This window comes from Nicotiana tabacum, chromosome 5, assembly GCF_000715075.1.
Source record: "Nicotiana tabacum cultivar K326 chromosome 5, ASM71507v2, whole genome shotgun sequence".
Lineage (NCBI taxonomy): Eukaryota > Viridiplantae > Streptophyta > Magnoliopsida > Solanales > Solanaceae > Nicotiana > Nicotiana tabacum.
In genome coordinates, this window is record NC_134084.1 from 126695674 (window position 1) to 126767762 (window position 72089).

The 72089-nt window shown below is 35.4% G+C and overlaps 3 protein-coding genes across 3 annotated transcripts in view; all 3 read left to right on the forward strand.

Annotated features, from left to right (window-relative positions):
• Positions 1-13961: 13961 nt before the first annotated feature.
• LOC107798297 (uncharacterized) lies at positions 13962-23355 on the forward strand. Its single transcript, XM_016621266.2, has 12 exons — positions 13962-14206; positions 14378-14505; positions 14654-14716; positions 16463-16584; positions 16798-16913; positions 16999-17806; positions 18274-19005; positions 20316-20537; positions 20657-20752; positions 20835-21029; positions 21253-21366; positions 22745-23355. Exons 1-12 carry the CDS (start codon positions 14112-14114, stop codon positions 23003-23005), a joined length of 2952 nt encoding a protein of 983 aa, XP_016476752.1. The 5' UTR covers positions 13962-14111; the 3' UTR covers positions 23006-23355.
• A 29947-nt stretch (positions 23356-53302) lies between these two features.
• LOC107761916 (vacuolar protein-sorting-associated protein 37 homolog 1) lies at positions 53303-59537 on the forward strand. Its single transcript, XM_016580208.2, has 7 exons — positions 53303-53456; positions 54840-55064; positions 56083-56170; positions 56755-56794; positions 56875-56921; positions 57058-57178; positions 58939-59537. Exons 1-7 carry the CDS (start codon positions 53440-53442, stop codon positions 59100-59102), a joined length of 702 nt encoding a protein of 233 aa, XP_016435694.1. The 5' UTR covers positions 53303-53439; the 3' UTR covers positions 59103-59537.
• An 8718-nt stretch (positions 59538-68255) lies between these two features.
• The window catches only part of LOC107761917 (carotene epsilon-monooxygenase, chloroplastic-like), a 7015-nt gene continuing 3181 nt past the window's right edge, over positions 68256-72089 (forward strand). The window contains exons 1-3 of the mRNA XM_016580209.2: positions 68256-68815; positions 70150-70446; positions 70528-70725. Coding sequence (XP_016435695.2) covers positions 68327-68815; positions 70150-70446; positions 70528-70725 — 984 coding nt within the window. The 5' untranslated portion in view covers positions 68256-68326. The remainder of the gene's footprint in view (positions 68816-70149; positions 70447-70527; positions 70726-72089) is intronic.

Here is a 72089-nt window from a genome sequence, read left to right on the forward strand (position 1 = left end):
AGCGTCAAGAGGGATATCCTTGCCAAAACCAAGGTTATAAACCTCAAAGACAAGGCCCGTTAACAAAGCAAGGAGAGCAGTGAGCATGATTTGGCGAAATCCATACTAGACTAAAAGGTCGGGGAAATGCCAGTTTCCAAGCTATGCCACAAAAGAAGAGGGATATTCCCAGCAGGAAGGGATTATCCCCAGCACATAATATCATCCCCAACAAGTCGTTGAATGCAGAGCAAGGAAGGAGAAAAGGAAAAGCCATCCCAGTAGGAGTATCACAACCAACCACCATGTTTTAAACTAACAAATTTTGTTTGATTTGAAGCAGGTAAAGGAAATGGCATTGATGCCAGAACTGCATGCCACAAGGGATATTATCAAACTGGGGCAGAAAATTTTCCTTCCATTTAGAAAATTTTCTGGAAGTCAGGTACCCCCAGCTGATAACATTTTACCCAACAGTGTTATCCCTAGCAGGTAAGTAAATAATTCCCCAACAATGTTATCCCTAGCAGTTGCGAGGAGTCCAACACAAGGTTGGAAAGCTGGTATCCTCAGCGGTTCCTTTCGGGGAAAGGCAAAACGACTCTCAAGGGAGGTAGTCTTCGAAGGAAGAAGCTATGCAAAAACAAAACAAAAAAAAGAATAAAAAAAAAGAATAAAAAAAAGAAGAATAAAAAGACAAAAAAAGAAAAGGAAAGTCATCCCCATCTAAATAATCCCCAACAGTTTCGAGGGAAGACAACACAGGTAAGTAAATAATTCAAAAAAAAAAAGCGAAGGTTTCATTAATAGGAGACGCACTTCCTAGTTTGAAATCATTAGAGTTTTCATAGGAGATGCATTTCCTCCTAAGTTTAAGTTTTACCCATAGGAGACGCATTTCCTCCTAGGTTTGTTTTAGTTTCACCCATAGGAGATGAATTTCCTCCTAAGTTTAAGTTTTACCCATAAGAGACGCATTTCCTACTAAGATTGTTTTAGTTTCACCCATAGGAGATGCATTTCCTCCTAAGTTCACTTTTACCCATAGGAGACGCATTTCCTCCTAAGTTTGAGTTTTACCCATAGGAGATGCATTTCCTCCTAAGATTGTTTTAGTTTCACCCCATTGGAGATGCATTTCCTCCTAAGGTTGTTTTAGTTTTACCCATAGGAGACGCATTTCCTCCTAGGTTTGTTTTAGTTTCACCCATTAGGAGATGCATTTCCTCCTAAGTTTGTTTTTACCCATAGGATATGCATTTCCTCCTAAGTTTATTTTTACCCATAGGAGATGCATTTCCTCCTAAGTTGTTGTTAAAATTAAAAAAAATAACACACAAAAAATGACCTAGTCTGATGAACCTTCTCCTAGGATCAAAATCTTAGTCTGACGAATTTTTCTCCTAAGATAGAGACCTAATCTGACGAACCTTCTCCTAGGATCAAAATCTTAGTCTGATGAATCTTTCTCCTAAGATACCAAAAAGAAAAGACCTAGTCTGATGAACCTTCTCCTAGGATCAAAATCTTAGTCCGATGAATTTTTCTCCTAAGATAGAGACCTAGTCTGACGAACCTTCTCCTAGGATCAAAATCTTAGTCTGATGAATCTTTCTCCTAAGATAACCAAAAAACAAAAAAATGACCTAGTCTGATGAACCTTCTCCTAGGATCAAAATCTTAGTCCGACGAATTTTTCTCCTAAGATAGAGACCTAGTCTGATGAACCTTCTCCTAGGATCAAAATCTTAGTTTGATGAATCTTTCTCCTAAGATACCAAAAAGAAAAGACATAGTCTGATGAACCTTCTCCTAGGATCAAAATCTTAGTCCGATGAATTTTTCTCCTAAGATAGAGACCTAGTCTGACGAACCTTCTCCTAGGATCAAAATCTTAGTCTGATGAATCTTTCTCCTAAGATAACCAAAAAACAAAAAAATGACCTAGTCTGATGAACCTTCTCCTAGGATCAAAATCTTAGTCTGACGAATTTTTCTCCTAAGATAGAGACATAGTCTGATGAACCTTCTCCTAGGATCAAAATCTTAGTCTGATGAATCTTTCTCCTAAGATACCAAAAAAAAAAAAAGACCTAGTCTGATGAACCTTCTCCTAGAATCAAAATCTTAGTCTAACGAATTTTTCTCCTAAGATAGAGACCTAGTCTGATGAACCTTCTCCTAGGATCCAAATCTTAGTCCGATGAATCTTTCTCCTAAGATACCAAAAAGAAAAGACCTAGTCTGACGAACCTTCTCCTAGGATCAAAATCTTAGTCTGACAAATTTTTCTCCTAAGATAGAGACCTAGTCTGACGAACCTTCTCATAGGATCCAAATCTTAGTCTGATGAATCTTTCTCCTAAGATACCAAAAAGAAAAGACCTAGTCTGATGAACCTTCTCCTAGGATCAAAATCTTAGTCTGATGAATTTTTCTCCTAAGATAAAGACCTAGTCTGACGAACCTTCTCCTAGGATCAAAATCTTAGTCTGATGAATCTTTCTCCTAAGATACCCAAAAAACAAGACCTAGTCTGATGAACTTTCTCCTAGGATCGAAATCTTAGTCTGATGAATTTTTCTCCTAAGATAGAGACCTAGTCTGACGAACCTTCTTCTAGGATCAAAATCTTAGTCTGACAAATTTTTCTCCTAAGATAGAGACCTAGTCCTACGAACCTTCTCCTAGGATCAAAATCTTAGTCTGACGAATCTTTCTCCTAAGATACCAAAAAAAAAAAGATCCTAGTCTGACGAATTTTCTCCTAGGATAATTTGAAAAAAAAAACGTTTGAATTTGAAAAAAAAAAGAGTCATTTTTAGTTTTCTTAAGATTATCAATGTTTAGTTTTCTTAAACCCAGGCGCCCACCTGTATAACGAGAGGAATACATTTCAGTATTTTTCATTACAAGTGTTGAAGTTGGGAGCCCGCCCATAGAACAGAGGAATACATTTCAGTCTTTACATTTCAAGCATTGAAGTTAGGCGCCCACCTGTATAACAAGGGAATACATCCTAGTCTAGTGTTTAGTTCACTCTCAGCACTGCATCAGTAGTATCGGTGGGCTACGATTTTGCTAACGACTCACAAACCTTCCCAGTGCAAACTGGGTTAGGAAATTTCATTTGTGTTGTTTGTTTTGGTTGTCAGGAGCCTGCCTGTAGAGCGGAGGTTGTTGTATGCCGAAGATTGAAGAAGTTAGGGGTCCGCCTGTAGAACAGCGGAACATCGTTCAAAGTCAAGCCGCAACCCATTGGAAGGCAGAAGGCTACGACAGAAGTCCCCAACATTCAATCCAAGATAGAAGCAACAAGAAGCTCGCCCCAAGAATGCGAGTCAACAGTCTGAGAGGGTCAACAAAAGCTAGTCACAAAAACAAAAAGAAAAAAAAAAGAAGAAAGAAAAAAAAGAAAAATGGATGAATCCGAAGTACGGAAGTGGAGAACAGATGTGATCTGCTCAAGAACTAGCGCCTACAACTAGCAAGTGTGAAGGTTCAAATCCAAAGTCTGTATGAAGCACTATTCAAGACTCAAGATCAAGTTTCAGAAGACTTAGAGATAAGAATCCTTGTAACTAGTAGCTGATAGGTTTAGTTAGGCTTTTTCAGTTATCATTTTTTTTGTTGTAATGACAGGACCGCGGACCGGAACCTCAACGGAACGGCACCTCGATCGGCTCTTCACCTCGGTACACTTCACCATCTCTCTCATTTCCGAACTACACGTGGCCTGATTCCTGTAAAACCAAGGATATGTAGGCAGCTCAGATACCAGGGCTCGGTCACATTCCCTCCCTTTCCTTAGTGTAGTCCGTCCAAGTAATGGTCGGGTCAAAAACATGTCTAGTCGTTCTTTGTCGGAAAACTCTTCGTGTTTCCAGTCAAAGAGGGGCAGCTGTAGACACCAGATTTTTGACCCTTCCCGAGAATTTTCACGTTTTTAGCGTGAATATGTGAAATTGGGTCTAATATAGCCATTTTAACTATTTTTACTTTATTTCGTTGCAAAGAGAAAAATTACAAAAAATATATATATAAATTGCAGTTTATGTATTTCTCATAAATTTGAAAAAAAACAAAAATTGCACTTTATATTTTATCCTTATATAAAAAACGAAAATTACAAAAAAAATAGTTTTATTAATATTTTGTAGCTATTTTAAATCTTGAAAAATATACTTAAAAAGATATAGTTTTGTTTAAATATTAGTCTTATTTTTGGTAGTTATTTTGCTTACATAAGACTAGTTAAGCAACGTCGTATTCTTATTCTCGGATCCGGGCAAAAGAATAATATTCGGGTTCAAACTACCCGGTTTTAGGCCTAATTTTCGGACCTAACCCATAATAATCTGAGTCCACGATACACGGGGAACCCCACCACGCGTGGGGGACACAAGTCTCGAACCCCACCACGCGTGGGGCTCATTTCCCTGGGCAAGGGTACTAAATACACGGACAAAACACATTTGGAAAGGACAGATTTTAAAATTTTGGGAGGAGGAGAACTGTTCATCTCCTTCCTCCTTTGGAAAACCAAAAAACAAAAAGCCAAAAAACCAGTCCGGCTTCACCATCCTCACGCCCCCAGCAACCATAACCCTGCTCCTTCACGTCCAAACTCCACCACCCAAACACCATCACCAAACAGACCACTCCACCTCCAGAAATCGTCCGTAACCCCCCAGCTCCGCCATCGTCGACACTGTCCAAAACCAACGCCGGAAACCATCACCACTCCTCCTACTCCTAGCTCCGTCAAACCATTTTCCGGCGAACCTCCATTAAAGCCGTCGAGCAGCAGCTGTTGCTGTTGCGTCGTCGCTGTCCGTCGACCCTACGTCCAAACGCCATAACCAGCCCCAACTCCATCGTCTTCCTCACGTCGAAAATACCACCACCATTGCTGCCCGCTACCCAGCCTACCACCTCCAATATCCATCGCGACCACTCGCAGAACCCAACCCTAGCCCGTCAGCTTCCCCGCCATTGCAGCCTCATCACACTGCCCAAACGACCCTCCATAGCCTCCTTCCTCACATCCAAACGACCCCTTTAGTCGCATTTTCTCGCACCAACCTGCTGCGTCGAGAAAATCCAGCAGCAGGTAACATCTCGTGCGTTGACAGTTTGGGCCGAGCTTCCAGTTTCCATTAAGGTCGTCGTTGCTCGTTGAGGTCCGGTTCGTCGAGTTTGTTCCGAGGTTTCGTCGTTGTTCCTCGTTCAGTGAGGTCCGGCTTGAGTTCCGCCGGGGTCGTGTTTGTCGTTCTGAGGTTGTCGAGGTTCAAAGGTTAGTAAACCTCAAGTATTAGATAAGGAAATGTTACGTTAAATGTTCGAAGATGCAATGTAGAAATTGGTATGATAATTTTCTGCTTATGTTTTCATCGTATGCATTTTTGCTCATTTTGCGTTATGTGATTCTTGTTTATTCGATGTCATTTAATTAAGTTAGACTAGTTGTTCTATGACACAAGTTTGACGTTAATCTGTTCGTCCTTTCCTTTGCTTAGGTCATTCGGACAAAATTATTATTAGCACATGCTTTTACTACTCCCGAAACACTCATTCGCTCTAAACTCCTTTTATTAAACTTCTAACAAGTCATGGGATTTTAGTTGTAAAGAGGCTGTAAGGTTTAATATTGTTAAAGGCATAAAAATGACATCCTTTTAAAAAAAATGAGACAAGCTTCGCCAAATAAAAAAATGTACAGATTGCGGAGCCCTCACAAAATATACGTATTAAATACTTAGATTCCGGGACGGGCCGTTTAGCAAATTTCACGGCCCTACCCAAAATAGTAATACGCTAGTCGCTTTAGGCGCGTATTTAATAATGTTATCTCCTTTAACTCGAGTGCACATTTATGTGACTCAAATCCAAATCTCAACGGAATCGAAATGTGTCTCTAATCACGGGTATATTGATTGTGGCGTGGTCTGAGATGCATTTCCGTGACGTTGCAAAGCCCTTTTAAAAATAATGAATGAGACGAGCCTCGACCAACAAAAATGCACAAGCTGCGGGGCCCTCTAAATGTATATATTAAAATACTTAGAATTCGAGGACAGGCCGTTTAGCGAATTTTACGGCCTTCCCCAAAATATCAAGACGCTAGTTGCTTTAGGCGCGCCTTTAATAATTTATTTTCCTTAACTCGGGTGCACATTTATGTGACCCAAATCCAAATCTCAACCGAGTCGAGATATGTCAACAACCACGTGTGCATCGATGTAACGTGGTTCGAGATATGTTTTCACGACGTTGCAATTCCTTGTAAAGAAAATATAATAATAATAATTATGAAAGCGGTAAAAAGATAAAATTTGCACATAAGTTCATAATTGTATTTAAAATCAGATAAATAAGCCGAATATGACAATTGAGCGACCGTGCTAGAACCACGGAACTCGGGAATGCCTAACACCTTCTCCCGGGTTAACAGAATTCCTTATCCGGATTTCTGGTGCGCAGACTGTAATATGGAGTCATTTTTTTTCTCGATTCGGGATTAAAATTGGTGACTTGGGACACCCTAAATCTCCCAAGTGGCGACTCTGAAATAAATAAGCAAATCCCGTTTCGATTGTCCTTTAATTGGAAAAAACTCCCTTGTACCCTCTCGGGTACGGAAAAAAGAGGTGTGACACACATATTCCAAATTTGTAATGTTGAAAGGTAAAAATGATGATATCTAATTAAACAAATTACCCAAGTTTTAAAGAATCAATCAATTGGAGTGAGGTAACTTAGAGGTCTAATTTTAATTCTAACTTCAAACCATTGGATGTTGAAACTAGACTGCCATTGTAATTAAAATGATCTACTGGACCTGATTTTATTTGACATGTATTTGAACACATAATAACTGATAACCAAACTAAAATGAACAGAATATCATTGACTACATTACTACACAAAACTGCTGAGCTATACCAAAGGGGAATCAAATTACATAAGAATAGTATATGGCATGTTCTAATTACAATTAGTGAAAAGAAAAGAAAAGCTATATTAAGACTTCAAACTTCCATTCTTTCATAATGTACATGCTTCCATATTTTCAGCTTACAATAGTCAGTGTATCAGTTGTGTACCTGATATTGGAAAGCAGAAGAAGAGGAAGATCATCAGAAATACAGTAGCACACACACAGCAACACAACAGATTCAACAGCACAGCAAAACTAGTGAAACCAGAAATAACAGTAGCAGAAATCCCAGGAATAGATTGAAAACAAGAGAATAACCTAGCAACTCAATAGAACAGGACTTGAAGAAACAGCAGAAATCCCAGGAAATTCCAAATTCAAACCAAACAATATCGCAAGCAACACAGACAGATGCAAGGAAACAGTAGTTCCTGATTTGTCAAACACTCAAGAAAAGCAACCTGAAACTCTTAATGTAAAAAGTTCAGCCTTAACATTCTAACTTTTAATGTAAAGTTCTGATTTTTCTGAATTTTTCTCTCCTGCAATTCTCACTCTCTTTTCTTTTCTTCAGAAATTTTTCTGGTTCCCTTTTTTGTTCCAGAATTCTTTTCCTCCAATACCCCCTCCTAAAATCAGTCCCCAACCCCTTTTTATACAGCCAAACCTTTCTTTCCACTTACTGCCCGACCCTCTTTTCCACTAAATCAGAATTTTCCACTTAATCAGCCACTAAGGAAAGCTTTTTCTTTATTATCAGCCCCCCACTTCCTTTGGTTCCCCATTACCAAATTAATTAATATCCCACTAACAAAACACTAGCACTAAAATATTATTCTAACTGTTTCATTCCTAAATCACCCCTGAAACCCTACTGTTATCACTTCATTACCCTAAACTTTACAAGTCTGAAGTTACATTTGTAAGTTCAAACCTGAAACTCATTTGGTTAAACACCTAAATAACTACAGCTATATCCAATTCACAATCCTATTCAGACACAAAGATTTAGGGCAGAAGAACAGAAGAAAATCGAAATGGTATTAATCAGGGCAATGAGATAAACTATGAAGAACTGAACGAGTAATCTGGTTAAAATAAACAAGACTGAAAATAACATGTTCAATTCATTACACATTTAATCACAGAAGACAAAAAAGAAAAATGGTAAACCCACTGGAAAAAATAACCAAGAATTACTATCATGTTTTTCTCTAATTTTTCGAGCAAGTTAATTGACGACACTTGATTAATCGATTATACAGGCCATAATGTACAACAATTATCAACAATTAATCAGAAAAACAAACATATGTGATTCAAGTATTATTTGACAGAAACAGTGAGTTGTAATACAACCAACTAATTGATAAAATTAATCACTTATACTATACAATTCACAACATATACTTAATCAATGATCAGAAGAATTCGACCAAATAAAAGGTCTATTGGAGATGAGAAGATGAATTGAAAAAGCATGAAAAAATCAATAAAACTAAACTAAACAGATACATAGATAGAAAAATTATAAATACAGAATAAAGGAAAAAGAAAAATACCTCAAAACCTCAGAACTATACGGACCCAGGCTCGAACTCGAATTTGGACATTTTTGAGGTCGAACAAACTTTAATCGAAGTATTCTCAACTGAGAATACCTCGATTAAGGTCTATTAAACCCCAACCCTTCCTTTAATCGGACAGACCCCAAGGTTTGGAATTTTAGGGTTTTGTTTTTTTCCGGATTTAGGGTTTGAACATTTCTAGGCAGATTCGAAGGGAACCAGTGGTGGTTCAGGGGTGAGGGAGGTCTGGGGGTCATCTGGTACGAATTTGGGGTAGGTTGGGGTAGGTTTAGGTTTTGCTCGAATCTTCGATTGAAGATTCGAGAAGTTGTAGGATGATTCGAAGCAAACAATCAACAGATCCGTAACGAGGGTGATCAGGGGATGCCTTGGTATGAGTTTAAGGCGGATTGGGGTAGGTTCAGGCTTTGCTCGAATCTTCAAATGAAGATTCGAGAAGTTTGAGGATGATTCGAAACAAACGGGTACTGGATTTGGATTGGGGGTGGTTAGGAGGTTCAGGGGTGTTATTTTGGTGGCCGGCGGTGTCGTTGCCGCCAGGTTTCAGGCGAAGGGGAGCTAGGGCGGCTAGGGTTTGGGGGGGGGGCATCGTCTTAGAGACGATGATGAACAGGAAGACGAGGAGGGGTGTTTGGTTAGGGGCTGGGTTAGGAGGTTGAGTTTATATAGGGGAAGGGTGGATTGATCTTGGCCGTTCGATCAAAAGAGATCGAAGGTCCAGATCAATTCACTTAACTCAAACAGTGTCGTTTGGAGTAATACTAGGGCGGTCCGGGTATTGGAGTGACAGGTCGGGGGTCGGGTTTGGTCAAGGCTTTGGGACCGTTTGATCAGTTGAGATCAACGGTCCAGATTGAGACGCCTGAAACGACGTCGTTTGATAAAGGCTGGAGACGGGTTGGGTTGGACCTGGACATGGGGTGTGATTTTTTGGGCCTGAAATGGTCCAGAATTGGCTAGTCCGTTTTCTTATATTTTCAACTCTTCTCATTTTCTTCTTTTAATTAATTAACAAAAATTCTAAAATAAATTGTAAAAAAACAAAATTAAACTACAAAAATATCAATTAACTCTTAACAACAATTATCCCACAAGTTAAAACATTTAATTAAAAATAAACTCACACCATGGCACATTTAAATGACAAAATTATAACAATTACATATTTTTGTGATTTTCTCTCTTTTAAAACCAAATTATGGTTCTAATTAAAATAAAAAATAAAAAATCCTAAGTGCACATGCCGCATATTTTTTATTAATTCAATCAATTATAACAGGATAAACATTCACTGACAAAAACACAAATAATTATCCAAAAATACCACGCAAATCCTAAAATTTGTATACCAAGAAAATTTTGTTTTATTTTTTGATTTCTTTTGGAGTAGTTTTTGTGAAGCAAAAATCACGTGCTCACACTTACTATTATTAAATATATCTTCTCCTAATATTTATAATTATTATCTTCAACTCAACTTCAAATTCTAAAAATACTATCGAATTTTCACTTAAGATATACAAACTTTAATATATGTATATAATTTTTTAAAGTTATATTATTGATACGAGGTACACGCGCAAAGCGCGTACCCCAAGACTAGTCAATTATCCAAAAAATAACCTATATAGTATATCTTATTTATCTTTTTCTTTTTAACTTTCATTTTTTTCTTTTTTTAATTATATGTATTACTGTAAGTATTTCTAGCACATAGGATACAAAATTATATATTATTATAATAAAATGATATATTAGTATAATAAAATGGCATATTAGTATTTAATGTTATTATATAAAATACTTGTCACAATAATATACCAAAATGACATATAAATATACCAAATAGGTATATTACTATGTTATGTCTTCCGACACTTACTTCTTATCAATGAATATTATTTTCATGGAACTCCATCAAAAAATTCATTTAAGAAAACATTTGCAAAGACCTAGTTGAAAAAATTAGAAAAATTAGAAAATGACTTATTTATCACGTATACTATTTTATTATATTGTATACTAGAATAGTATAATGTTACTATAACCATGACTTTGGAGTCGTTTGGTAGGGTGTATAAGAATAGTGCAAAATAAGGTGTATTAGTAATGCAAGGATTAGTAATGCATGGGTTAGTAATGCAAACATTAGTTATGCAGATGTTATTTCTTATCTACTGTTTGGTGTGGTGTATTAAATTTTTTAATGCATTGTATAATTTTAAGAAAAATATTTTTTTACAAAAATGCCCTCCATATTATCTAGCTTTAAGGGAACTTCAAGGACAATTTTGTCTTCAACTATGCTAATGCATGCATTAACACCCTTGGTATTACTGTCATGGTTTTCTATGCATTACTTATACATAGGTTAATACCAAGTATGATGTATAACTAATACAAGCATTAGTTATATACAAGTTGAAAAATGAACCAAACAAGGTATTAGTAATGCACACAACTAATGCTTGCATTATTTTTTCTAATACCTCCTACCAAACGACCCCTAACTTTACACAATAGCACCTAGATGATTCAACAAATAGTAGTCAAAGTATACTATTACAACATATTGTTGCAGTATATTGCATATTATTACAGTATACCATTATAATGTATTGTATACTATAACAATATACTGTTGTAGTATAGCTATATGCTCCTACAATATATTATATATTATAGCGGCATACTGTTGCGTAACTGTGTTCTTCTTCAATTATTACAGTATACCGTTGCAATATAGCTATATAGTCCTATAGTATATTGTATACCGTAGAGGTATACTATTGAGTAACTGTGTTCTTCTTCGATTTTCAGTGGAAAAATTCGATCTCAATCACCTCAAATCAACTTCAAATGAGATCAAATTTCAGTATGAACTTCCAGAAGGTACTATAAGCAATATTTAAAAATACCAACTTTGAATCAAACAAGAAATCTTCAAAATAAAAATTTTAAATTCAAGAGTTTCAAGCCCAACAATGGTGAAAATTCAAATACACACAAAATTCAGATCTGGGAAGTTTAATATATAACCACAATATCACATGGATTCAGAAATACAAATAAATAGACAAAAATATATATTAATATAGAAAGAGGATTTTGTAGTGATATACATGTAAAATAATATGAAAACTTATCTTTTAAAATTTAAATACAAAAAATATTAAAAACTTTTTGGGTAAATGCATGGGTTTATATTGAATTTTCACCATCCACTAAAAAGACTAAGCTATGGGTGTTTTTGAAAGGGGAAAGGAACGTATAGGGTGTGAGACTCTGCTTGTTTCGAGAAATTTAAAAGGAAAAGGGGGTTGGGTAGGCGGGTAAATAGTTTAGGCCATATAGGTAGGAAAATTAAATTCTTTGGTCTTACGTATTAAAGGATAAATAGTTTAGACTTAATGGGCATAGAGTGAGATTTTCTCATTAAAAATATTATTAGCCTAATCCATCAACCTTTAGTTACACTTTACTCTATTTAAATCTTAAAATGCACAAATATAAAGATTTTTTTGGCATATATAATTTAAATATGCAAACTAAAATGCACAAATAAAAAGTACAACAACAACGAACCTAGTGTATTCCCATAAGGCAAAATACATAAGTTACCCCCTGAACTATGAACCAAATCCCTGTTATACACTTTTTGTGGACGAAAATTACTTTACGCACTCAACCTTTTCAAATTGTGCCTAAGACACACCTCTTTGTCAAAGTGGCAGGTGCGTGTTTTACAAACAAAATAAGGCGTCTGAACTGTAAAAACTATACATCTGATGCTTTATTTAAAGAGTCTAGATTTAATAAAACTTATCCAACAGTTAAATGAATTCTCTTTTTGTCCTTTTCCAATATCTTCCTTTTTGTATTTTTCTAAAATAATTTGATTCAAATTGGAGATAATATAGATGTTTACTATCCATTTTATCCACTTTCAATTAAGAAATCTGTTAAAATTGAAATAGATCGAGTAAAAATATCTGGAAAAATCGATTCAGGAAGAAATTTTTAACAATGTAGAAGAATTTGTAATAAAATCTTCAAGTGAGATTAGAAGAACAATGTAAAAGAATCTCCTCTTCTTTTTTTCCTTTTCAATGGGGCAGCCATGAAGAAAACCCACTTGTTATATCTGAAAAAATTTCAACAAAAAAAAATGCATCAGAAGGTAGGAGCAGTTGTTTAGGGTTTCTATTTCTTTTGTTTGAATTGTAAGGTGGAGGTCTGGGTTCTTTGGTGGTCGACGACAATGGAGATAACGAGAAGGCCGTGGAAGGTGAGTAATGGTGGTGGGACGATGAAAACTAGGTTATGTTTTTCATCTATCTATAATTTTTTCTTGAATATGTGTATGTTAATGGATGAAAGATGAAAGAGAAATGTTGATGAATGAAGAGATATGAGCTGAAAAACTCTAATTGAAGGCACAATGAAGCCCGAAGGAGATGAGTTTCGTTCCATTTTTTTAAAAAAAAAAAAAATTGGGTGGGATTTATTTTTCTTTTTCATGTTTTAAGTCAATGACATGTGTCGTTTTATGACTGGTGCGTGATATTACACATGTTTTGAAAAATTGGTCAAGAAAAAAGTGGTGTGTCTTAGGGACACTCTAGAAAGGTTGAGTGTGTAAGGTAATTTTCGTCCGTAAAAAGTGTGTAACATGGATTTGGTCCATAGCTTAGGGGGTAACCTATGTATTTTGCCATTCCCATAAATGGGGTCTAGGGAGGGTAGTGTGTACGCAGACCTTACCCCTACCTTATAAAGATAGGAAGTTATTTTCGATAGACCATCGGCTCAAGGCACAATGGAGATAAGGCAACAATACATTAAGGTAACATGCACGAATGACACAACATATAATAGTAAAGAATCATGAATAAGATAACACAAAAATAGTCCTAGTACTACTGGTAAGCCTAGGAGTAACACACTACTAATTGTCAACCTTCAACCCTAATCCTTGACCTCCACGTCTTTCTATTGTGGGTCATATCCTCGATAAGCTGGAGCAATGACATGTCCTGCCTAACAACCTCTCCCTAATACTTCTTAGGCCTGCCGCTACCCTTTCTCAGACCCGTAATGGACAACCTCTCACACCTCTTGATCAGAGCATTTATGTCTCTCCCCTCCACTTGCCCAAACCATCTTAGCCTCGACTCCCGTAACTTGTCCTCCACAGATATTTTTGATATTTTATGAAATAAAAAATACGAACAAAAATGCACACAAATATGAAAAAAAAGAGCAAAGATTTGAGAAACTAATTAAGACAACAATTATTAGTAGATGTGAAAGTGGTGCAAAAATTAGGCATTCACCGCGATTAAACAATAAAATATTTTTTTATTGCTAGAAAAAGAGAAGTCATTACGACCATGACAAAAAAAAAAAGTTACTCTATTACGAAATTTATACTTTCGCAATAAAAAAATCAAAAGAAAGTAATTTCGTAGCCGGTTTAAGTTTAAACCGGCTTTTGCGCACTCTACTCTTCGCCCACTTCCAGTAGAACACTGCTTAATGAACTTTGTCAGATCTATTTCTCACTCGAAGAGTGAAAATTCAACAACTCGTCGCCATTAGCTATGGCGATTAGAGCTTTTCTTCTCCTATTAATCTTATTCTCTTCGTCTTATTATGCCGTCGCTCTTTATGAAGATCAAGTTGGCCTCATGGACTGGTAAATTTAACTCTAAATTTGCATAAATATGGATTGAATTTGTTGGCGACATTGATAGTTGAACTAGTGAAGCTTAATTTGTGTAAAATACGAATTATTTAGTATCGCTGGAATAAAGGGAAATAGTAATTAATTTGAGATTGATTAATTGTTGAACAATTGTTTATGCAGGCATCAACAATACATTGGAAAAGTGAAAAATGCAGTTTTTCAAACCCAGAAGGCTGGTAGGAAGCGAGTTGTAGTATCTACCGAAGAGAATGTCATTGCTTCTCTGGATCTTCGCCACGGCGAGATTTGTGAGTTGATTATGTTCTGTTCACATAATTCAATGCTAATTATATTCAATTTGATGCAAATTTATTACGTTAGTACTTTGTTTATTTAATGGCATCTTGTGGAGGAAATTTGATATTTTGACTTTGTTTTATATCTTGTTATGTGCAGTTTGGAGGCATGTTTTGGGGGACAATGACACCATTGATGCGATTGACATCTCCATGGGAAAATGTAATAGCTTTGCATCGTTTTCTCTTTCTTTTTATTTTTCACTTATTATGAATTGGTTGGTAATTGGGATTTTTATTTTTAATAGTATATGAATTGCTGAATAAACATTTTTTCTTGTATCTCGAGCAAGCACACACTTACATGAGTTACATGTAACATGCAGCTATAGAAAGTTTTGTAACTTATAAACTCTCCTTTTGTATCATGTGGGAAGTGTTTTTGTTACAAGACAAGTTATGAAATCAGTCAATTCATGCCTTAAGGTATCATCTAACCATTTGAACTAACCTTAAGTGTGTACACCTAACAATATCCACCAGTGGATTACTTGGGATAAACACGGAACAAGTTCTCAAGTCGCACTTGAGTGTAGAGTAGATGTATCCTCACTATAGCATGTCATTAAACTGAATGAGAAAGAGATTTACTTTAAACTTAGGAATAGAACTAGAATGCAAAGATGATTCAAATGCGTAATCGGATGATAAAAAACAATGATAACTCATAAAGGTATAAATAGGCGAACATTACGAGTAAAACGAATACCTTTTCAAACTGCCACCATGGAATATGGACAGGACAAGTCGGCAGAGAAGAAAGATATGATGCTGGGCGCAAATCCTCTGGGCCTCAGGTGGTTGGCTGGCAATGATTATTTGGTTTAAGAGTGGTGGTTCTGTGGGAGGAGATATAGGAGAGGTAATAATAGAATGTCCGAAAGGTGGTGCACGTAAAAAGACACCAAGATGGTTAGAAGAAGAAAAAGGTGTGAAGTAAAGGTTAAAATAGCAGACATAATGCATAATGAACATTTGGTGAGTAGAAGGTGACATCCTTTCTTGACATCCCTTCTGAACTCTAGAATAACCAAGATATACACACTTTGATCATGGGGCTTAATTTTTGAATGGCAGAGGAAGGCCTATGATTAATCATATAATATGATGTCAGAACTTGATTCCCAATGTGGAACACTTACGCTACATGTACCTATTTATGGTTTAGGTATTTACACTTAGCTATCTAACGATGAAGTCTTCCTTTATCACCTTCCTTAAAAGGAGATGTTATTGTAAACTTGATTTTAGATCTCAATCCTAATGTGAGTGCCAGTGATTGGTGAGACTTTTTCACTGAATAACTTACCATTACTTTATTTCCTATGGTCAAGTGAGTCCCTTAACCTGGAAAATACTCTTGAAGAAAGGACATTTTCAGATTGTTTATGCCAGACCTAGTAGCTATAATTTCTTGTTATTAGTCTTTATTAAGAAGTACACTTTCTAATATATTTTATTGTATTTGCGAATAGCTTGAAGAAAATGATTAAAAGTTAGGACTCTGTCACTTTCTTTCTGCACAAGTCAGATGGATAATATTGGAAGTCGAAATTTGGACCTTCTGCTCTGTTTTCTTTTTAGAATAAGAACATGATAGACACGAGCATTTTAATAAATGAAAGTGTAAATTCTACTGTGGTTGAACATTCACTATGTGTCTATTAACTTAGTTTTCTCTTTTAGAAAGTTTCTTGTCTTCATCACGCGATTATTCTGATCTGAGCTTCTTTGGGTCTATTTTTAAGTTGGAATTTAATAAGTAGTAATGATGAAACATTCTGTTGGCTACGCTAATTGTTGCAACACTCTATTGTGTTATCAAAATAATCTTTTTGGGTATTACTTTAAAAGAAAATTATTGTCGAAATTAAATCTACTAGTTACCAGGCCATTTATCTCTTTGCAGATGTTATCACCCTATCATCAGGGGGAAGTATCTTAAGAGCTTGGAACCTTCCTGATGGCCAGATGGTGTGGGAGTCGTTCCTTCGTGGATCAAAGCCCTCCAGGGCATTGTTATGGACTCCAGTAAGTACGGAATTTTATTTTTCTATTTTTTCCTCTTACGAGTATTCTTGGCATGTGTAGAGCATCGAAAATTGTACCCTTTGCACTGCTGCAGTTAGACACGATTTAAAGTGTTAGAACCTTTAAGTAAGATACTTGAAGAAATGTGATTTCCATGTTAGCTTAAGGCCAGAAGTGAACACGATGCACAAATCTTTTGTTTTCTTTTTCCAGACGAACTTGAAAGCTGACAAGGACAATGTGATTCTTGTGTATGGCAATGGTTGCCTGCATTCTCTTTCGAGCATTGACGGTGACATTCTCTGGAAGAAGGATTTATCACATAAAAGGTTTGACAACTTACTGCAACTCATAGACCGTCTTCCTGTTTAATCTTAAAAAATGTTGATCATATATGTGCTCCTCCAATTGCAGCATTGATATTCAACATTTGATTCATCCAGAAGGAAGTGAGACAATTTATGCTATAGGAGTTGGTGATTTGTCCCAGTTTGAAGCATATATAATCAATGTTAGGAATGGTGAACTGCTGAAGCACAGCAGTATGTCATTTCCTGGTGGATTTTCTGGTGATATATCTCTGGTCGCAAGTGACAAAGCAGTGGTGCTGGACTCTTCTGGGTCAAGTTTAGTCTCTATAAGCTTCACCGAGGGAGAAATAAAATTTCAGCAGGTGGACATCGCCAATCTTGTTCAGCACATCTCAGGCTCGGCAGTGCTATTGCCTTCTAAACTTGAGGGAATGGTTGCTGTGAAAATTGGGAAATCTTTGTCATTCATCAAAGTAACCAATGAAGGAAGATTGGAGGCGGTGGATACAATTCCTCATGTTGAAGCTGTAAGTGATTCTTTGCCTTTTTCAGAAGGCCAAAGAGGTTTTGGGCTGATTCAGCATGATGGTACGGATATTCATCTCACAATAAAGACTGGTAATGATTGGAAGAGCCATTTACTGGAAGAAAGTTTCAAAGTGGATCAACATAGGGGACTTGTCCACAAGGTTTTCATCAACAACTATATCCGAACAGACCGAACATATGGATTTAGGGCTTTGATTGTCATGGAAGACCATTCGCTGCTATTGATGCAACAGGGTGCGATTGTTTGGAATAGAGAAGATGGGCTTGCATCTATTATAGATGTAACAACCTCAGAATTGCCCGTAGAGAAGGATGGGGTCTCTGTCGCAAAAGTGGAGCATAGCCTCTTTGAATGGCTCAAGGTACAAAGCTCCTAGAAGGCTAGAACTGTTTCGAAATTAAGCATATATAGAAGGCATCACAGCTTTTGATTCATAATTTTTCATATAAATACACAAATATCATTGTTATTTTAACAAAATGTATGTTGATCCCTAACAATTAAAAAAATGTTATGTTGATCCTTGATACTTTAGCTTCCTTATTTTCCAAGACTTTGGTTTGGGCCTTATGTTTAACTCCCTTATGAGTTGGTCATAACATCTTATATCATCTATTTGTTAATTTTAAGGTCGTAAGATTGTGCAAGATGTATAATGAATCTTTTTTATACTTATTATCCTTGATATAGAAACATAACAATGCAAGTGGTACTTATGGTCTATGATCTCTCTTGCAGTGTGTTTAAATTGCTGATATCTTTGACACCGATTTTCTATTTTGTTATACCTGACTTTGTGTCTCTTCTATCTCGTTCTTTTGTTGGAAGGGACATCTGCTGAAACTTAAAGGGACCCTAATGCTTGCCACCCCTGATGATATAGCAGTGATTCAGAGACTGAGGTTACAAAGTGCTGAGAAAAGCAAGATGACTCGAGACCACAATGGGTTTAGGAAACTACTCATTGTACTTACGCGAGCAGGAAAACTTTCTGCTATTCACACAGGAGACGGGCGAATTGTTTGGTCTCTCTTACTGAATGCTTTTCGTAAATCAGTGACATGTGAAAATCCCAGGGGGCTCAAGATACATCAGTGGCAGGTGCCGCATCATCATGCATTAGATGAGAACCCATCAGTCCTTGTGGTTGGTACTTGTGGACTTAATTCAGATGCATCTGGAATTCTCTCTTTTATTGATGTTTACAAAGGCGAGGAGCTTAATTACCTAGCAACTCTTCATTCTATTGCACAAGTTATTCCACTGCCATTTACGGATTCCATCGAGCAGCGCCTGCACCTGCTAATAGATGCTGAGGGGTATGGCCACCTGTTTCCCAGAACTCCCGAGGCAATTAGCATTTTTCAGGAGGAGTTGGGAAACATATATTGGTACTCAGTTGAAGTAAATAATAATGTCTTAAGGGGACATGCGGTGAAGAAGAATTGCGTATCTGAGATAGGTGATGACTACTGTTTTGAATCCAGTGACCTTTGGTCTGTTGTATTCCCCTCGGATTCAGAAAGGATCATCGCAACCTCAACAAGAAAACTAAATGAGGTATTCTTTTGCGTTTTTCTTTATTCTTTTAATATCAATTGAAAATATTTGCTGCTGATGGCTACTATGATTGGAGACTGTTCCGAAAGTTGCTTTATGTTTCTAATGTTTAACTAGGTCTGACGGGAGACATTGATGTATCCCATGACACTGTTTCCTGTTTCCTCTTTTTTCCTTTCGTGAAATATATGCCCCTTCATCTTTCAGATTGGATTTACTAGCTAAGTTATCGTGTAATGATTTGGTTGCTTTAAAACGTATTTCTAATTTTATATGTGATTTCCCAACAAGTTTGGGATTGAGACAGAGTTGATTCATTGATATGAATATTTGCAATTTACTTTGTATTATCCTTTTAGCTATCTGTGCCTCATGACATTGATTGGTTAGTGGCCCTTGGCTGACCATCTGCGTATGCTAGCGGTTGGCTACAACCTCTCTCTTTCAGTTACGGGTGTGATGATAACATATGTGTTTATTGGTCCTATTGCATCTGATTTTACTTCAATTATCTGCTGCGTTGGAAGAGGATTTTGTAACTTCAGTACTAATAAAGCATCAGAAGATGGGCTGCTTAAGGGATGAGATGCAGGGAAACTATCAGGGATTCTTTGGTATGAAATTAGAAGCTTGAAAGGTAAAAAAATGTGAGGATGATGGTATAATAGTTTTTGATATAGAAAGGGATGGGATGAAGGATTTTCAGGCTCATTAATCTTGCCAGGACGAACTGCTAACTTTGAGAAATCTAGTCCAGTTCTGGGGACAGAGAGGAAGAGGAAGTTGAATCCAGGCAATTGTGAAGGGTCTTAATTCTTATACTTAATAGTTTTTGAGCACCAATGTGTTAACTTGGAGATGAAGAATTCTTTTCATAGTATGATCAATGATGATAAGCTTGGTTCCCAAGGAAACTTGGGAGCCTAAACTTTCAGTTCACTTTCTGTTGACTCGTCTAAATCTCGGTCAATAGAATCCATTCATCACCCATTTACATGAAAAATGACGTAAAGGAGTTAAGTTTTTGACAGCTACTAGTACAGCCAAATGTAATTATTAAAAGATCTATGCAACAACAAATGTGGAAGTTATCTTGAGTGCATACTGACACCGTAGTTTTTATTTTGCGACTTTTAGGTGGTTATCGTGGTCCTTCGTTAGGTGTAGGTATTATTGAACCATATAATAATAATAGAAAAAAGATCACGTGTTTATGTAGCTCTAGTTTCTTACCAGGCCTTCTTTAACCTATCCAGCTCTTGATGCTGAATTTGTACATTGTAATACACTCTCTGATGTTATTCTTTCAGGTGGTTCATACACAAGCTAAGGTAACATCGGACCAGGATGTGTCTTACAAATATATATCTAAGAATCTTCTGTTTGTGGCCACTGTTACACCCAAATCTACTGGTGAGATTGGCTCAGTAATTCCAGAAGATTCCTGGCTGTTTGTTTATCTTGTTGACACGGTAACTGGCCGTGTACTGCACCGGATGTCTCATCATGGCTCGCAGGGACCTGTCCATGCTGTAAGTTTGCCTTGCTCTCCATTTATCAGCACTTGTGAAGATATTAGTTAGCATACTATCTTCACCATCTTTACTTTCAAATCAACTGAGCATTGTGACACATTTCTTTGTCTCTGAAGGTCTTTAGTGAGAATTGGGTTGTCTACCACTACTTCAACCTGCGAGCACATAGATACGAAATGTCTGTCATTGAGATCTATGATCAGTCTCGAGCGGTACATTTTGCTTCTGAAATATATTTTTCTTGTTCTCGTTGGTCGTGCATTTTTCCATATCTAAATTTGTAACTATCTGTAGGATAACAAAGATGTGTTGACGCTTGTGTTGGGAAAACACAATCTCACAGCAGCTCTCTCTTCCTACTCACGTCCTGAAGTGATAACTAAATCTCAATCGTACTTTTTCTCACATTCTGTGAAAACAATGGCAGTGACTGCAACAGCAAAAGGCATTACTTCCAGGCAGCTGCTTATTGGTACAATTGGGGATCAGGTTAGATTTACTAATTGTTTGTCTAAATATTTTTGCCTTCCTATAACAACTCTACTATTATTCATTTGGATAAGTTTGAACTTTCTCAATTGCTGTGCATCTCTGTTATGCTATAAATGCAATTTCAAGGAGACGCTTTTCTTAGCCTTTTCCAGGGAGACCCGTGATTTTTGTTTCCTTGTCTACATATACATTTAATGCTTCATCTATTGATATAATTCAGGTTTTGGCACTTGACAAGCGTTTTCTAGATCCTCGAAGAACAGTGAACCCTACTCAAGCTGAAAAAGAGGAGGGGATTATACCTCTTACCGACTCATTGCCAATTATGCCACAGGTGAGAACTTTCTTTCTGAACTTCTTGCAAGGCAAAGATGGAGTTTTCTTGAGCAAAGTAAAGTTGCATATCTTTGAGGCCAATATTTGATAGGCAAGGAGAAGATGTCATATGTATATGCTCTTGGTAAGAAGCAACATATTTGCTTCAATTAAAGTGATAAGTTGGTTGAATCTGTATCTCTAGGTCTCTATATATACACTTGGTTTTATTCTGGGTAATCCGATCATTTTCACTGTGTTACCTGACCAAGTGTATCAAAGGCTGAAGGCCAAACTTTCACTAACCATCATCCAGCTTTCCAATCTCATGGTTCGGTTAAGATGGCATTCCCATTCATCATGTAGTCCTAGATAGAAGTGCATTCTTTCTGATTATCCTCTTGTGTAAACTGAGCCCAAGCAATTGATATTGAATGTTCTTCTAGATTAGGGACCTGATTTTGAGTACTCTAGCTGCACTTCGAGAATGACTAGAGTCTCTTTGGGACATCCCTCTTGCTGACAACTTTATCTAAAGTCAGATGAGACACAGTCTAGCGACCATTTCTCAGATTCACTAATGCAGCCAGTTTGACTAGTCTAAATCATTATGACATCACCACATCATAATGAAATTTATGAATTCCTATGTAAAATAAATAATAATTCACAGGGTATAACAATGCAATGTATCTAAGGAAAAAAAGTTAAAAAATAAACGCTGGAGCACCTTGTATTGCAGCTAATATGACTTGGCAAACATTGCTAGAAATGAAAGAAGTCTTGCAAATGTTTATAGCATAAAAAGGAAAGAAAACTCCTACCGTTCCAGAAGTCTTGGTCAATGTATTAAATCGCTCTTTCATTAGAATAATTCAGACTTTGCTAGTTTGTGTGGTATATGCATGCATTTGATATCTTTTGTAGCAAAAGAAATTTCAAGCTACTTTATCAACAAACGGAAAAAAAAAAATTCAAGCTAGTAAATAGACTCATTCACAGTGATGTTACGTAGATTCGTTTTACATTTTTTATAGTAAAAGAAATATCAAGATATTTACATCCTTCACAGTGATGGAACATGGATTTTTCTTTGATGATATCCGAGCAAGTTTTGATGGTCTATGTGCCAATGATGATAGAAAGATTCCTAGAAAGATCTATCTCATATCATTTGTAGGAAAGAATTTTCGATGTATTACATCTTACTTTCTATACTGGTTGGAAGAACTTTTTTGGCCCTTCAAGCTTCTCTGTATACCTAACTGCATAATAAATACATGCTGATTTGCATGTACTAATTCAGGCATCTCAGAAGTTCTTTTTGATCCTTGTTTCCATCGGACGTTACTATCAATGTTGGTTCTTCATATTGATTTTGATGGATACTCCTGCAGGCTTATGTCACGCATGCCCTTAAAGTGGAAGGCCTTAGAAACATAATAACTGTACCAGCAAAGCTGGAGTCAACCACCCTTGTCTTTGCTCATGGAGTGGATCTCTTTTTCACTCGGCTCGCTCCTTCAAGGACCTATGACTCTCTTACTGAAGATTTCAGTTATGCATTGCTCCTCATTACGATAGTTGCCTTGGTTATAGCAATTTTTGTAACATGGATTTGGTCTGAGAGGAAAGAGTTAGAGGAGAAGTGGCGGTGACTCAAGTCCATATGCTACTCCACTATCTTCTGCCCTGTAATATTTAAGTCCTAACATTTTCTTGTTGCTTATTTCATCATAGATAGGAAGTTAGGGGTAGGCTGTTTATCTGTTATTTATCAGGTATAGAGATTTTGTAACAGAAACCTATCTTTACACATAACTAGGTTGTTAGCAGTAACATTTTGTTATGACAAGCACATGAGTTGACATAGAAACTCTTTCTTGTATGGGCATGATGGAGCCGAAGGACTTTGCATTTTGTTAGATGCTTTTGCATAGACTCAAACTTTGTCGACTATCATGCACTGATATTGTGTTCTTTATTGAACTCTGGTTTTATCCGAACATTTTCCACCGGGCTTCAAGCCTTTTGCTCATCATGTCTCAATTTCTGTGCTATGCGTAAACTCATGTCCAATTGTAGAGGCAGAGTATGTCAAGAGAGTCATTGTCTGCTGTGTTTTAGCTGCCTTTTTAGCCTTGTTCAAGGGATGCGCCCTATGCATATTTGCTATTTTCTGAAAACTACTTCCAGATAATTTGACCAAAGTATTGAAAGTTGAAATTGAAACACTAATTCTTGAAAATAAGTCATGTGCCTGTGATAGTTACCAAATGATAGTGTTCAATGTTCATGCTTTATATTATAGCTTCTAAAACTGTCAGTACTGAAGCTTTGTCGAAAACGTTTCAAAAACCATTGTCAAAAACGTTTATCACAGATAATTACCACCATTGTCTTTTGACCTAGTTTCTCTTCTTTTTTCTATTTTAATTTTTACTAGTCGCAATTCAAAAAGAAGGTAAAAAGAAAGAAAGGTAAAAGATAAAAGTGATTGTTATTTCATATCAATTAATCATAAAGCTTCGGAACAACTCTGATATATGCATTATCGATTCAGTTCAGCACACTGGTTATTGGTAAGATTAATCTGAATTTATATTCAATTTCGTTCTTAGTTTTGCAGATTCACAAATTAAGAACTACGTGAAATTTGGCTTTCTGCAATTCATGAGGAAACCATCATTCATCAAACCAATAAATATTCTATGAAACACACGCCTAAAAGCATCGCTAATATAAAACTTACAATGTAATTAAACATGAGTCAAAAAGAAATATAAACCCCTGCAAAATTTATTCAAAACAACTAGAGTACATTACAAAATCAGTTCATCTACATCAGGTAAAGGAAACCTCAAAATTGCAGCAATTCCTGTCAACTCAGCAAGTCTTTGTCCTACATCTTGATTAAATTGGACTACTGTCCCACCAGCTTTCTTAATTGATTTTTCCATCACTAAGTACTTTTGTCTCACCTTATTGTCCTCATTTTTCAAGATTTCCTTAGTAATTAAAAGGGTCTCAACTGCCATCAACTCATGTGCATATTCCACATCTTTAGTACCATAACATGCCCTTTTAGAATTCGTCGAAACCAAATTCATGAATTCATCCAACACCTTTGTGTCCATTGCACTCTGTATCCTTCATCATACTCATCACAATCTTATCGTGCAATATCTCCTTCACATTATTCTTATTCACCAAAAGTATACGCGACTTATTATTCTCTATTGATTTTATCTTCGACCTCTGTGCCTCTAACAACAAGTAAACTCGAAATTCATTTTTTATTGATTCACAACTCGCAATAACCACATAAGGAATAATATCCATGTCTATATGCTTCCTAAATGAAACGAAAATATTCTCGAAAAACCTCTTAGAACCGGAGTTACTTTTAGTAATTTTATCACCTTGTATTGTTGCACTTTGTCCAAACAAGAAAACCTGAGCCAATCCTTCCTTCATTAATATCAAAATTGCACTTTTTCCTTAGTTATTGGTCACTTCTCATTTTGGCCCTTACAATAATTCAATATACATATTTAATCATGAATTAATTACAAAATGCATTATTTGTCTCTTATATAGGAAATATGTTATATCGGATGACACGACAACAACACCATAAAAGATATACTTACCGACAACATACAACAAGAGCGGCCTAGCTACAAAATTATGAAACAATAAATAATTTTGAAGACTCACAAGCAAAATGGTAAGGAGAAAATAGGGATGGATTCATTGTCCTCGAGCTTTGAAGGCTGCAGCTAGGCGTGTTCGTCGGTCGGTATGGTACAATTTTTAGACATTTCGGTTAAGTATTTTGGTATTCTGTTTCTTAAAATGCTATACCAATACCGTACCTAATTAAATTCGGTATAGATTTCGGTTTATTCGGTATGAATATTAACTAGTGCATAGAGTACTCAAAAGTACAAAACTAAAAATGTTTGTTGACAAAAGTTTTGTCCGAAACCAGCAAATATCAACCCAGAGAGAGAAACTGTACATACAGGAATAAATTTGATCAATAGAAATATCTTGTTACTTGCTTAGAGTTAATTGATTAACTTGGAGAATAAAGGAAAGTAAAATTTTAGATTTCTTATATCTATATTATAATTAATAATATGTGTATTGTGTAATATAATATATATTTTGGTACGGCATCGGTATTTCGATATCTCATTTTAAAATACCAAATACTAAATTTTTTTAAAACTTAAACCAAATGCCATACCGAATACCAAATATTAAATTTTTCGATTTCGGTACGGTAATTTAATATTTACCAAATTATGTCCAGCCCTAGTTGCAGCCGGTCTTAAGAATTGAAACCATACATAATCATATAAACAATAAATATCATTTTTTAAAATAAAGATATCTATTCGTTTAAAATACGCTTGCGCATCATGTCCAAAACACCCTATCAATCACTGGTAACACATTACAGATTCAAAAATTCATATCAATTCGTTTAAAAAATTATAAAATTTCTTACTTTTGACGGGCCAATTTTAGAGCCCGTTTGGATGAGCTTATTTTAATTGACTTTTAAGTCAAAATAGCTTTTAAGTCATAAGTTCAGAAGTCTAACTTTTGGCTTTTGGCTTGTTTTTGTCATTTTAGCTTAAAAACAAGAGTCCGGAATAAATATTTTTTTTTGGACTCAAATTACCTTACCAGGTGTTTAAAAAAAATACATTTCTATATATAACGTGCAAAAACAAGACGCTATACATTAACGGTTACATCTGCCGTTAAGGTATAACGTCTTTTATTAATACGCAATATGGTCTGACGATTTGACTGCCACATATAGCGTCTTGTTATTGTACACTATATATAGCGTTTTCTTTTCATACGCTATACCCCAATTTAAATACTGCCCTTCGTCTTCTTCCCCGACCATGCTTTCCCCCATTTTTTTTAAAACCCTTTCTGGTCCTTCCCTACCCGTTATTTAAAAAAAATTGTGGGCCCCTCCCGTCACACAAAAGGTTAAGAACATAGGTCCCACATCGTATTAGAGCATTGTATTGTTGTGGTTTAACTCCTTCGTCTTCAAATTTTCACACAAAATACTCACTACATCGAGGTATTTCGATTTATTATATGTCCAAACTTGTATAATAATGTATATCACTGGCTATTGAATGTGTTTTCATGTCGTTTTGTGTTTTATTTGCGAAACTAGTATGTTATATTTATCCGAACTTAGATATTAGTGTTCTAAAAAAAATGTAAAATTGAGATTTAACTTTTTTATGTTAATATTCGAATTTAGATATTAGTGTTTCCATGTCGTTCTGTATTTTATTTGTGAAACTAGTATGTTAGCGTATTAAACTGTATAGTATTTTAGCGTAGAATCCTTGTAGTTTAAGTATTTCTTATAATGGTAGATTGTTATATATACTTTGTACAATTAAATACTCAAAATTATAAAACAAACACACACAAATTATCAAAAAAATTAAATTTGACACACATAAATAATCATGATAAGTTGGTGCTACTGGGCCTCAAATATCGAGCCTGGAACTCAATTGTTATATATAATTTGTACAGTTAAATACTCAAAATTATAAAACAAATACACACAAAATTATCAAAAAAGTGAATTTGACACACATAAATATTCATGATAGTTTGGCGCTATTTGGGTCTCAAATATCGAGCTTACAACCCAATTGTTATATATACTTTGCATAATTAAATACTCAAAATTATAAAACAAACACACACAAAATTATCAAAAAATTGAATTTGACACACATAAATAATCATGATAAGTTGGTGCTACTGGGCCTCAAATATCGAGTCTGAAACCCAATTGTTATATATACTTTGCATAATTAAATACTCAAAATTATAAAACAAACACAAAATTATCAAAAAATTGAATTTGACACACATAAATAATCATGATAAGTTGGTGCTACTGGGCCTCAAATATCGAGCCTGGAACCCGATTGTTATATATATACTTTGCATAATTAAATACTCAAAATTATAAAACAAACACACACAAAATTATCAAAAAATTAAATTTGACACACATAAATAATCATGATAAGTTGGTGCTACTGGGACTCAAATATCGAGTCTGGAACCCAATTATTATATATACTTTGCATAATTAAATACTCAAAATTATAAAACAAACACACACAAAATTATCAAAAAAATGAATTTGACACACATAATAATCATGATAAGTTGGTGTTACTGGGCCTCAAATATCGATCCTGGAACCCAATTGTTATATATAATTTGTACAATTAAATACTCAAAATTATAAAACAAATACACACAAAATTATCAAAAAATTGAATTTGGCACACATAAATAATCATGATAAGTTGGTGCTACTGGGCCTCAAATATCGAGCCTGGAACCCAATTGTTATATATACTTTGTACAATTAAATAATAAACATACAATTAATGTTGTTTAATTTATAGTTGATGACATGGACGCGCCTATACATCCCGACCCTTACTCTCGTGAGCTATTAGTGCTTCAGGGCGATCACAGGTGCGCCTATATATGGGAGGGAGAGTTACTTTCCCAGACTCTCCGCGCTAGGAGAGTGGACGACCTGTGGGATTTTCTGAGGCACAGAGTTCTCCACGAGCGTATAGTCCATCGCCTCCAGGACACGAGATTCTATAGGATTATTGAGATCGGGCGGATACAGGTTCACTGGGCTTTGATCACGACGTTGATTGAGCGGTGGCGACCGGAGACACACACTTTTCACCTGCCCATTGGCGAGGCTACCATCACGATGCAGGACATTGAGGTTTTATATGGCCTGCCCATTGATGGCATGCCCGTTTCACTGCCTATTGCTATGAGATTTATGTCGCGTGATGCTTATTTGGACATACTGCAGCAGCTCACGGGTTTCAGGCCACAGGACGAGACTGCATCGTCGGGTGCTAGTCGGTTGACTTTGACCCCTATTAGACAGCACCTGGAGTACTCCACCTCGATATCACCGACGATACAGAGGAGGTACATATCACCTAGTATACGAGGTTGTTGTTGCTTCTTCTATTTGGAGGGGTCTTGTTCCCGACACTTCGGGGAACCTAGTCAGCCTGAGATTTTTGCATCATCTTCAGCTGCTAGATGAGTTACCCTATTACAGCTGGGGTGCTGCTGTACTCGGCTACATGTATAGGCAGATATGCCGGGCGAGCATGGGCACTCAGAGAGATGTTTGTGGTTTTATGCCGCTTCTACAGGTGACAACATATTCAAATAAAGTGTTCATTAGTTCCAACTCTACCTAGTTAGACTTTATCTTAAACATTACGTTAACTTTGTATGTTAGGTTTGGACCTGGGAGCGGTTCTTGTAGTTTCAGCCACCGCGACCACAATTACCTCCTACTGCAGCACCTCCGTTTCTCCCTCTAGCCAGGAGGTGGGTTCTCCGCCGTACACTTTCACGAGAGTATGATGCTCATCATAATCTCCCCCTCTACAGGGATGTGTTGGATCTGCTGGAGGGCGCACAGGTAAATATGTACCTAAACTTACCTGGTGTAGATTAACTTAGTGTTGTGCATACTCATGTTTCATGTTCTTATTTGATAGTTCATCTGGACGCCATATATCGACGATTTGATAGCTTCCCTGCCACCTTATTGCTCGGCCGGCCGATCGATTTGGAGCACTTCTGCCCCACTCATATGCATCGATATTGTGGAGCATCATGCCTCGGAGCGGGTACTTCGGCAGTTTGGCCGCTCACAATATATACCGAGGGGGACCATATGGGAGCCTACACATTATTAGAGGGATGATCGTTGTAGGGCAGACGATGCATTTATGGCATGGTTAGCAGTGTAGATCCATATTTGGGACCATCTAGATCAGATGATTCCACCCCCTACACATATCTAGGAGGTTGATCTTCAGAGGTATATGTCCTGGTACCGGCACATCACCCGAATTTTTATCGGGAACCCTATTCATCAGGCTGGCGGTCGGTACGTTCCATACGCCGGGCGACACGAGGCCCTGGTATGTTTTCTATTATTATTCATTATATAACTGTATTTTAGTGCAATATATGTAGTTTATATTTTATACGTTGTGCAGGCTATTGGACTACACACAGTCTATCAGATGGGACTGCAGATGCAGGATTATGTCGGCGATCCTGCGGACGCCTTGCATGATTATAACCATCGATTTGTAGAGTTGGCTGCCCAGACACTGCAACGAGCCCGGGAGGATTAGCGTTAGGCACACATGCCTGATTATATGGAGCCAGAGCAGTATGAGCGAGGCCATGGTATGGCACGAGGTGGTGGTGTCCGACGAGGAACGCCCGACCCGAGATTTACATAGTAGGCGCCGACTGAGTTATGGTTCATCATCACGTTCGTAGGTATGGTTTTCATAGTATTGAATTAGAATTTGTCTTTATTTTCCATAACTTTGTTAATTTCTTTCTTAAGGCTGAACGCGATGTTGACATGACTGTGATAGATGATTACATTCAGGAGCCCGACGAGATAGTGATACGACAATTCAAATTATTGTGACTTATTATATACTTTGTTATTCTGAGCTTTTTATTCTTATGTAGGTTTCTACTAGACTGACGGACCCTTCTTCTGATCCTGTCAGCACCACTGATGATCATGCAGCGGCGCATCCGGCTATAAGGAGGCGACTTGATGATGACGATCCCGATAGCGTACCGAGGCAGGATGCGATGCACCTCAGGCCATCGGCTGCATTGAAGCATACTGGATGGGGGACATATTGATTTTATTCTTTTTTTTTGTATTATATGTAAATAATCTTTTTGTATATACATTAACAACAACTTTTATATAATATGTGCATTACTTTTTTATTTCTCCGTTAATTAGCTAGTTTCGTACTACAACACAAACACAAGTCGTAAAGAAGTAAAATTCCATTACAATGACAGAAAATAAAGTTCATTACAACTACTTTAGCTTAATAAAAATGCACGACAATACACATAAAGATAAATTGATATACTAAACACATACATTTAGTCACTGCCGCCCATTATTCTCTGCTCCAACCACTTAAATTGTTCTAACAGCTTATTTTTTTCTTCTACCTCTTTAAGTTTCGCTTTCAACTCCACAACCTCTTTTTTAAGTTGTTTTTCACGTTCCCACTGTTTTAAACACAAATCATTAAGATCGTTCAACAACCCTTTGTAGTATTCCTGATGACAAGGTTCATCAATCCATACCTCAAAATCGCAAATAGGTTCACCGGGAACCTTATAAAACTTGTTCAAACATTCCCAAAAGCGGCGTCCAGCTGCACCATTATCCCAACAACTTTGAATCTGTCATTTTTTTCCGCACTTCACCTTGGGACATAAATAGACTGAGACATTTTTCTGTTAAAAAAACTTGCTTTTCAAGTAAAATTTGCTATTAGTTATTTTTGAGCGAAGAAAATATGTAGAATGAGCTCGTCATTTATAGACAAGACAACACACATAACGTAGTATTTAACCGCGCTATATATAGACATAACATAATATTTAACCACGCTATGCCTTGCGTGTTAAATGTTTTGATGGGTACGAACCAGCTTTATGTTAGATTGACAAGACAACACACACACATAGCGTAGTATTTAACCGCGCTATATATAGACATAACGTAGTATTTACCCGTGCTATGCTTTGCGTGTTAAATGTTCTAACGGGTACAAAACAACTTTATGCCAGTTGGACAGCTTTTTCAGATTGACAAGACAACACACAGTCATAAATTAATCAGATTTATGAAAGTTCAATGTTGTTTCCAGTTCTTCCGAATATATAAGTTTTTTTATTATCATTGAAAAACTAAAATGGAGAAATTCAACTCATAATTAACAAACATAATTTTATTTTATAAATCTTGCAACATAAACAAAACAAATAAATATTACAACACTAACTCATTGATAGTTAGGCACAATAAAAGAACAACCACCCCGAGCTTGATTACTGTTGCCACCCAAAGGACATTTTCGACGGTCGTGTCCTGTTTGCGAGCATATCCACATCTGCGCGCATAAACGGTATCACTAACATCCATTTGGTTCCGTATACGCGTTCTCTTCTTCACCTGTATTAGACGCAAATAGGACTTGTTACACACCATTTTAAATGGTTCAGGCGGCCAATAATGTTCAGCACCCACTAGCTGCAACTGCCCACTATATGTGTTTAGGTACTTCGCAACACTATATTGTTGATCAACATAGTTGGTTACACCTAAACCAACTTTATGAAAGCACTTGATGACATGTGATCAAGGCATGTGGTAGATGGACCATTTCCCACAAGAGCATAACCTTGTAGATTCATTTACAATATGTACATTATTACCTCGATTTTGATGGATAGCGGTGCGAACTTCAAAAACATTTCTTTCGTTATCATACTGCAAAATGAATGCCAATGCGCTCGCCGTCTGTATTTCTCAAATCTCTGCATCGGCACGGGCATAAATTCAACACACATTCCCATCAATGACGTTGCAGCTGCAGACCTTTCAACAAACCTCTCTGCCATCTGCTTGAACGACATACGCACCATGGCTGTGAAAGACAATCCTCTTGCTGACTTCAATAACCCGTTGAACTACTCTGACACATTCGTAGTCAGAGTTCCCCATTGTCTGCCACCATTCGCATGCAAAGTCCACTTTTCAGGGTCATGTCACATTAACCAATGATAGGCTGCCTCGTCTTCTTGCCTGATATATTCCATGTGCCTCCGAAATTTATGTTGTTGGTGGTCTGTTGCTGCCATCCACATCAAATCATGCAGATCCTTGTTGGGATGTGCCTTCTGGAAATTGGCTTTAAAGTGCCTAACACAGTAACGATGGTAGTCATAAGGTTCTTGGCATGCAGGCAAGTTCTCCATAGAGCTTAAGATACCACCGTGCCGATCAGATATTAGACAAATACCGGAACACTGTTTGACAACGTGCTCTTTCAAGTGGTTCAAAAATAGCGTCCACGTCTCTTGGCTTTCATTGGCACAAATAGCAAAAGCTAGAGGATATATCTGTCCATTAGCATCTACTGCCACGACTATCGACAACTTGATATCGTACTTTCCATAAACATGAGTGCCGTCTATAGATATTACGGGCCGACAATGCGAAAAACCATTAATTGCTGGTTTAAACACCCAGAACACGTAATTGAATGTATATTCTGGTTTACCTAGAATTTTCTCAAGCTTCCATTCAACAACCGTACCGGGGTTTAACTGCTGCAGTGCAGCCATGTACCTAGGCAGATCTGCAAATGACTTATCCCAGTTACCATAGACTATTTCAAACGCTCGTTTGTGCCCGAGATATGCCTTTCTTTTAGCAATAGTATGGCCATGTTCCTGGTGGACTGTTGTAATGCACTCTTTGATTTTATACCTTATGGATGCTTTGATGTGTGGAATAAAAACAAGAGAAATCAAGTCTATCCAAGTTGAAGTGATTCCAGTTGAATGTGCCTATTTCGCATGTGTGGGTGGGAATGTATTTACCCACTTTCCACAAACCTGTTTTCTTCTTGCTCGCACGCAACATCTAATGACATGGCCAAAACCACCTACGACAAACAACCTTGTATACAACCGGACTTGACTCCCATACCGTCATCTCACGACACTCTTTTGCGTTGTGCATTTTACAAGCCCTACTTAGGCGCGCTTTATCAGGAAAAAGCATGCCTTTTGCCAGCACCGTTGGTCTAGACTCATCCCACATTGCTGCCCGAATTTCATCAAAATCTCTTGTGAGAGCTTCCACATCCGGTATGCTTGGCAAGTTATCAAAGTAAAGAATCTCCCTTGAATGAAACGACACTTGGGACTCGTACACTCTTCGTCTAGGGGGGTGGAGCATACTCTCTCGTCAAATAAGATCCTTCCTTTTCATCACCATCCTCACGAAGAAAGGGTGTCTCATCTCCAGATTCATCAGCATTGTTGTCGTAATCACTGTTCTCTTCCTCACTCTGTGCATCTGCTAGATCCCGATTTAATACGTCATCTTCGGGCAATTGAGTGAGTACATTTGGTTCAACTTGCTCGTTTTCACTGCACAATCAACAAAATAATAAGATGCTGAATTTAATAAATACTTTCCATATAGCCGTATCACTTCACTTACAAGTCGTAATGTGATGAAATTCCATGATGGACATTTTCATTTAGGTGATGGCTCCCAGATGGACCACCATGATCCAACACACCAAAACTATGCTTGGGTTCAAAATTTGTAAAATTCATATCCGGCCTGTACCCCCTGTTAAATATATGAGCGTTAATACAGATTCAATACAACAAAAATGTACATCGTAACTGTCACACCTCCTTTTTCGCCCGCGCCGCCCAGAAGGGGCGCGGAAGGGAGTTTTTTTCCAATTAAAGGACAATCGAAACGGGATTTATTTATTTATTTCAGAGTCGCCACTTGGGAAATTTATGGTGTCCCAAGTCACCGGTTGAATCCCGAATCGAGGAAAAGAATGACTCTGTTTAACAGTCTGCGCACCAGAAATCCGGATAAGGAATTCTGTTGACCTGGGAGAAGGTGTTAGGCATTCCCGAGTTCCGTGGTTCTAGCACGGTCGCTCAACTGTCATATTCGGCTTGATTATCTGATTTTATACAAGTATGAACTTATGTGCAGATTTTAACTCTTTACCGCTTTCATTATTATTATTATTATTATTTTATAGGGAATTGCAACGTTGTGAGAATGTATCTCGAACCACGTCACAATCAATGTACCCGTGATCGTTGACACACTTTGACTCCGTTGAGATTTGGATTTGGGTCACATCAATGTACACCCACATTTAAGAAAGTAAATTATTAAAGGTGCGCCTAAAGCGACTAGCGCATTTTTTTTTGAGAAGGCCGTGAAATCTTGCTAAAACGGCCCATCCAAAGTTCAATTAATTATTAACCATTTATTGAGGGCCCCACAACTTATGCGTTTTATTGGGTGAGGCTCATCTCATTTATTTTAACAGGATAATCCTAAAATGCCTACATTTTTTCTATTAAATTTGTCTCTACAAAATGAAAGAGAAAAGGTCCTAATTTATTTACATGCTTACGAGTTGTTATATTTGGGTTCCGAATATGATTCGTAAAATCTAAAAATGATGCAAGCAGGGCAGTCCGTTGCCAATGCGGGCCCAGATCCAATATGTATGGTACAAACTGGACCCGGGCCATCTCATTCACATGTAGTTACCTAGTTACATTGTACTAGGCATGCTCACAGTTTGTCAAATTAAAAAAAAATAAATTGCAATCTAATTTTAATCCTAAACCATTTATATGCTGAAATTAACCAATAGTATTTAGCTAAACAATATTCCTACAAGTTCCGAAATGATCTATTCGTTTAATGAACTAACTGTTGAATGTTTAAAAATAGTCTAAATCAGCTAACATGCTTTTTGAGACATGATAATCATCCAACAATAACGAATTAACTAGACAGAGTTACTACATCATTTATTTATTTATTAGGCAATACATAGATAGTTTGTCCGCTAAGCTACCGTCAGATGTTCCATTATATATTAAACAGCTACATGATTCTAATTAGAGTAAGGTAAATAATGTATATATACAAATAAAATTCAGAATATAATTAAGATAAATTCAGAACTTCAACTCTTCATTTCATATTCATGCTTCATGTTTCAGTTTACAGTAATCAGCGTGTCAGTTGTGTACCTGATATTGGAAGTAAAAGAAAAGGAAGATCAGCAGAAATACAATAGCATACAACAACAACAACAACAACAACACCCAACAACCAGTAACAACCAACAATGAGAAACCAGTGACAGATTTTAAAATCAAGATAGAAATCCAGCAAACCAGTGAAGTAGTGGCAAACAACCAACCAAACTCAAGGAACAAATCAAACGAAAATCCAGAGACACCAACAACAATCAACGGGCAGAAGCAAAGGGAATCTTTTCAGATTGAAAGACTAGTTAATGTTTAACCCTTAATTTCTGAATCCGTATATCAGAATATTTAGATTGTATATCAGGTGTATACTACTCTCTCTTTAAATTTCCAGAATGTTTTTATTTTTATTTTTTTGGAAGTCTTAATATTTTCGGAATTCCATCTCTTTTCAATCTCGCCCCCTTTATTTTGTGTCCAGCCCCCTCTATTTATAGCCAAACTCTCCTTATTTAAATTAAATCTCACTATCTTCCACTCATCCCCCTTTAATTTCCCACTTCCTAATGTTTTGTCCCCCATTACTGATTAAACAAATACATTATCCCCTCCACTATATCTTGTCCCCCATGCCTACCTTAAACAATTATATTATTCCCCCACTACATTATGTCTTGTCCCCCATCATGTACTATTTTAATATTATTTAATCTTAATGGACAGAGCACTCAAAATAAAAAATTGTTCAGATTTTCAATTCCAAATATACCACTCTAAAATTACTGAAATTACCATTTTACCCCTGAAAATACTGCAATTGACCATTCTAACCCTGTCAGCTATAACCAATTCACCTAATCAATTCTAACCAAAATACAACAGCTATAACCAATTCCTAATTAAATTTTATGAACAAACTTAAACTAAATGATGAACAACAAGGAAACAACTGGAATTATTTTGAATGAACAATATTTTTTAACAACAAACCTATTTTCAGATTCAACAACAATAACAAACAAGTATATTCAAATCATTGAGCTCAAATTCAAATTAAACTTAAACAAAACAAATAAACAGATTCAAATCACTAAACTCAAATAATCAATTGATCTTCAAATTAAATCCAACAACATTACAACAAAGATGCATGATTCAAACTAAATCAAAAAATTAAAAACCAAATCATAAACTCACATTAAATCACTGGATTAAAAACGAATTTCAAACAAAAAAATGAACACGAATTAAATCTAAATTAAACAACAAAGAATGAATTCAAGCGATTAAACTAACACTCTATATTAAAACTAAATCCTTTTAAATTAATAAAAACAAACTGAAGAAATAATTAATTGAACTTCAACTTAAATCTAACAACATTATAATTAAACTAACAATTTCTACCTAAAAAATAAACAAGAAAAATGAAACAAACTGAAGAAAATAAAAAAACGATAAACACGAATTGGTTAAACCAACTAACCGAATCGGAACGACGATGAACTCAAACCAAGACTGTCAATGACCTAACGGATCTCGACTTCAACGACAACCCACCTTCTCTTTTAACCTCGACGAACTTAGAACGACAAACGACGAACAACAACAGACTCAAACGAAAACCAAACAAAACCTTGACAGAACTTCGACGGACTTTAACCGGACTGCCTCGCTTTTCCTCCGTGTATGTGCGTGTGGTCATGGAAGCAGCAGGGTGAGTTCTTGGGTGTTCTTTGTTGGAGGTCGACGAGGCTTAGACCATGGTGAAGAAGACGAAGACGAAGCAACAGTAACAGCAGTAGCGCTGCTTGTCGCGATGGAGTTGGTGGTTTGGTTTCCATGGCGGACGGGGAGACTGGGTTGCTGGTGGTCAGCTGGACGTGAGGGAGAAGCCAGTTGAAGATGAAGCAGCAGAAGCAGCAGCCTTCCGGAGCTCGACGTAAGGGCTGCCATGGATGGCGACTGTGTGTGTGCATGTCGAGCAACTGGTCGTGAAGCAGAAGACACAACAACGCAGCAGCCATGGTCATGGTGAAGCTGGAAGGAGAAGAAGAAGCAGCGACATCAGCTACCATGGAGGTGAGGACGATGAAGGTTGTTCGTCGTTGCCGTTTGAGCTTGGGACGAAGAAGATGAAGATGGGGCAGCCATGGGAGCTCGACGAGCTCATCAATGGCGGATAGGGGCAGAGGCTGTTGGACGAAAAAGAAGGAGCAGCCAGGGTGGTCGACGAGCAGCTCTGCTAATGCATCAATGGCGGACGGGGAGGTTCGTTGGCATTGGAAGGGGTGTGAGATGAGGAAGATGAAGATGTGAAGAGAAAGGGGGTCTTTTGCACTCTGAAAAAACCAAACTTAGGCTTTAGGGTTGTGTATATTTGTGTTATAATTGGAGAGGGTCGGGTCGTGGAGTGGGTATGGGTATAACATTGGGCTTTGGTCAAGGGTTTTGGGTTGGATAGAGGTGTTTTGGGCCTAGGTTCAAAATTGGAGAAGAGGCCCAATTCCGATTTTCTTTATATTTTTTGCTCTATTTTCTTTTACTTTCTAATTAATAAAACTAAAATTCTAAATTAAGTTATAAACTAAATTAACTTATAAAAAATACTAATTAATTCCTAGCAACAATTATCATACATAATTAAACACCAATTAAAATAAAATTGCACAATTTGACATTGAATGCTAAAAATGTAAACAATGCATATTTTTGCAATTTTCATTTCTTGTAAAACAAACTTAATTACTTCTAATTGTAAACTTAAATCCTAAATGCAAATGTGATGTATTTTTGTATTTTTTATTAATTTAACAAATAAACATGCATGGACAAATACACATAATTATTGAAAATGCCACGAAAATTCTCAAAATTGCACACAAAGGAAAATTGTTTTATTTTGAATTTTTTGGGAGTAATTCTCTCATAAGGCAAAAATCACGTGCTTACAGCCCCCCCTCTTTGTCCGAAAATACGAAGAGTTTTCTTGCAAAGATAAAGTGAGCGGTTTTTGCCCATCCAAGTACTCCGTGTGAAGCATTTTTTTTTTGAAAAAGATTTAACCGAACCTTTGCTTCAAAGGTTTTCTACATATCCCTGGCTAGAAGGGAATCAGGTTAATGTAGTTCAGGAAGTTTTGGTAGCTGGGACTACCATGGGATTGCAATGTTACTGCTGTTGCATGCTGTTTGTACTGCTTGCTGATCTCCTTATTACACCATGCTGAAAGAAAACAAGAAGCTAGAGTAGACCATGGTATATGAATTACAAAATCTTATTTAGATCATGCCCTTGTGTCTCTTGTTGCTTTGATGTCTCGGTGACTCTTCTGGTATTTCTTTACTTCCAGTTTGTCTTGTATTCTCCCTTGACTGCCGATATCGAACTGCTTATTTCCTTTTCGCATTATTTTTCCATCGAGTCTTGGACTTCCTTCCTCTGTTGGGGATTCTTGTTGTTTCCCGCTGGGGATTCCGGTTGGATTCCTCTGCTTTACTGACTCGAAATGTATTCCTATGTTATAGGGGCGGACTCCTAACTTCAACCAACAACTTTGAAAATAAAGCGTCATTCTATTCTTCAGGCGGGCTCCTGACCTCATCAACAATTTTGAAAATAAATCGTCATTCCTCTCTTCAGGCGGGCTCCTGACCTCAATAATGACTTTGAAAATAAATTGTCATTCCTCTCTTCAGACGGGCTCCTGACCTCATCAACAACTTTGAAAATAAATTGTCATTCCTCTCTTTAGGCGGTCTCCTGACCTCAACCACAACTTTGAAACTAAATTGCCATTCCTCTCTTCAGGCGGGCTCCTGACCTCATCAACAATTTTGAAAATAAATCGTCATTGGTATATGTTTTGGCAATGTTCATACAAGCAGGACCACTCGGGTCGAAATAAATTAAACGTCCTTTGGAGAAAGGATTAAATTCAATATCCTGTTCGAGGGCGGATAGACCCGAAATATCCTATTCGAGGGCGGATGAACCCAAAATATCCTATTCGAGGGCGGATGAACCCAAAATATCCTATTCGAGGGCGGATGAACCCAAAATATCCTATTCGAGGGCGGATGAACCCAAAATATCCTATTCGAGGGCGGATGAACCCAATTTCTTCAACTTAAATGTAAAGACTGAAATGTATTCCTCTGTTATATGGGCGGGCTCCCAACTTCAAAACTTGAAATTTAAATCGTCATTCTGTTCTTCAGGGGGGCTCCTGACCTCAACAACTTTCTTAAATATTAACACCTCCATTCTCCAGGCGGGTTCCTGACTTTTTCAACTTAAAATTTAACAACCTCCGTTCTACAGGCGGGCTCCTGACTTCAACAATTTCTTAAATTTTAACACCTCCATTCTCCAGGCGGGCTCCTGACTTCAACAACAACTAAACATTGATAATCTTAAGAAAACTAAAAAATGACTCCCTTTTTTTCAAATTCAAACTTCTTCTTCTTTTTTTTCAAATTATCCTAGGAGAAAATTCATCGAACTAGATTTTGATCCTAGGAGAAAATTCATCGGACTAAGATTGTATCGGGAGGGAAATCCATCAGACTAGGACTTTTATCCTAGGAGGAAAATGTAAAGATCAAAGGTTTGAGAAACTTACCTTTGTAATTTCTTCTTTTCTTTTCTTTTTCCCTTGCGCTGCTTTGTTCCTGTTTCAACTCTCAAGCAAAGAAAATTTTATCAGTTTTTAAAATGGTGGCCGATTTGTGGCCTTGCTGGGGATGACTTTCTCCTTTAAAAGCTCGTGTTGTCTTTCCCCGAGACTGCTGGGGATAACACTGCTGGGGAATTATTTACTTACCTGTTGGGGGATAATATTATTGGGGAATCTCCTTTCTTCCCCTTTTTTTCCAAAACTACTTCCTTCAAAACTTTTCTTTCTCAACATTGCTGGGGATAAAATGTTATCAACTGGGGATAACGCTGTCGAGGATAACACTGCTGGGGGATTTTGATTCCTTCCAAACTAGTGCTTCACTCTTCTGAAGGCTGCTTGGAATGACACTGGACTTTTGCTTTTTTCGAGCACAAGTTTCATCCTTTTGTTCTATCCGCTGGGGAACAACTTCCTTCATTAAAACTTTTTATGCTGGGGGTAACACTGGTTCAAAGACCACTTCCCTTTAGATTGGTGCTATCTTTATTCTTCCCCAAATGGGTATCTAACTTCCAGAAAATTTTCTAAATGAAAGGAAAATTTCTGCCCCAGTTTGATAATCTCCCTTATGGCATGCATTTCCGTCATCAATGCTATTTCCTTTACCTGTTTCAAAGTTTGTTAGTTTAAAACGTGGTGGTTGGTTGTGACACTCCTACTGGGGATGACTTTTCCCTTTCTCCTTCCCTGCTTTGTGTTCCTATTACACTATCAAAACTTGCTTAGGATGATATTATTTGCTGGGGATGATATTCCTGCTGGTCTTAGAACGACTTGCCCTGCTTTGCGTCATTCGGCTATCCTGAAACTTGGGTGATAACTTCCGACCTTATTGTCGATTCCTTATTCACCAACCTCTCAACGATTTTTCCCTCTGACCAGGTATCTTTTCCATGATAGCTGATTCCCCTTGAGGATTTTGCAATGTTTTGCTGATAAACCACATTCTTTGTTCATTTGTGTCACTGAAAACAACCTTTTCTGCTGGGTATATCCCACTTCTTTTGTGGCATAGCTCGGAAACTGGCATTTTCACGGCCTTTTAGTCTCATATGAATTTCTCAATCTTGCCCATTGCTCTCCGCATTGTTCTTTCTTGATTTGTCCACGGGCCTTGGCCTTGAGGTTTATAACCTTTGATTTCGGCTGGGATATCCCTCTTGACACTCGTCCATCCTTTTGTCAATCTCCTTTTGCTGGGGATATCTTTCTTGACACTGGTCTCGCGCTTGTTCCTTCCTGACTTAGACCATTTGGATGTTCTAATCGGATCTGGTCTTGCATAATTGGAAAGCTGATGGCAGATTTTGAAGTCATATCTCACTTGTTCTGACCAAATAGACTCTACTGGGGAATTTTTCTATGAAAGGAGAAAGATAAACAAAAAATGAACCGAATAAAAGACAAAGGAAAAAAGAGAACTCTTTAACAAGAGAAACTATAAATAAAAACCTGTCAAACGCAGGTACCGACTCTAATGGTCATGACATGCACATGTGGCCTATCCTTTGCCGTCAATCGTCTTTCAAGATCTTCATTTGGCGATTCCTCATCTGATTCTCAATCTTATTCGACTTGTAGTGCCCGAAGGGTTTTCACTATCAAGCCTCTCTCATTTTGGGTTTTCTCTCAGCTTTCATCGCCTTATGGTGCCTGTGAAGATCTTCACCGATAAGACTCTCTCATTTGTATTACTTTCCAGCTAGGGAATGTGGTGTTACCCATAAGACTCTCTTTTTATTTCTTTTCTGTTGGGGATTAGAGTCCTTTCTGCTGTGGATAAGAGTGTTCTCTGTATGTGGACCAAAGTCTTTTCTGCTAGAGATCAGAGTGTTATGTTATGATAAGACTCTCTCATTTGTCTGACTTGGCATCTTTTGAAGACTGATCGGAAGGTCTTTCTTTGGACTGTAATGTGGGTTTTTGGATAGGCTAGAAAGAAAGGGTATTAAAGGCTCAAAAACAAATCAATTTGGGGTTCAAAATTACAACCTTCGGAACCATATTTGTTTACAACAAGCGGAACCCTTGCCCCAGTTTCTTGTTTGGGGATCTTTTTTTTTTTAATTTTTTTTGTTACACTATGACCGAGCCGTGAGGCGCCTACGTATCCTCTTTGAGGAATCACGTCAAACGTAGTTCCCATTTCCTTGTTGTGACTTTCTTTTGTTTTTGTTGTCATTTTTCCTTTTCTTTATCTCTTCTCTTTTTTTTCCTATTGTTTTTGTTTTTTCTTTCTCTTTTTCTTTTCTTATCTTTTTATGTTTGTGTTTCTACTCTTTGCTACTGATTTCGAAAGAGAGGTATGAAAGAAAACAAATAAGTCTCAAAGGGTTGACGAAGGAGAAAGTGTTTAGATAGCAGAATAAAATGCCTTCGTCATTCCAATCTTCAAAACACGCCAAGCACAAACAACACCATTAAATATTCGCCACATCTTCTGATTGTGCTAGACTTGATAACCATATGCATACATTTGCCTTTTCATTTGTCATTTTTAAAGCACCGTTGGGCAATACTCTCACTTGATTTTATGGTTTTTCTTTATGTTTTATTTGCCCCAGTTCCACATGACTCGAGCTCCGAATAATCTCAAACCGTCCTTATTCCTTTTAAATGTTCCGATCACCTCCCAATGGTTTTATGATTATCTTTTAAGATTATCCCCAAGCTGTGTGCGCATGTCATGTCACCAGAATTAGCGCTGAACAAAATGATAAAAGAACTAAACAAAAGATGACTGGAAATAATAAAAGACCGAATTTTGCATTAGACTAACGGTAAATGGTTTAAATAACAAGACAAACAAAACAAACTAGAATACAATCTCGAAACAAATCTGGACAAAACTAAACAAACCGCTATGACAAAAATGGAAAGATAAGAAGGTTTGACACAAGACAATATCCGGATTATAACCCTAAGAATAATTCGGAGAACAGAAATGACAACAAAATAATTCACCAAAAGCTTCTCTCCTGCTAACCAAGGAACGGAGCGTCCTCCCAATTATCAAACCTGGCATCTTAGCCACTGAGCTTCGCATCAATATTGCCAAGACCATTACCAACTTCAATATCATCAACCTCAGTCAACAAGTTCCCGATAGGATTCGAGTGCTCCATGTCACTGTCATCGATCACAATCCGCCCTTTTGGGATCATTCTTTCTACTTCCCTTTTCAAATTACGACAGCTCTCAATGCTGTGCCCTCTGACATTGGAGTGGTATGCGCATCGTGCAGCAGGATCAAAGCTTCTTGCACGTGGATCTGGAGTATATGCGGGGAGCGGCTAAATCAGGCCAGCATGCCTTAGCCTTTCAAACAGACTTGCATAAGATACTCCGATAGGGGTGAGAGCCTTTCCTCGCTTCAGCAACCTCTCGTTCCTAAATGTCTGATTTGGCTTAAAACCTGATCCAGGAGGCTTCCGGTATGCTTGAGGGGGTGGATAGGCCTTTTGTGTAGTTGGGTACCTGGAAGGTGAAGTATGGCTTTTAGGGTCCGGAGAGAGAATTGGTGTTGGGGAGGGGAGAAGCATTGAGAAAACACAGCTGGAGGGCGAGTGATGGAGCTACTCGGGTGGCTGGGAAAGCTGTGATAGGCGGTTATATATGGAGAGTGTGGGGGAGCGTCTGGCATTGTGCTCGGTGTTCGGGTAAGGACAGATTCCAGGAAGCTAGATGGTGGCGGGGGTGGTGCTTTCCGAGCCATCCATGCCCGATACATGTCTGCCACAAGCTGTCTTAGCATTTTCACTTCTTCTACCAACCCGTTGTTCCATTCGACCAGTTGTTGTCGGTCATCAGTATCGACCCACTCGGTTCTGAGGTTCTGTGTCATTGTCCTTTGACTTTGCTTTGCAGGGAGGAGTTACCACAACCAACCACTTTTCTATATATGAACACAGCAAAGTGAAGCCATCACGTTAGTGTTAGAGCATTTGACAGATAATCATAAATCAGAGATGCAATGCACCTAAGCAGTTAAACCGTTCTATCATGCATTCACTTCAGTTACGTGCGTCGTTCCGTCTTCTTGTAATTGTGCCCCTTTGAAAATCTCCCGCACTTTCCTTTATTTCTCATTCTTTTTTTTTTATTATTATTCCTTTTTTTCTTCAGTGGTGGTCGAATCTTATGGAGATTGCCTACGTATCATGACTCCGCATGAATCAGACCTTGCGTAGTTCGGACCAATAAAAGGTAAATAATAATAAAACATTTTTTTTAAATTTTTAATTTTCATATTAAAACAAACTTGATTACAAAAGTTTAAAAACTGACCATACTAACAGACTTTGACAAAAGACAACAAACGGTCTCGAAAATCAAATAGCCCCCATACTCTAATCAAAGAATTACAAACTCAAAAACAAACAGCTAGATTCCTTCCCCTATATGCCAATTTTAACCAAATGATTGTTTTCCGACGTGGCCCCTTCTCAATTTTACATGAATTTTAAGGCCGGGAAGGATTATTTTACGACCTTTCACAAACTTGTTCGTTCTTTTACGAAAATAGCCCTTCGACAACTGAAAGATACTCTAAGGCTATCTTGGCAAGAATGGTTTAAGACATCACCGAAGTCGGGCCGGCTTATTTTAACTAAAAACCAAACGGTATTCACTTGACCACTGACTATTTTCTTGTTTTTCAAAGAATAAAAGACCTGGTTTTGCAAACACAACCTTTCAGCACTTCGGAGACGAAGATTTTAAGGTTGTGCGGGATAACTGGTCACAACCCAAAAGAATGACCAAAGATGGTCGTTTATGCAAATTTAGCCTTCCGGCGTCCCTTTCGAGAACATTCGGCTATTTTTGACAAAACGGCGTAACCCAACTTATTTATGACTCTTTTCTTATTTATTTTTTCAAATTAGAATAAAAGACCCGGTATTGCAAACACGGTTTTCTGTGCCTCAGGGACGAAAATTTTAAGGCTGTGAGGGTCAGAAATCAAAACATAACCAAAGGTGGGTGTTTATGCAAAATCAGACTTCCGGCGCCCCGTTTGGGAATATTTGGCTATTTTTTTGGCTATTTTTTGTAAAGGAGAGGTTGGACATCACCCTACTTATTTATGACAAAAATTAAAATTTTGACATGTTATTTTTTTGGCTATTTTAGCAAAAGGGGAGGTTGGACCCGATTAGGGCTGCCTACGTATCTCACATCCGATGAGAATCAAACCAGCGTAGTTCGCCCATCAGAAATAAAGGAAATAAACTAACTCTTTTTTTTCGAATAAAAATACTTACAAAGAAGAGAGAAAATATTTTTGGATTTCGATTTTTTTTTTATACTTTTGAAAAGAAACGACGACAAAAGAAATATTTTTTTTTTGAATTTTAACTTCTTTTCCTTTTTTTTTTTGGAAAGTTCGAAAAATCTTCTAAAGAAAAATGAAATATTTTTGGACTATTACTCTGAATTTCTGAAAGAAATACTACAAAAGAAAAGAAAAAATATTTTTGAATTTTGAATTTTCTTTTGAATTTTTAAACAAATATTTTGGATTTTGAGAGAGATTAAAAGGAAATATTTTTGTATTATTTTTTAATTGAGGTCTAAAAGACTGAGTAATGAAAAATATTTTTGGATTTTTTGGAATATGGTGGGCCGGAACCGAAGAGGTTTGCCTACGTATCTCACATCCGGTGAGAATCAGACCCGCGTAGTTCAGGCAATTAACTGAACTATTTTAAAACAAGATTCTTTTTTTTTCATTCATTTTTGGCAGCAAATAACAAAACCACTTTCAAAGCACGACTCTTTTCCTTTTCATTTTTGGCATTTTCATAAACAAATAAAAAAACTATTTTAAAAATAAGACTCTTTTTCATTTTCCTTTTTCATGGCAAGACAATCTATTTTCCTTTTCTATTTTTGAAAACAAGACAGAACAACGACTCTTTTTTTTTATTTTTCCTTTGCTTTTAGTAAAACAAACTAATAAAATATTTTTTTTCTCATTTTCTCAAAAATTCGGCAGAGTTTTGACAGTATTTGAGCATTGGGTTTTTCAAAAATAAACAATTAATTCCCTAACCGCTATTTCCCCCCCTCAATTTCACAATATTCCTGATATTCAAAAACCGGTCAGCATGCGGGCGCGAGACAAATAAATGCACGGAAAACAAATAGGATGCATCAGGATGGTCTTTTCATCTCAGGTTGCTAATCCTAGTCGGACCCAACCCTTGTGTTGAGTCCCCTAAGTCAAATGCAACGTAATGCAAATAAGCGTTCCTACTAGGGATCCGGCATGAAGTCACGTTATTCTATGTTCAAAACCTGGGTCTGTGTTTTAGACAGTGTACCCGAGCGGACAACTCGAGTTGAGGAAAGAGCTCCTTTCCGGGAACCAAAAGGCCAGCCGACTTAGAAATTTTCCGAGCCTCTTTTATTTAGGGTATGACACTAACAGAATAGGGAGTCTCAGCCAGTAAGCACATCCCCAGAAGTAAGAAGAGAAGGTTTCGGCACAGTTTATATGTACAGTTCAAATAATATCAAAGCAGTAAATGCATCATTTTGCACATTTTAGGCTCAAACATGTAAAAATCAGATAATGCCAAATATAACAATTTATCTAAGCTCGAATTTTGAACCCTGAACCAGAGATTCTGGGTTCGGTTCCCCAGCAGAGTCGTCAGAGCTGTCACACCTCCTTTTTCGCCCGCGCCGCCCAAAAGGGGCGCGGAAGGGAGTTTTTTCTAATTAAAGGACAATCAAAACGGGATTTATTTATTTATTTCAGAGTCGCCACTTGGGAGATTTATGGTGTCCCAAGTCACCGATTGAATCCTGAATCGAGGAAAAAAATGACTCTGTTTAACAGTCTGCGCACCAGAAATCCGGATAAGGAATTCTGTTAACTTGGGAGAAGGTGTTAGGCATTCCCGAGTTCCGTGATTCTAGCACGGTCGCTAAACTGTCATATTCGGCTTGATTATCTGATTTTATACAAATATGAACTTATGTGCAGATTTTAACTCTTTACCGCTTTCATTATTATTATTATTATTATTATTATTATTTTACAGGGAATTTTTACCGCTTTCATTATTATTATTATTATTATTATTATTTTACAGGGAATTGCAACGTTGTGAAAATGTATCTCGAACCACGTCACAATCAATGTACCCGTGGTCGTCGACACACTTTGACTCCGTTGAGATTTGGATTTGGGTCACATCAATGTACACCCACATTTAAGAAAGTAAATTATTAAAGGCGCACCTAAAGCGACTAGAGCATTATTTATTTTTTTGAGAAGGCCGTGAAATCTTGCTAAAACGACCCATCCAAAGTTCAATTAATTATTAACCATTTATTGAGGGCCCCACAACTTATGCGTTTTATTGGGTGAGGCTCATCTCATTTATTTTAACAGGATAATCCTAAAATGCCTACATTTTTTCTATTAAATTTGTCTCTACAAAATGAAAGAGAAAAGGTCCTAATTTATTTACATGCTTACGAGTTGTTATATTTGGGTTCCGAATATGATTCGTAAAATCTAAAAATGATGCAAGCAGGGCAGTCCGTTGCCAATGCGGGCCCAGATCCAATATGTATGGTACAAACTGGACCCGGGCCATCTCATTCACATGTAGTTACCTAGTTACATTGTACTAGGCATGCTCACAGTTTGTCAAATTAAAAAAAAATAAATTGCAATCTAATTTTAATCCTAAACCATTTATATGCTGAAATTAACCAATAGTATTTAGCTAAACAATATTCCTACAAGTTCCGAAATGATCTATTCGTTTAATGAACTAACTGTTGAATGTTTAAAAATAGTCTAAATCAGCTAACATGCTTTTTGAGACATGATAATCATCCAACAATAACGAATTAACTAGACATAGTTACTACACCATTTATTTATTTTTTAGACAATACATATATAGTTCGTCCGCTAAGCTACCGTCAGATGTTCCATTATATATTAAACAGCTACATGATTCTAATTAGAGTAAGGTAAATAATGTATATATACAAATAAAATTCAGAATATAATTAAGATAAATTCAGAACTTCAACTCTTCATTTCATATTCATGCTTCACGTTTCAGTTTACAGTAATCATCGTGTCAGTTGTGTACCTGATATTGGAAGCAAAAGAAAAGGAAGATCAACAGAAATGCAGTAGCATACAACAACAGCAACACCCAGCAACCAGTAACAACCAGTGATAGATTTTAAAATCAAGATAAAAATCCAGCAAACCAGTGAAGTAGTGGCAAACAACCAACCAAACTCAAGGAACAAATCAAACGAAAATCCAGAGAAACCAACAACAATCAACGGGCAGAAGCAAAGGGAATCTTTTCAGATTGAAAGACTAGTTAATGTTTAACCCTTAATTTCTGAATCTGTATATCAGAATATTTAGATTGTATATCAGGTGTATACTACTCTCTCTTTAAATTTCCAGAATGTTTTATTTTATTTTATTGGAAGTCTTAATATTTTCGGAATTCCATCTCTTTTCAATCTCGCCCCCTTTATTTTGTGTCCAGCCCCCTCTATTTATAGCCAAACTCTCCTTATTTAAATTAAATCTCACTATCTTCTACCCATCCCACTTTTAATCCCACTACCATATGTATTGTTCCCCATTACTGATTAAACAAACACATTATCCCCTCCACTATATCTTGTCCCCCATGCCTACCTTAAACAATTATATTATTCCCCCACTATATTATGTCTTGTCCCCCACCATGTACTATTTTAATAGTATTTAAATATTATTTAATCTTAATGGACAGAGCACTCAAAATAAAAAATTGTTCAGATTTTCAATTAGAAAAATACCCCCTCTGAAATTACTGAAATTACCATTTTACCCCTGAAAATACTGCAATTGACCATTCTAACCCCGTCAGCTATAACCAATCCACCTAATCAATTCTAACCAAAATACAACAGCTATAACCAATTTCTAATTAAATTATATGAACAAACTTAAACTAAATGATGAACAACAAGGAAACAACTGGAATTATTTTGAATGAACAATATTTTTTAACAACAAACCTATTTTCAGATTCAACAACAATAACAAACAAGTATATTCAAATCATTGAGCTCAAATTCAAATTAAACTTAAACAAAACAAATAAACAGATTCAAATCACTAAACTCAAATAATCAATTGATCTTCAAATTAAATCCAACAACATTACAACAAAGATGCATGATTCAAACTAAATCAAAAAATTAAAAATCAAATCATAAACTCACATAAAATCACTGGATTAAAAATGAACTTCAAACAAAAAAATGAACACGAATTAAATCTAAATTAAACAATAAAGAACGGATTCAAGCGATTAAACTAACACTCTATATTAAAACTAAATCCTTTTAAATTAATAAAAAACAAACTGAAGAAATAATTAATTGAACTTCAACTTAAATCTAACAACATTATAATTAAACTAACAATTTCTACCTAAAAAATAAACAAGAAAAATGAAACAAACTGAAGAAAATAAAAAAACGATAAACACGAATTGGTTAAACCAACTAACCAGATCGGAATGACGATTAACTCGAACCAAGACTGCCAATGACCTAATGGATCTCAACTTCAACGACAACCCACCTTCTCTTTTAACCTCGACGAACTTAGAACGACAAACGATGAACAACAACGGTCTCAAACGAAAACCAAACGAAACCTTGACAGAACTTCGACGGACTTTAACCGGACTGCCTCGCTTTTCCTCCGTGTATGTGCCTGTGGTCATGGAAGCAGCAGGGTGAGTTCTTGGGTGTTCTTTGTTGGAGGTCAACAAGGCTTAGGCCATGGTGATGAAGACGAAGACGAAGTAACAGTAACAGCAGCAGCGCTGCTTGTCGCGATGGAGTTAGTGGTTTGGTTTCCATGGCGGACGGGGAGGCTGGGCTGCTGGTGGTCAGCTGGACGTGAGGGAGAAGCCAGTTGAAGATGAAGCAGCAGAAGCAGCAGCCTTCCGGAGCTCGACGTAAGGGCTGCCATGGATGGCGACTGTGTGTGTGCATGTCGAGCAGCTGGTCGTGAAGCAGAAGACGCAGCAACGCAGCAGCCATGGTCATGGTGAAGCTGGAAGGAGAAGAAGAAGCAGCGACATCAGCTGCCATGGAGGTGAGGACGATGAAGGTTGTTTGTCGTTGCCGTTTGAGCTTGGGACGAAGAAGATGAAGACGGGGCAGCCATGGGAGCTCGACGAGCTCGTCAATGGTGGATAGGGGCAGAGGCTGTTGGACGAAGAAGAAGGAGCAGCCAGGGTGGTCGACGAGCAGCTCTGCTGCTGCGTCAATGGCGGACGGGGAGGTTCGTTGGCATTGGAAGGGGTGTGAGATGAGGAAGATGAAGATGTGAAGAGAAAGGGGGTCTTTTGCACTGTAGCAGCTGAAAAAACCAAACTTAGGCTTTAGGGTTGTGTATATTTGTGTTATAATTGGAGCGGGTCGGGTCATGGAGTGGGCATGGGTATAACATTGGGCTTGGGTCAAGGGTTTTGGGTTGGGTAAAGGTGTTTTGGGCCTAGGTTCAAAATTGGAGAAGAGGCCCAATTCCGATTTTCTTTATATTTTTTGCTCTATTTTCTTTTACTTTCTAATTAATAAAACTAAAATTCTAAATTAAGTTATAAACTAAATTAACTTATAAAAAATACTAATTAATTCCTAGCAACAATTATCATACATAATTAAACACCAATTAAAACAAAATTGCACAATTTGACATTGAATGCTAAAAATGTAAACGATGCATATTTTTGCAATTTTCATTTCTTGTAAAACAAACTTAATTACTTCTAATTGTAAACTTAAATCCTAAATGCAAATGTGATGTATTTTTGTATTTTTTATTAATTTAACAAATAAACATGCATGGACAAATACACATAATTATTGAAAATGCCACGAAAATTCTCAAAATTGCACACAAAGAAAAATTATTTTATTTTGAATTTTTTGGGAGTAATTCTCTCATAGGGCAAAAATCACGTGCTTACAGTAACACAAAGGAAAATTGAAGCTTACCACTCGTCTTTGTGAATTATGTAAAGCTGTCGGGGATAAGTTTAAATCAAGGAAAACTCTTTCATCCGGAACCTGTCCGGCAAAAACTCCTCCAGAATAGCCACCCGATAACTGGGGGTTATCCGGAACCTGTCCGGTAACCTCATTGTTTGGAACGTCTTCGACCTTAACGTACATATTCAACATATTTATTACAAGATATTCCCGGTATTCATCCGAAGTCCTCAGAAAATCCCTCAAAATTTCATCATCGTAGATGTTTAACTCCGAGTAAAAAGCAGCCCCTTGCGGAGTGACGGAATACAGATATCTTCCGGTTACTTTAAGTATTACTGAACGTTTCCTCACACCCATTTTTTTGCATAACAACGATATCAATTTATCGCACTCTATTGTAAGTGATAATTTAACATGACCCTGTAGAGATAAACTATACCTCACAGAGTTATTCTCCATCACAACCTCACTCCCCCCTCCCAATATAATGAAACTCTTATTCTACGCTTTTCAGACATTACGAAAAAAATGCTTCAGAATTTAATAACAAGAAAAAATTGAATGGGAGTTAGAATTTTATGTGAACGAATTTTCCTAAAATCCTAACCACTTTATATAGGAAATGGCTAGCCCGGGAAATGGAATTTTTTTGCCGTATAGCATTCTTTAAATATACGCTATACACATTTAAATTATTATATTTGTCAGTTCACTTATTGGTGGGTCCATATACAGGGTATAGCGTTTTTTTTGGGTGTTAACTGTATAGCGTATGAATAAAAGACGCTATACCTTAACGGCAGACGTTACCGTTAATGTAGAGCGTCTTGTTTTTGCATGCTATATATAGAAATGTATTTTTTTTAAAACACCTGTTAAGGTAATTTGAGTCCAAAAAAATAATATTTAGGTTCCGGACTCTAAAAACAAGGGCTTAAAAATACTTTTTTACTCTATCCAAACACTACAAAATAGCTTAAAAGTTATTTTGGCTTAAAAACACTTAAAATAAGCCAATCCAAACGGGAACCTAATCTTTTGGTTAAAATAGCACGTCTAACCAGTTTTTTGGACTGGTTATTTAAAAATAGCCAGCGTTTACCCAGTCAATGAAAAATAACCACTATTTTGCTGCAACAGAGACCGGTCCAACATAATATACTGGAGTTCGGTGCACCTGTATATGAATTTCCAGCATATTATGCTGGACAAGTATACTTTGCTGGCTCTAGTATAATATACTAGAGACTGGAGCACCGGTGCTCCAAACTCCAATATATTATGCTGGATCGGTATATTATACTGGAACTCCAGTATATTAGACTGGAGTTCAGTATAATATACTGGAACTCCAGTATATTATGCTGGAGTATAAGTCGGATTTTGAACAATATTTTCGTTTAGATTTATCTTTACATGAAAAGTGGCTAAATTTCGATTACTTTTGAAACTGTTGCTATTTTTGAATGACCACTTGTAAATCTGGCTATATTTGAATTTCTCCCAATCTTTTGCCGACTTGGAAGAGATATTTAGTGACTTGGGCCCTCGGCCCACGCTATTTAGGACTAGGGGTGTCATAGGTCGGGTTGGTTCGGATTTTACAATTATCAAACCAAACCAATCGTCTCGGGTTATTAAATCTAAAGACCAAACCAAACCAATAAAACTCGGATTTTTCACTCTCGATTTTCTCGAATTTTCGGGTTTTTTCGGTAAAATCTTCGTAGAACAAAACATATAAATTATGCTCAAAATATTTCTTTAATCCTAGTAAGATACAACTATATAAAGTATTTTCCAAGAAAGTAATACAAAATATGAGATGTGTCATGGCATTATCCTAAAATATTCAACAATAAAGATAATATAGTTATGTAATATAAATATTGCTAATTAAAAGCCATAATAAAAATAAACATAATCTAAAAGTACCAAGTCATGCTAAAATAAGTAGACTAATATGGGAGTATAATTACATGACTAAACGCTAAAGAAAAATAAAAATAGGTTATGCATTTTTATCTAAATTATTGCAAAACAAAAAATAGATATTCAATACATTATGTTCGTGGTATTGAATTGAATGTCTTTTGTTAGCATTAATATTGATTTGATTTTGGTATGAGCTTTTTTTTAGCATTATTTAATTTACTAATGTTAATGGCTATAAAACTTATTGGAACATTCAAAAGTTCTAAGTCCAACCTTGAAATAATATCTCAAAAGATAAAATTATGAAATCTTTTAAGAAATATTTATAAATTACATCACAATAATTATATTTATATATTAAATATATCTAAAATTTCTATATATGTAATGTCGGGTTGGTTTGGTTTCGGTTTGACTTTCTTTAGTTAAAACCAAACCAAAACAATTATGATCGAATTTTTTTTCCAACACCAAACCATAATCGGATTTTTTAACTTGGTTAGACTCGGATTATCGGGACGGTGCGGTTTGCCACTTTGTTTTGTACACCCCACAATCTCTGAAAATTGATGCGCTGTTTCTTTGAAGTTTTCAAATAGAAAAAGGAAAAAGCAAATACTATCTCCTCTGCTAAGTTTCCTGTTTCTGCTGATTATCCCAATCATGTTCAAACAATTCTGGTAATATTTCTCTGTTAATCACCAATTTCTATTTCGTTTTTATTATTCCCTTGTAAAATTCTAATTATCGTTTTTCATTGTTGAATAGGGTTCATTTTACTTACTTTCTGGAATTCATCTCTTGAAAATTTGTCTTTTACCTTTTGTATGGCGGATGATATATTTCTTAATTCGTTGATAATTCGTTTATTTCTTACACTTACACTAAATCCGGGAAGGGCGTGAGTTGTGTATTAGTTTAGGGATAAGTTTAGGATTTAGAGAACATTAGTTTTAGAGAATCCTTAATTTGTTTTAAAATATGGATGATAGAGTATTTGACTAAGTTTGTGCCCAACTTGAGCGGAATAGATACGGATGATTCATAGAGTCAACTTCAACTAGTTTGAGTTGAAGCGATGAGGATGTTGTAGTTGTTAGGGATAGGATAGAGGTTCATAATGTCAGACTTTTATGGTCAGGGGCAGATGTACATTATTACTTACGGTTTAATCGAACCCAATAGTTTTGACTCAAATTCTATATATGTGTTAAATTTACTAAATATGGACAAATATTAGATTTTGAACCCAGTAACTTAAATGGAGGGTCTATTGGAAGCAGCCTCTCTACCTCTATACTTCACTAGATAGAGGTAAGGTCTACATACACACTACCCTCCGCGGACCCCACCTGTGGTAATATACTCGTTTTTTATTGTTGTTGTTGTTGTAGTAACTTAAATGTTCAGTGGGTTCAGTGGCATCCTGAACCTATAAAGTTTAAATCCTAGATGTCCCTCTGTTTTAAGGTAGCAACTTATACTTCTATATGGAATTGATTAATAGGATCATAAGCTAGTGATGACCGAGGGTCTATTGGAAGCAGCCTCTCTACCTTCGCTAGGTAGATGTAAGGTCTGCGTACACACTACCCTCCGCGGACCCCACCTGTGGTAATATACTGGTTTTTTGTTGTTATAGTAACTTAAATGTTCAGTGGGTTCAGTGGCATCCTGAACCTATAAAGTTTAAATCCTGGATGTCCCTCTATTTTAAGGTAGCAACTTATACTTCTATATGGAATTGGTTAATAGGATCATAAGCTAGTGATGACTACTGTATAGTGAGATGAACTCCAATTTTCTCCTTTATCTCCTTCTAACGGAGCATTTAGTAAGACAATGCTAGTGGTGTCTTGTATTCATTTCCTGTTCCATCTTGAGTCACTTAAGCATTCAGAAAACAGAAAATTTTTTGCATGTAATTTTGTATGTCTTTTTTACCATAAGATTTTAGTAGCTTGTATTGACTTGCATATGGGCATGGTTTGCTCTCACTAAGTAGGATGCATGAAATCAGTTTGTTATATTTAACTAATGTACCTTATGTTAATTTCCTGCAGGGGTTCTCAAGGGCAACAAGCTCAGCAACGTCCACAGGAGGGTAATAATGATCCATGGTATGCACCATCTGCAAGCAGCTCTCCCGGGTCTTCCCGTCCCGCAACTCCTAGTCCAAGCTCTTCAGGAAGCTTTGGTGCCCAAAGACCAACAGATAGGCCAAGCTCAGCATCACACGTTTCCCCTGCAGAGGCTGCATGCATTATTAATGCTTTAAAGGATAAGAGGTATGGTATCCAGTATAATGAAGTATGCACACTGTTCTCTGTACGAAGCTTCTGATTCTCATCAAATTTTCATGACTAGGAACTAGACCGGTCATGTAACCAGCTCAAAATTATAATTATACAGCTCTCTAATCCCAATAAATAATTCGGTAAACTCCTGATAAATCTTTGAAGCACTAGTTCTACCATCGTGCACTTGGAACAGAGACTTTTAATATTATTCTTTTGTAAAAGAATTTTGGCCTGTTATCTTACAGAGTCTTATGAAATTCAAGTGTTTGTGATGAACTGGAGCGCATATAGTTAAATCTGCTGTGACGGTACAGGTTCTATTATTTGATTGTAGAACCTTTAGACGTTATTAAAAACTGCAAAGTACATTATGGACAATCGATACTAATAAGGTGGGTTTTCTAGAAAAAATTGGAGTTGATTTCCAGATATTTTGGCTTTAAGAAGACAATTTGAAAACAAAACAAGAAGATGGAACATACGAGTTGATTCTCAGGCTTGCCTGATAGGGGAGAAACACCCGTATATGCATCTTGCTAAGTATGTATGCTTATTCAAAATGGAACAGTTTTCTAGTCCAAATGCCATACACGTTTTCTGGTAGAAGTTGTCCTTAGGTTTGCTTCATACTGAGAAGGATCTCGCTATGCATCTTGGTAGGCATATATAGTTTCTTTTTTGCCATTAGTTTCTGTGAACTATTGATTGAATGTTTTATGGAACCCGTTAAGTTACCAAATGCTCATATTTTAACAATGACGCAAGATAAACTGTAAGATTTTACTTTGACTTATGCAAAATTTCTTTTGCCAGCAGATAATCCTGTCTTAGAAAATATTCATGACTGAAGTTCTTCGTTTTCATGCTGGGGAGTTGGGATTGATAAGAAGAGATATCTTGTTTGTAGTGATTAAACAATTAAGTGAAGTGGTTGGGTGTCTTCCTTCATTCTGCTTTCTACTTTTAGTGTTTGATTCTTGATCTGCCGTCTTGCTAAAAATTTCAGTGTTGATGAGCTAAGGAAGCTTCTATCTGGCGACGATGTTTATCAGAACTTCTTACTTTCACTTGAGCCTGTCAAAACTCAGAATAAGGTAAGAGGTTAAGTTTTCTTTGTTGAGAATTGTTCGTGTTATGCATGATTGATCTGATCTGTTCTTATCATGCTCCACAAAATATCCGATATACCTGGTTGAATGAAAAATGGTTTCAGACAGCGGGTATATCTATGGGACAAGTATAGGAAATGATATGAATTTAGTTGTTCTACTTTTGTATGGGTTTTTTCCATAAATGGCATATTTTTTAATTTAAGATGACGCAATGCGTCGGAGTTGTTCTAGTATTTTACAATCTGGTTGAGAGTTACTGTAGAAGTTCTGTCTACTGTGCTTTATTTGTTTTCTCTAATTTCTCACTCATGCAATTTAATATCCTAAAATACTTGCAAACTGGGATGATCAATACGCATTTCTTGTTCTTTCTTCCTTTTCTTGCCACGATGAGCCATGGATCCTCTATGTACCTCTTGTCCTCCTGCTCGCTTAACACATATGAGACAAAAATTGTTACAAATAATAGTCATCTTGATATAGATTTTGCTGTAACTGGTAGTATCTCTTTTTACTTCATTTCTCCAATTGGATTTAACCCTTTTCCCCATAAATTATCTAATCAGGTCAGGGATGAGCTTCGGAATGAAACTCTGCAGCTTGCTAGTAAGTTTGGGTCACTTCTTAGTAGCTGAGATGTTTCTATCCAGTAAACCAGATAGATTTTGAATTCACTTTTTATGCAGGGGAGAATTTAGAGAAAGAACCGCGGATAATGGAGCTTAGGAATCAGGTGAGATATTACTTAATCTTTTTATTACTTCTCCCTGTTACTTTCACTTACACTTTTTAAATGACTAGTTTGACCTTTTAGCATCAAAGCATTGATTGTGAGATTTTATGTGTCCTTCCTATTTTGCTGATTACAGTGCAGAATCATCCGCACCACTGAATTGGCTGCTGCTCAAGAAAAGCTGCATGAACTGGAAAGGAGAAAAGAAGAGCTTTTGAAATTATACTCTCCTGCATCACTCCTCCATCGGTTACAAGGTAAAAATTGGAAATATATATTTTTTTGGTGGGGCGGGCCCCAGGTGTTTGGGGGTGGTGATGGTGGTGGAGGAGTTTCCTTTTGTACGGAGAAAACAACTGGAGCAAACTATAAGTAGTTACTTACACATCAGTAGAACAAGATTAGATCTTTGGTTTTGGGGAACTATGGTCTTAATGCTGCAATTTCAACAAAGTGAAGGGCCTCTTAGGAGTTCAGTCTGCATCATATTGAATTTTTAAGAAAGGATCATTTTTAAATATAGAAATAGTAGCACCCAAGTGTGTGGCCAATGAAGTGGGTTCAGAACCATGAGGTCTCAGGTTCAAATCTCAGTGGAGGCAAAAACACTTAGGTGATTTCATTTTATTTTTCCAAACATTGGTGGACAGAGTTACCCGGTGTTTGTGCTGGTGGGAGCTAGTAGGTACCCGGTGGAATTAGTCGAGAGTGCGCAAGCTGCCTTGGAGACCGCGGTTATGAAAAAGCAAAAAGAAATATAAAAGACGAATATATATAAAATTATATATACATATATTGTAAGGATTGATGCATTGGGAGCTTTCTTGACCCAACAGGTGCTGCTGCATGACAGTTCTAATGTTCTGTAGTTTACACTTTACTGTTCTGCCAAATTGCTTAAATGATTTCTGCTAAAGCTCCTGGGAACAGTCAAGTGTCAGTAGCGAATTCACTAAGTGTCATATATTTGCCTTTGTCTAAAATCTATCATAACACAGACTTGCCTTTTATATGTCACAACGCATTATTACTTGCTGCCAAAACTGTGTCCCACAGTCCTCCAGACATTGAATCCTTGGTATAGACCGAGCCGTAGCCTCAGATGTTTAGGTGACTCCATCCTACAACGTTCACACTCTAGCTCTTTTATATTACTTTCTCGAATGGTGTTACCTTGTTCTACCTTAACTAGTATGCACTTTCATATTTAACTGCTTGTAATTTACTCAATTCTCTCAATCACTTCTTCATCAAGTATTTACGATATTCCAATAAAACCGTTTTGTCCATACAAAAGCGATCTTAAGGATCTGTTGCTTGAATCTCAATTATTTATTCTTCAACAAGACTTGACGAACCCAAGTCTTTGCGTTATTGGTTGTGATTGAAGCTATAAGCGAGGTTGACATGAATCAAGAATTGTCAACATGTTATTTTCATCCGTTAGCTGTCATCACCTGGAATAGATTTGGTGTTGATATGACCTTCCTTTTACTATAATAATGAGATTTTAAATGCTTTCATAGGACTCTTTGGTTCTTAATTTGGCAATGGAACATGCCATAGTGTTATAAGTTTTATGGAATGAGACAAATTTTTTCTGCAATTTAAATTTTTACCGTAGTTGCTTACGCCTTCTTTTCAGATGCTTATGTTCATTTTGGTTGTGCTAGTTTTGGGGACAAGGGCTGGGGGGTTCACAAATTCATGGGTGACCTGTATAGACCAACAAACATTTTTCCCATTTGAGGTGTCTAGTATTTTCTTTTTTCTAACCTTGGAAGTTTATAATCTGATATGCAATAAAGCTGGCTGATAGGAGCTTAGGAACTTACATTGGTTATAGCAATCAACCATTCTTGAGAGACCAATTTGAAAGTTGCCTTGTGGTTTTCAATGGTGGGTGTAAATTAGGCGACTTGGCGATGGATTTCTAGCTTATTATATAAGGAAACAATATTAACCTGACGAAGAAAGAACCGTAAACCATAACTAACTGATGTTACTCTTGATACAGATGCCATGAATAAGACTGACAAGGAATCTGAAAGTCTACACAGACAGTTTCTTGATGGGGAAATTGATCTTACAACATTTGTGCAGAAGTACAAAAAACTGCGATACAGTTACCACAAACGTGCACTCACACACCTTGCTGCAAAGACATCTGTAACTGGCTGAATGTTGCTTAATATGATGTGTGTGAATATTATAGCTGAGCCTGCCTTTGCTGCTAAAACTACGTGTATACGAAAGACTGCTTCAGATGTAATATTGTGATTGATTTCTGCCAGCTTGACCTCCACTGTGTGCTTGATATAAGAGAGGACTATTAAATTTTTCTGATAAGATAAGACAAATATTAGATTAATTGTGGTATATATGTTAGAAAATGGTCAATCTCATCTTATCTCGGATCTCCCGGGTGTGGGGGTGTTGTTGAATGGTTTTATTGTTAGTATTACTGTAATTGGTTCAGGGGAGCACAGGATCCGCTGTCTGTTGCTGTAGTTTATTGATTGCAGCTATTTGTTGTGGCTGTTGATTCCAAGAACACAAATTGTTTGTAAAGCATCAATTGCATAGTCTGAATACTTGAATATTTCTCCTCTTCAACTATATTATTTTTATGGAGGAACTGAACAGAAAATAAAGATTAGCATCACAGATGATCAAAGTCTATCTAGAAACTGTGTCGAAATTCTGCATCGAAAAACTTGTCTGCAGTAAAAAAGAAGAAAGTATCAGCATAAAATGAGAATAAACTTATGTGCACCCAAAAACAGAAAATTACTTCCTCTGGTCCACTTTAATTGCTTTTTTGGTTTTTTTTGTGGTCTATAATATTTGATTTTCTTAGATATCAGGAAAGAATTAATTTTTTTTTTCTTTCAAAGTTGCCCTTAGAATAAAGAGTCTTGAAGTATTTATTATATTTTTAATGAATAAATTAAAGTTATTATGGTTAATTTTATTGTTAGTTAATGCTAAAAGATGAATTCCTTAATATGGGTAAAATCAACCAAAAAATAATTAAAGTGAACCGGAGGGGATACGTCAACTAAAAGAAGAAAACAGATAAGAAATTAGTCGATAAAAGAATTAAACATATTCACTTCAGCAGATGCACAAAAATCGTAGCTTAATCGCTGAAATACCACCACTGAAAAAGGACAAAGACAACAACATTAATAAAGTATTATCTCACAACGTAGAATCTGGGGAGGGTAATGTATACGCTGATCTTATCTCTATCTTGTGAGGATAGAGAGTCTGTTTCCAATAGACATTCGACTCAGAAAAATATAAACATAATATTAATGAAAATATAGACAAAAAAGGACAGTACCAAATAAATTCAATATTTGTCCACAACATAAAAAAGTATTTAAAAGAGCTAACGGGAAACCTTCTCGAAAGAAAATGGTATTCTCGCGATCCTTCGTCAAATTATTTTGGGATACTCCTTTTTATTTTGGGATGTTTCAAAGAAAGAAACGACATTATGAAATAATGTAACTATAAATAACTTTCACATATTTAAAATTAAAATTTACTCAACTATCAAAATTATAAATTATGATAAAATAAAACTTCCCACTTTGGAAGGGAAATGATCATTATTCTCTGGTCAACAAAAAAGCTATCACGTCGTAAATAGAGGATTTGTGATTTTTTAAAGTCGAATTAACTTTTTAATAACTAATCTTAGAGTACGTGCGTTGCGCGTGTATTTCATATCAATAAATTCAAATTTTAGAAAAATTACATTGATATTATTCACAAAAGTTCTGAATGATAAAAAAAATTAAAAATCCAAATTCCTGAGAAAAATCTTGAACGTTAATCACATTTATCTAACTCAATAAAAGAATGTCTTTTATTTAGACTTTTGTTAGGTATAGATATAGGTTCTCACGCCATCCTTTCTAGGTATATTTGATCATTATCATGATAAAGAGACTATAAATGCTAATAAATATCGTTATTCTCTTTAGCTCAATAATAATGGGTAATATCAGTTAACCACATTTTTAGTGGGATGTTTAATAATCAATTCCTTAATATATATATATAAAGGAAAAAATAAACATTTTAAAATTATATAGGAGGGAAAAAATAAACATTTTAGAATCACAACGTTATGTGATTAAAGCTATAAAACTCACTTTAAAATACAATATTATTTACTATTATTTGTGAAGTGATAATTTACTTCAGTTAAGCCTTGAGGTATACGGAAGTCTAACATGTTAAGCGTTCGACTTTAGTTCACGCCTTCTGTGGCCCTTCTTTTTTCTTTTTGCGTTCGACGTTATTTTGCTTCAATTATTATATATTCTTATATCACAAACACATTTGTTTTAATATACAGAATATAAAGTTATGGCTATGAAATATCTTGTGTCAAATACTATAAAATGCGTATTGAAATAATAAAATTTTTATTACGATAAGTATTTAAAGTCACTTGTTATTAAATATGTATGAAGTTCAATAATCCTTAAAAAATTAATAGTATATATTATCGAAACCAAGTCATTAAAAAAATTTGGACACAATCCAAAGACAAAATGGAACTGAAGATTTTGAGAGTTATGTTAAAAAATTTAAAATCACTTCGAGAATGCAACAAACACTTAGGGAGAAAGTATATTCAAAATTTATGATTATGCTATGTAATAAATTAACTTTGATAACCTGACGGGTAAACATTGCTATTTGTGGTGATTTTAGGTTCTGCAGAGAAGAACTGAAATATGTCTACGTTTGTCTAATAGTTATAGTACAAAACTATAGAAATTGAATATATAATTTGATTTTCGTTCAAACAATGAATGGACGAACACGTTTCCTTTACGAATTGGACTCTAAGAATGGTATCTTGACTTGGACTCTATAATATTTGGATTGCTTTTACGTTTTTAGGCATAAATGTTTAAGATATAATTTAATTATGAAAGGGCATAATAGGCGTCTAATATTTTAAGGATATTTTTGTCGTTCAATATTTAGTGTAGAACATTCGTGCTTTTATAATAATAGTCTCTATGTTCGTGCATCTTGTGTCAAATATTAAAAAATGTGTATCAAAAGTAATGAATTTTCACTTACATATATATTCTAAAACTATTTTTTACTAAATATGTGTGAATTTCATAATCGATTAAAAAAAGAAGAAGAATATATATAAGTCATTCAATATTTGAATTAAAAGGATACATATTTGGGGGAAAAGGAACTAATGGCCTAATCATAATAATTTACTCATATTTTTGTTTAATCCAATATAAATTTATAGACTATTTGTTATAAAAAAATAGAAAATAAAATTATAATTTAAGACTACCTCTTGATTTTGAAGCCATACGTCTGGGGAAAAAGGATCTAATGGCCTAAACATAATAATTTACTCATATTCTTGTTTAATCCTACATAAATTTATAGAATACTAGTTTTAGTGTACGTGAGTTGCACGTGGATATTGCATCAATTAATAAAAATAGAAACATATATATTGAAAAATAACAATTTTGATTAATATAAATGCAAATATTTGTTTAAATGATAAAAAAATCCTATTTTATTAACATATACAGTAGCTAAACTCAATATCTTCTGAACATGATGATGAATTAAACTAAATTAGTTGTATTAGTAATACATGACATATAAAGCCTTTTTGAAATTACCGTAAAAGAAATAAATAAATGACTTTCAACTTAATTCTAATTTATGAAGATAAAGTTTCCATTTTTTTTGGAAATAGATCAGATATTAATATGTCATGATTCTAAAATAAATGTTTTATGTATAAAAATGATGTTAAGATATTTTTGACAAACTATTTGATTTTTTTCAAGTATTGGAAAGAGATGGATAAAAATTAGAAACATGCTCTATTTTTTTTATCCTTCTTTTTTCACGTCAATTCTGATTCTTTATTTTTTCTTTAATCTTTGGTATTTATAGATCTGTTTTCAATATGGTGATGATGTTTTTTTTTTTTTTTTGATAATTTAAGTACATAAAAATCTTATATGTCATCCCCAGTTTATCAAAATTATATGTAAGCTAAATGAACCTATTCTTGTGTAAAAAAAAATTAATAGATTTATTTTTGCAGAGTCTAAAACTTCTTCTTTACCATGTTCACCCAAAGGTCAAATAAAATTAAAGACTATCCAAAATTCATTTCAGTCCTTGATGGAACTACCAATTAGCTTTGAAATTTCAAGAATTTACCACGATAATGATAACTATATTAGTTTAGTAACAGTTTAAATATTATTGTAGTCACATGTTTAATATGCTTGTAGCTTAATTTATTTTTTTAAAATAATATAAATCAAACATAATATCAACAATCAAGCCTTGTATTATGTAAACTAAGGCCTTTTATTTCTGTAAACTAAGTACCTGAAAATTGTTGACAACGATATGGTTGGATAAAAAATTAGATGATATTGTGTCATCATTATTACCTTCATGGTTTTTGATAAATGTCAAATTTTCAATAATAGAGAGTTTAAAAAGATAAATAATTTCAGTTTAAAAAAAAAGATAAATAATTTCATTAAAAAGAATTCAATTAACTAATTAAATGTTAATAATTCTAAATTAGCAAATGTTGATTATATAAATCATGTGTATAGCAATACTTTAATTAGACTATTTTTCTTATTGACAGAGTTTTCCACAAGAGATTAAATTTTAAAATATCCTAAAGTAATTATAGTTATGAAAATTTCGGAAACAAATATTAGATCAAACTAACTTTTGTTTCTCTTATTTAACTTAGACGAGGAAAACCCGTCCATAAAGCTGAACACAAGATTTTTTTGTATATGTAAGTAGAGGCGTTAATCTTGTTTAAATTGTTACTTGGCTTAAGTTATTCAAAAAGAGATAGATTACAGATTGCTAAATATTAGAACTTCCTACCTAATTCAATAAGGAAATATTCAATAACCAAAATTCTAGTTGATTTCCAAGTCCTAAATATTAGGACAATAATTTATTTACAATTACAATTTTTTATAATAAATATCTTAATTTTAAGGGTAAAAAGGTGAACAATATTTCGATAAGGCCTTCATAATTTTAATAAAATATAAATATAAATAGATAGAAATAGATATGAATATATCTATCACTATATCTATTTAATTACTGCAAAGTTGAAGAACACAAAAACACATGCTTTTATGATGAAAACATATATGATAAAAGAGGTAAGAGTTGTAAGAAAAGTTCAAGGAATTATTTATTTATATAGGTGATATATGTTGCAATTATTATAAGAAAATTTCCCCTATCATATGCCAAGAGATATTAAAGATCAAATTTAGCTGCTAACTCGAGTCAATCTTTTTTGATTTCAAACTAACATATACAGAATCTACGTTGAGATTAACTATTTTCTCTTAATACATTCATATTTTGTATTACAATCCAATATTGTCTTCTCTTAATGCATACTAAGAATGCACTTCAAATTGGAATAGGCAATTCAATTAATGTTGCAATTGACGTTTTGCAATTAGTACTTTATGAATTTGAGGATTGACGTTAAAATACCTAAAAGTTAGGAGTTTATACATAATTCAAACAAGGAAAATATTTAATAGTCAAAATTCTAATTTTTAAAGTCCTAATATAAGGAAAGTAATCTAAATTTATAATTTTATCCAATGTGAAATCTATTTTTAAAGGATAAAAAAGGCGAACGACATTTCGCTAAGGGCCTTCGTGCTTTTAATATAGTATAAATTTTGATATTAAACAATAGAAAATAGAATTATAATTAAAGATTACCTCTTGATTTTGAAGACGAACAAAATAGGATGCTAATTATGTATTCTCCGCTTTTAAGCTTAATCTAATTTTTTGTTTCTTTATTATATTGTTAGGATGGCATAGGAATATTATGTTATATTATGGCTTAAGAAATTCTCTTTTTTTTTTCCAATGACATTTAAGAAGTTCTTATTAGTTGGTAACAAACTCCTATATTTTAGGAACTATAACTTAAATTCACGTTATTTTATGTTTTTATAATTTTCTTGTATTAGTTGGTTTCAAACTCCTATATTTTAGGCACTTGATAGTACTGTTTTATCCCATATTTTTTTTAAAGAAATAATTCAATTGTGAAGGGTATAAAAGTCAGTCAATATTTTGAGGTTATTTTTGTCGTTCAACATTTAGCGTTTCAATATTCGTGCTTTTATAATAATACTAGTATCTATGAACGTGCGACTTACACATGATGATTTAAATATTTATTTATATGAAGGAGCACTAAAATTTAATTAATGAGAGAATTTTATATATAATAATACAACAATCATCCAAATGCCGAAAAATATTATTACATTAGCATAATACATGAATTTAAAATAAAAGGACATTATCAAAACTTACACAAATGATCAATTTTGTTATGTTAGTTAGATAATTATATATTGTAGTTTAAAAGTATTTAATGTGATGATATCTTAACGAACACTTCTTTGTGGACAATTTTTTTTGTGTATGTTTCCTCCTAATGCGCTGGTTGCTATGCCTTAACCAGAACTCTTGTTGTTGATCTTAATATCCCTCTTGAAACTGTAACATACAGTTGTTCGTACAAGAAAACATATGATGGTAAATATAGTCCAATATTTAGGATGTTTGTCCTTGTGCTTTATTTATTATATTTGCAAAACATAAACATACTAAAAATTATTTTCACACAAATTTAAAAGGATATTCCTTAGTTTCGGAAGACGAAAGTTGAATTCAGGGATAAGAATATACTTAGAAACACATTAACCAATATCATAATTTTTGCATGTTTGACGTTATTGTCAAAACTTCTATATACCATCTGTGCGCTATTACATAAGCTACTCGCCGTATCTAAGATTTTCAGTAGCATGACAAGCATATTTTTCTTCAAAATTAACCTATATACAATGGAAAATCAATTTTAACTTAGTCTATTATATATACGGTGACAGTAACATACGTAAGAAATAAAAAACTTGACAACAAACATGTATGGTTGAAGGTCGTTTAATATTAAAGTATTTAAGTGTTCTTCTGGGTAGTAATTATTGGTATCATTTTCTATTGAGTCAAAAACTGAAAAACATATTGTTTTTACTATAACATTTTGCAATCAACCTTTTATTTAGTTGATCAACATATTCATTTATGCTAGCTAGGATATCTTTTTAATTATATTATGCGATTTGCACAAATTGGGTTTTAATCTAATGATAGAAATATTTCTCTTATTAAATGCACTATTACTATTGGGATTGATAACCAAGTGTTTAGGAAGAACAAAATCACCTTTTATTGAATGTTTTTCTTCGTTTTCGATACGAAGCAAGAAGACACTGAATACTGGATCTATTGTTACTTTATATTTCTTGTCAATTGAATCTTTTTCGTTTGAGGCCAGAAGTATAACATTGGCAAGCTAGCTTTTACAGTCTCTGCTTTTGTCGATTTTGGAACTAATGGTAGTACTTGACAGAAATCACCTCCCAAACTATTAATTTTCACCAAACGATTCATTAATATCCAATATATCTCTAGAATTCTGGTCAATTATTTCAATCGTTTGACATTTAGCCATAAGTGTTTTATCCCATATTATCAATTTTGCTTTCCTTGTAAATTTATCACAATTACTTTGCTTTGATATATTTGTGATGATTATATAAATTGTTTGAAGTGGTATATCGAATCTAAAGTGGTTGGTCTCACAATAAAATCGTTGTTGGTACACCACTTGCTAGTATTGCTAATAGTGTCATGCCTCTTGATATGATATTTGCAAGTAATACATGACATAGAAATATTATTTCGATTCCGCCGGAGGCATCTACAAACAATAATCTCGTTATACCAGAGTCGACTCTTTATAATATAGTCTTGAAAACTTGTTCTTGTTTAGGATTTAACTTTGATTGTGCTTCCTCAGACACTTGTATAGCATTTTGATTCTTAATAATATACTAACCTTTTTACTCTGTGTTCAACGCTCTTTTTGTGGAATAAATTTATGTACCCTAAGTTTTTTTTTAAACTTGAATAAGAATTTTACTCTTATGATGAATTTAAAAAATAATTGAATTGGATTCTCTTGCTAAATAATTAATTAAAAGATTTAATTATTTGGTTTAACATAAAGATAATTTATTCTATGTTGATTCAGATCTTAATATTAGTTCATCTCTTGTTTCGAATATTTAATCTTAATTATAATTTTATCCACCATAAATTTTATTTTCAAAGAGTGAAACATTGATAGATTTTTATGTTTGTAGAATTATTAGCGGTATTGACTCTCACCAACCATTTTCTCTCTCTTTCTCACACATTTATATTCTTAAATATTTTCTTAGTTGTTGTTTAATAATTGAGTATTTTTCAATATTACATGAAAAATTGATTAAAAAATATTATTTGAGTAAGAAAATAGTTCAAATATGATATAAAAATATATTATCGTGGGGGTAATTTTTTATTCTCAATTTCAACTCTTTATACATTCCATTTAATATTACTTTTAGTTTTTCTTCGTATTGGATATTATGTAATGGTAACGTATTGCCATACGGAGGATTCTTATGAAATTGATTTTATTAAACTTTTCTACATATTTTTAATAAGAATTTTATAGACAAGATTTTATGAATTTTAAATATTAAAAATTAGTATAGAAGGTATTGTAGTCCAAAAAATAGGTTATTGCAGTATTGTCCTTTTCCTATGAGTCCTTCTGATTAATAAATATAGAGTTATAAATAAATCCGGACTCAAAATTTGTTCCTCTATCATTGTTGGAACCAAATTGTAAATATTATCACGTAGATAAGTAAATGGGTTAAATTCATTGTTAAACTTTACTCACAAAATTAACGACAAGTCCTTTTACATTTAATTTGATGCTAGTGTGAGTAGTAATCTAAAACTAATATGATTATAAGACTAATATCTAGAATTTCGGTTATATCCTTTTATTACGAGTTATTATGCTTAATATTATAAGGTTATTTTTGTAAACCGACATTGTATTCATGCTTTTATAATAATATAGATAAATATATAGATATAGATTATTTTACTATTTTTAAATATTATCAAATAACATCTAATAATTTTTATATTTTTAATCAAAGCTGAATTTGAGTAAGAAAATGTGATTGATGAAAATTCGTATAACCGATTCCACTTATTTGAAATTAAAGTATAGCTAAATCACTTAATAAAAATAAAAGAAAAACCAAATAGTAATTAGATACTCCTATTCATCATCTGATAACGTGGATAACAGATTTTTCTATAACAGATGAATGTCTGATATTCATTCCACTACATATCTCTGAGCTTCACCACCACAAATGCCATTTTCACTCACTCTCTCCTCTTTCTCTCTTCTCACTCACCCCACCACCCACCACCACCGAACCACCCATCTGGGCCCACTTCCATGCCATTCACTTTCCATTAAATCTTCCATAGACAACAAGAAACCACCTTCTACAAAGCCCAGTTCATGGGTCAGTCCAGATTGGTTAACAAAACTAACCAGCTCACTTACTTTGGGCCAAAATGATGATTCTAATATACCCATTGCAAGTGCTCAGCTTGAGGATGTTTCTGAACTATTAGGTGGGGCTCTTTTTCTTCCATTGTTTAAATGGATGAATCAGTATGGACCCATTTATCGACTTGCTGCTGGGCCGAGGAATTTTGTAATTGTTAGTGATCCTGCTATTGCTAAGCACGTTTTGAAGAATTATGGAAAGTATGGTAAAGGGCTTGTAGCTGAAGTGTCTGAGTTTTTGTTTGGTTCTGGTTTTGCCATTGCTGAAGGTCCTCTTTGGACGGTAATTTTGCTTTCCTTTATTTTGTTTTGTTAATTATGCAACTTGATTGGTTTTGGAATGAAATGGGCCCAAATTGAGCACAGTGGATATATTTGATTTATATAGCGTACTCCAACTAGTTTGGCATTGAGGCGTACATGTTGTTGAAATATGCACTTCGCATGCACATTTTGTAGATATTGCTTTGACACTCACTTGGTGTTTATCAATGAAATTTATAATTTTCGATGACATTTTGGTAATTCAACTTTAACTAAGGAGCTTCCCACTTTTATATTAGTATATATATATATATATATATATAGATTTATTTATTTTTCTTAAGAGAATAAAGGATAATGCAGCATAAAATGAAATATATTGGAATGACTAATGAGTTAGGCCCAAGAAGAGCAAAATGGATATAGAGGATTGGTATAGCTAATCCAACTTGTTTCGGATTGAGGCGTAGGTTGCTGAATTTTATGCTTCCTTTGTAGTTGCATTGGAATGAAATGGGTCCAAACAGAAGCGGGTCCAAGATTTATCAAAAATTTGATAGGTTCAACTTTTACATTTCTTAGTAATGAACACATAATACTTTTGAAATTATGGGTTCAGAATTCAATACTATTTGTTAAATTTTTTTAGTGTTTTTTCACATTTATATCTATATTCCATGTTGCAACTACTGGGTTCAGATGAACCCAACAATTATGGCCTAAATCTGTCAGTAGATCCAAATAGAATGGAATGAATATAGAGGATTCATACAGTCAGCGCAAGTGGTTAGGAATTGAGGCGTAGTAATGGATATTGTTGAATTATGCAGCATGCACCTCATGGTCAAGTTTGACAGTGAGACACAGTTCCCTTTTAGTTGGTGCCACACAAATGAGAGATCTTTAGTAGATGATTAAAATGAAAGGATAATTCTTATGAAACATTAGTTTGGTAATTAGGGTCAATACGTTTACATCTTCTATTTCTGTGGAATTTGGACTCGGTCTGGTGAATGCTAATTTTCTTGATGAAATTTAGATGTCCCAAGGATTCATCTTTTCTGGCTAGTTTGAATTGTTGCATGTTGGTAGTTTAATTGTGATACACACGGCATAAGACAAAGCACACTTTAGGGTACTGAAAAGCTAATTTAATGTCAAATTCAATGGTGACCTCTAGTTTGGTATAAAACAATGTAATATGAAGTTCCTGTAAACCATGGTTTATTATTGATGAATGTAATTGATGATTTTTAGTTAGTTTTTATAATAGAGGGAAAGTACAGTACCCTAGTGTAACAATATTATGGCCACCAATGGTGTTGTTTTGAGCTTAAACCTAATTTGATATAGGCAAGGCGAAGGGCTGTGGTTCCATCTCTTCACAAGAAGTACTTGTCAGTAATAGTTGATCGGGTCTTTTGCAGATGTGCTGAGAGAATGGTGGAGAAACTTACACCTGACGCAATTTCTGGGTCTGCAGTAAATATGGAGGCAAAGTTTTCTCAACTAACACTTGATGTTATTGGTCTTGCACTCTTCAATTACAACTTCGATTCCCTTACTACTGACAGTCCAGTTATTGAAGCAGTTTACACTGCGTTAAAAGAAGCAGAACTCCGTTCAACTGATCTGTTGCCATATTGGCAGGCATGTCCTTCCTATACTTGAATGGTTTTTGCCGAGGTTAATCTATCTGATTATTTTGACTGAGCTTCCATGTTTTTGTAGATCAAAGTCTTATGTAAGGTCATCCCACGACAAATAAAGGCTGAAAATGCAGTTTCTTTAATCAGGCAAACTGTTGAAGAGCTCATTGCAAAGTGCAGAGAGATTGTAGAATCTGAGGGTGAGAGGATTAATGAGGATGAGTACGTGAATGATAGAGATCCAAGCATCCTTCGATTTTTGCTTGCTAGCCGAGAGGAGGTTGGCCAATAGTTAAACTCATTTGATACATAACTGATAGAATTTCCTTTCTGTTTTGGATTACAAAACTTCTTTGAAACTGAACTTCATTTAGGTAAATAGCATCATCTATGATATGTTAAGGTGAACTACAGTTAGTACCACTGTTGTAAGAATTCATGCAATCAGAGTCATAGTCATAGCTCCCAAGGGTATGGCCTAACAGTCAATTAAGTGGTGAAAATCATAGAGCTAGGGTTCAAATCTCAGCAGACACAAATTACTTAGGTGATTTCTTCCCATTTGCCCGAGTCTTGGTGGGCAAAGTTACTAGGTACCTGTGCTAGTGGGAGGTAGCAGGTACCCTGTGGAATAGTCGAGGTGTACGCAAGTTGGCCCGAACACCACCAATATATAAAAGAGTCCATACAACATACTTATAGGACTATGTTCTTTTTTCTTTTTCCTTGTATAGTCTAGCAGAATAAAGATAAAGCAAAATTTTCTTCTGGCCTTTATAACTGTTGGTTGCTTTGTTATATTCAGAGTTAATGTAGTTGATGAACAATCAAGTGAAGCCAGCAATGGTAGTTTCTTGTTCAGATTGTAGAACTCTATTGTTGTTCTTCCATTGTTTCTCTTTTTCTAAATATCATTTGTTTACTTTTCTTTGACATTTTTGAGTCAGCTGAAATAAAGAATTATTAGTTCGAATGATTCTTAATATTGATGATATGATTTTCTAGTAGATCGGCCAACTAAAGATGCACATTGCATGCGTATAAAAATATCACATGGTGGCTCATTGACTTATTGGAAAACTTCTTCCTCAATCCTATAGGATTTGACAACTTTCTATATTGAGAAACATCCAAAATGGCCCTGGGACATGAGAATTACCCATTTTGGGTGACGCCAAGTTTCAAACTGGTGTGATGCCAAGAATCTCATCTTGAGCTTATACTTAGCTAAACTCCATCTTCCATAGTCTGGCACCACTGAGAAGGGAGTCCTCAGGTTGCTCGCTTGGTGCCAATGAGCAGGGTTCTTAGAGGAAGGACGTCTCTTCCTTTCTTAGCTGCCATTATCAATTGATGAGTGAATTAGGTGCAAGTCCGGTTGTTTATACAATGATGATAAACTTGAATTAGTGCCTATATCCTTAGCGTATCTAATATGTATAGTTTCTTGAAGGAGATTCATACAAATTTGACATGTCTTAGTGCTACGACTTTTTAACTTTTCCCTTTTTCCTTTTTTTTTTCTCCCCGGTTTTTTCCTGCGGGGTTGGTTTGGGATGTGCGTGTGGGTGGGTGGGGGTAAATATGAATCTTGCACATTTCTAACTAGTTTCTTAATTTTACATCCGTTAAACATTTGAGTTA

What these genes read in the sequence shown, in the direction of transcription:
- LOC107798297 (XM_016621266.2), top strand. Translation starts at nt 14,112, where the DNA reads ATGGCGATTAGAGCTTTTCTTCTCCTATTAATCTTATTCTCTTCGTCT. An exon ending in CAAGTTGGCCTCATGGACTG is followed by an intron (nt 14,207 to 14,377) that starts GTAAATTTAACT and finishes TTGTTTATGCAG; the next exon opens with GCATCAACAATACATTGGAA. An exon ending in TCTATGATCAGTCTCGAGCG is followed by an intron (nt 20,753 to 20,834) that starts GTACATTTTGCT and finishes AACTATCTGTAG; the next exon opens with GATAACAAAGATGTGTTGAC.
- LOC107761916 (XM_016580208.2), top strand. An exon ending in CTGTCAAAACTCAGAATAAG is followed by an intron (nt 56,171 to 56,754) that starts GTAAGAGGTTAA and finishes TTATCTAATCAG; the next exon opens with GTCAGGGATGAGCTTCGGAA. An exon ending in TAATGGAGCTTAGGAATCAG is followed by an intron (nt 56,922 to 57,057) that starts GTGAGATATTAC and finishes TGCTGATTACAG; the next exon opens with TGCAGAATCATCCGCACCAC.